Below are 72,089 nucleotides of genomic sequence, written 5' to 3'. Positions count from 1 at the left end.
CCCCTTGAGGTCGGCACCGACCCTCTCTCCCTTTTACGCTTTCAATTTAGAGAGACGCCGGCTTCCTTTAAAAGGGAGCAGTGGAGTGATGACTCCCTGAAATTTGCAAAAAATGCAGTAGTTCTTGTTAACGGCCAACGCACAAACCAGTCCATGCCACAGGGTCCTCACTTTGTGTTGGAAAATGACCTTCTTTATCGTGTAGCATTGCATGACGGGCAGGAGAGAAAGCAACTGTTAATACCACGGACTTTCCGGCGGCAGGTCTGTGAGTTAGCACACGCCCATCTCCTAGGTGGCCACTTGGGCACCGAAAAAACCCTGGAGCGGATTAAGCTCCGTTTCTACTGGCTGGGAGTCAATGAGGAGGTTCGTCGCTTTTGCGCTTCCTGCCCGGAGTGTCAACTGCGACAGATTCCAAGAAAGGACCGTGCTCCTCTCATTCCCATTCCCCTGATTGATGTTCCTTTCCAGAGAATTGGGGTCGATATAGTCGGACCTCTAGAGCCCGAGGACACAAATACATTTTAGTCCTCGTGGATTATGCTACGAAATACCCTGAAGCTGTTCCTTTGTGCTCAGCCACTTCTAAAGCAATCGCACGGGAATTACTAGGGGTCTTTTCGCGCGTGGGTATCCCCAAGGAAGTCTTGACAGACCAGGGGACACCTTTCACCTCGGAGACGTTCAAGGAGACTCCCAAGTTACTGAGAATAAAGCATTTAAAGACCGCGGTGTACCATCCTCAAACCGACGGTTTAGTGGAGAGGTTCAATCAGACTCTCAAACAGATGCTACGTAAGGTGGTCAGCGAGGATGGAAGGAACTGGGATCAGCTCCTCCCCCTCGTCCTTTTTGCCTATCGGGAAGTCCCTCAAGCCTCCACGGGATTCTCCCCTTTTGAATTACTGTATGGGCGACAACCCCGGGGCATATTGGGTATTTTAAAAGAAGGATGGGAAGAAGAGGCTCTTCCCTCTACAAACATATTAGAGTATATCGCGCAGTTACGCGATAGATTTGGAAAGATACGGCCCCTCCTTAAAAGTCACATGGAGGAGGCTCAAACAGCACAGGTCCGTTATTATAACCGCGGCACGTCTCTTCGGGAGTTCCGCCCGGGAGATCGAATCATGGTCCTAGTGCCTACCTCCCACTCAAAGTTGCTCGCCCATTGGCAAGGCCCCTATGAAGTTAAGGAGAGGAAGGGACTGGTCGACTATTTGGTGAGTCAACCGAATCGTAGACCAAAAGAGCGGGTTTATCATGTGAATCTGCTGAAACCGTGGAAGGACAGGGATCCCGATCCCTCCTCCGGCCAGCCCCGCTCACTCTTTGCTCACACCCACAGCCTTAACTTCGGGGCAGACTTGAGTCCCCGACAACGGCAGGAGCTGGAAACAGTCATCCGGGCCGTTCAGGAGGTAGTCAGTGAGAACCCCAGACGGACCTCTCTGGTTGAGCATAACATTGTGACAGAGCCCGGGGTTATTGTCCGAGAACGCCCGTATCATCTTCCCGAGGCAAAAAGGGCTAAAGTGGAGCTTGAGATCAAGCGCATGCTGGAACTAGGAGTGATTGAGGAAAGTTATAGCCCCTGGTCCAGTCCCATTGTGCTGGTCGGTAAGCCTGACAGGAGTTGGAGGTTTTGCAATGACTTCCGTCGGCTTAATCAAGTCTCCCAATTTGATGCCTATCCAATGCCACGAGTGGACGACCTCCTTGAGAGACTTGGGCAGGCTCGATATTTGACCACACTTGACATGACGAAAGGGTACTGGCAGGTTCCTTTAACGGACTCCGCTAAGGAAAAAACGGTGTTTAGTACCCCAAGCGGACACTGGCAGTATCGTGTCCTTCCATTTGGGTTACACGGGGCCCCTGCAACCTTCCAGCGTCTGGTGGACAAAGTACTCCGGCCTCATAACTCATACACTGCTGCCTACCTGGATGATGTGGTCATCTATTCCAGCACATGGAAGGAACACCTACAGCATGTCCAAGCAGTATTGCGGACACTTGGTGAGGCCGGGCTCAGGATTAATCCCAAGAAATGTTTCTTCGGATTAACCGAAGCCAAGTATTTAGGCTACCTGGTGGGTTGGGGTACCGTAAGGCCACAGTGCTCCAAGGTAGACGCCATTTTGAAATGGCCCCGTCCGCGAACCAAGCGGCAGGTCCAAGCCTTTCTCGGGTTAGCGGGGTAATACCGCCGGTTTGTACCCCGGCTCTCAGAGAGAGCGGCGCCCTTGACTGATTTAACAAGGAAGAGGGCCCCGAACATTGTGGTATGGACTGAAAAGACGCGCTGCATTTAGTGACTTAAAACAGGCCCTTACTTCCGCACCTATTTTGATGGCACCTAACTTTTCTTTGCCTTTCATCCTCCAGACGGACGCTTCGGACACAGGCTTAGGAACAGTGCTGAGCCAAAGCATCGATGGTGTGGAGCACCCCATCATGTACCTGAGCCGGAAACTGTTAGACCGGGAGACCAGGTATGCAGCGGTGGAAAGGGAAGCCTTGGCGATCAAGTGGGCGATTACTCAGCTGAGGTACTACCTGTTGGGCCGGGAATTCACCCTTGTCACAGACCATGCACCCCTACAGTGGATGGCCCTGCACAAGGAGTCGAATCCACGGGTCACCAGGTGGTTTCTTGACCTACAGCCATATAAGTTTTCGCTTGTTCATCGCCGAGGCTCTCTCCATGCCAACGCTGATGCTCTTTCCCGAGTTCACGACCTCTCGGTTAGGGTCGCCCGACCCGACGGGTCTGGGCTGAGTGGGGGGCCTTGTCAGACACGTGCGCATGGGAGGCAGCTAAAGGGCTTGAGTGACGGCAGTTCTGAGAGATGCCGGGAGGTGGCAGAGTGCACTGACTCTTTTTCTTTCTTGCCTGCAGACCATTCCCGGGAGATTCCACCTGACTCTCGTGACATCATTTCCGGGTCCAAACCAATGGAAGGAGTCCTTACTGGCGCCGGCTCCTCTGACGTCACGTCCGGGCCCGAACCAATGGAGAATGAACACATCCCTGATCCTTATGACCTCACTTCCTGTCTTCCCCTTTAAAACCCTGCCCTTTGTCCTTATTCCTCAGTCTGATCTTGGACTCGATTGTATGCACTTCAGTGCTATCATTTTGATCACTACAACTTTGCAGCCAAGGATTTGAGATTATATGGGTGGCTGCCCCAAACCTTTTTCTGTCTCAGACTCGTTTTGTGACAATATATATATATACAGTGGAACCTCGAGATACGAGTTTAATTCGTTCCAGCACTGAGCTCGTATAGCGAATTTCTCATATCTAGAACAAACTTCCCCATTGAAAATAATGGAAATCCAGTTAATCCGTTCCGCACCCCAAAAATATTAACATAAAAATCAATTTTCCTAACAAATAACACTGCTAAATAATATATACTGTAGTCTACCTTTAATAAATAACACTGGTAAATACTATAACTGATTATCAATAAATCTTTAAATAAATAATCCTTAAAACAGTTGTGAAGTGAAGGTTTAAAATACACAAGAATAACAATCCTTTAACACGAGGTTAAAACGTCAACAGGAAGCAGTCTTTAAAAAACAGATGACAATCTGTGCTTCTTCTCTGTTAGCGTCAGCGTCTCACCTGCTTCTCCCATGCGGGCTCTGCAACAGGCGAGACACTCTTAATGCAGCTGACCTTCTCTACACCGTCCTGCTTCAGCTGTTTGGCTCGCCTGTTCAGCTCACTGTTCAGCTACATGCAAGCCTGCACTCGCTCGCTCTCCCGCACCGACTTTCTCCTACTGCTGCTGCTTCCTGCCTGGCTGCCTGCCTGCCACCTCCTCCTCCTCCTCCTCCTCCTCCTCCTGCAACCTCTGTTCTCTCTCCTCTCTTTTCTTTTACTTCTTCTCCCCCTTAACCGGCTTGTACTTCTCTATATATGCGGGGAGGACATGGCAGCTGCAGCCCATCAGCCACAGGAACAATCATGGATGTGGGCAGTTTCCCACCTGTGCACTTAGGTGAGAAACGCCCACACTGCAGATCGCCCTGCGGCTCGCTACAGCTACCATGCCCCCTCGCTAAGCTGCGAGCTATACCCACAGCCTGGCTCGTGGCTTGTTACGTGAGCCAATGCTCGTATTTAGATCTGAATTTTTCGCTCATACTTTCCTCATATCTTGAATTTCTCGTATACAGAGCTGTTTGTATCTCGAGGTTCCACTGTATATATATATATATATATATATATATATATATATATATATATATATATCTATAATAATAAAAGGCAAAGCCCTCACTGACTGACTCACTCACTGACTGACTGACTCATCACTAATTCTCCAACTTCCCGTGTAGGTGGAAGGCTGAAATTTGGCAGGCTCATTCCTTACAGCTTACTTACAAAAGTTAGGCAGGTTTCATTTCGAAATTCAAAGCGTAATGGTCATAACTGGAACATATTTTTTGTCCATACACTGTAATGGAGGAGGCGGAGTCACATATCGCGTCATCACGCCTCCTACGTAATCACGTGAACTAAAAACAAGGAAGAGATTTACAGCACGAGTCACACGCGGGAACGAAGGTAAATGACGTTAATTTTTGACTGTCTTTTAATACTGTGTGAGCATACATATTAACACATGTGCAATTAAACGTGTGCATTTACGGGGTGATTTCTCAGGCTTAAAAGCTCACCTTTTATCAAACGCGGGAAGAAAGGTAACTGACGTTGTTCACTGTCTTTTAATACTGTGTAACCATACATATTAACACATGTCCAATTAAACGTGTGCATTTACGGGGTGATTTCTCATGCTTAAAAGCTCGCCTTTTACTAAAAAGGTAAATGCAAAACTATTTTCAATCAGTTTATTGAAACGCTCCCGTTAAGGATTGCAATAACATATTCGCGAGATAAAAGAACGAAGTAGGGGGAAATGGAGGAACAGCCGCAAACAGCGAAGAGCAAAAAATTAATTAAACAATTGAGAACGGAGCGAGTTAAGCATACAAGCGTGTTCATAAGGGCAACAAAGCACGGTGTAAAACGTAAGTTTAAATTAAGTTAATAGAAATGCTCCCGCTGCGGATTGCAATAACATATTCGTGAGATAAAAGTTTAATGAGAAGACACGAGGTATAAACGAAGCACACGCCGTGGCGCAACGTTAGGGGCAACAGTTTCAACCATTCTATGATCTGCTTCTCGCAACTGAAAGATGGCACATGGCGGATGTTAGCCGACTTGCTGACCGCAACGTTAGGGGCTTCAACTATGGCGCTGACGCCATATCTCAGTGCCAACACTTTGCAGACTGTACTTAAAAGACACGCCCTCCTCACTGGACAGTTAAAAACACCAATCAAACTAACGATGACATCAAGTATTACCCAATCAAAAGTACGAAAGGAGGCATCTTCATAAAATGCGTGTGGGATGATTTGCATGAGACGCTGCTTTAAAAAAAAAATGATAAAAAAAATACGGGATAAATCCCGTCCAGTATTGATTCAAAACGGGACGCGCAATTTCATTCTCAAACGCGGCACGATTCCGTATTTTAAAGGACGGGTGGCAACCCTACAGTGCCAGGTAACCACCCATACAATCAGATTGTGATTCAGACTAGGAATGCAATGAATGTAATTACCCCGATCTACATACAAGGCGAAAGTCTTGCAACATTCAAAGATGATGGTTTGGGATAATTAGTACTTATTAAGTACAACATTGAACATAAAAGAGCTTATGAAGCCTTGAACCGAAAAAAGCAAGATCTCAGAGATCGTAAAAAAAAAAAAGGAGGTAATGTCGTTTTACTCGCTGTAGATTTTACTCAAACATTACCAGTTATTCCACGAGGGAGACCAGCAGATGAACTCAACGCGTGTTTAAAATCCATGCTTCTCCCACGGTCGGTTATATGTCGCGTGTTCTCGGGTAGGTACACCAAAAAATGTATACATTTAAGCATGTAATGGGCAAAGAAAAAATGAGGTATACCCGAAGGCACTGCAGTAGTACTCAATGTAACTTTACTTCTTAAATGTTAATGTTTTACTGTTTAATAATTTATACGCTTCTTATATATTGTTCAAATTCTTTTATGAAAATACCAGTGACAGCGCAATGCACGATAACATGGAGTGAATACACCATACGCATCTGCCCACGGCCGCCCTGGTGTGCGCAGATAGGAGTTGATTCTAAAATAAAATAAACATAAAAACAGTAATACATTCATCACCCATAAAGCGGATAGCAGACGTGACGTATTATATGTGTACCACATTTCAAGTCAATACGTGAAACGGTTTGCAAGCTACATGTGATTTAAAATCCTGGACAGACCAACGAAAAGCCACGGTAGCAAATTATTGAAGAAGATTTTACTGTTTAATAATTTATATTTATATGAAATGTGCTTCTTATATATTACTTCATATTCTCATATGATAATGATGTTAATGTTGTTTATATTGATTTCTATGTTATTGTAAGTGCATCTATGTGTGTATATGTATGTATGTATGTATGTATGTGTGTATATATATATATATATATATATATAAAAAATATATATATAAAAAATATATGTGTATATGTATATATAATATATCTGTATATGTGTGTGTATATAACTTGTGCATCCGGCGCCGCCGTGAGTGGCAGCCTTTTCAGCAGCTCCGTGTATGACTGTATATGTATGTGTACTTTTCTACTTTTATTTTTTTATTTTTATTTATTGATCACTCCTATTACTTTATTTTATGTTGATTCCTTCCCTGGACACACTTACTTTTACAACGTGGGCATGGATTTTAACACGCCGAGACTCGCCTATTCAAGTACTCAACTTCGGGCGCTGAGAACAAATGCCAGTGCCGGTGTGGTTCCATATTTACCCGACGAGGTAAGAAGGCGGTATCGTGGCAGCAGAGCCGGCACTAAGCTAAAAAAGAAGCGGCTTGCGAGAAAGTGGCGTTTCAAGCCTTCGGTGCCTTCTGTGATTCTGGGGAATGTAAACTCAATCTCAAATAAGATCGACGAACTGGCTGCGCTGGTGAAAAATGTAAGGACCTACAGAGAATGCAGTTTGTTGTGTTTCTGCGAAACGTGGCTAAATAACACCATCCCAGATGCCAACGTGGAGCTACCCGGGTTTAGCACCGTTAGAGCGGACAGAGACGCAAGTACCTGTGGGAAGCACAAAGGAGGAGGACTCGCTCTCTATGTTAATACACGGTGGTGTCACTCTGGACATGTTAACGTCAAAATCTCCACTTGCTGCAGGGACATCGAACTGTTGGCCGTAAGTTTACGTCCCTACTACTTGCCCAGAGAGTTTGGACATGTCATTGTTGTCATCGTGTATATCCCTCCTCGGGCAGACGTGGAGTCAGCGAGTGACATCATCCATTCCGCTGTTGCTAAGTTACAAACGCAGCACCCTGAGGCGCTTGTGCTAATCGCTGGAGACTTTAACCATGTGACGCTGGACAAAACATTGCCTGCATTCTCCCAGTATGTGGACTGTAACACCCGGGGAAATAAGACTATTGATTTACTGTATGCAAACGTTAAAGATGCATACAGCGCCACCCCGCTGCCTGCGCTTGGGAAAGGAGATCATAACCTGGTTCAGCTTCAGCCTCACTATAAACCAAAAGTTAGAGTCCTACCTGTAACCACACGATCATTCAGGAAGTGGACCCCGGAGGCTGAGAATACTCTGAGAGAACTTTTTGGAACTACAGACTGGGATATCCTGCAGGGATCTCATAATGAGAACATTGAGGAAGTTGTTGACTGCACTACTGACTACATCAACTTCTGTATGGACATTGTAGTTCCTGTAAGAACAGTACGCTGCTATGCTAACAACAAGCCATGGATTACAAGTAACATCAAGGGCCTTTTGAATCAGAAGAAAAGGGCTTTTAAAGACGGTGATCAGCATGAGCTCAAGCGCGTGCAGAAGGAACTCCGAGTCCAGCTCAGGGCGGCGAAGGAGCAGTACAGGAGAAAGCTGGAGCAGAAGTTGCAGAATAACAGCATGAAGGAAATGTGGGATGGGATGAAGATCATCACTGGCTGCAGCTCGAAGCGGGGTACCACCATTGAGAGAGACGTGAAGAGAGCAAACCAAATGAACAACTTTTTTAACAGGTTTGACCACCCTAACCCACTCTCACTCTCACCTCGGAGTACTGCACCCTCCACACATCCTTCTGCTGATACCAGCATAGGAAAGACATCCCCACCCATAATAACAACAGCGCAAGTGAGCAGAGAGCTGAGGAGACTTCGTGCCAGCAAAGCAGCAGGTCCAGATGGAGTATCGCCACGACTGCTGAAGGTCTGTGCATCGGAGCTGGGGGGTCCTCTACAGCGCATCTTCAACCTGAGCCTGGAACAGGGGAGAGTCCCGAGGCTTTGGAAAAACATCTTGTATCACCCCCAGTCCCAAAGGTATCACGTCCTAGTGAGCTGAATGACTTTCGGCCTGTTGCTCTGACATCACATGTGATGAAGACCATGGAGAGGCTGCTGCTTCACCACCTTAGGCCACAGGTTCAACACGCCCTTGACCCTCTGCAGTTTGCATATCAGGAGAAGGTGGGAGCAGAAGATGCCATCATCTATATGCTACACCGATCCCTCTCTCACTTGGACAGAGGCAGTGGTGCTGTAAGAATTATGTTTCTAGACTTCTCTAGCGCCTTCAACACAATCCAACCTCTGCTCCTTAGGACAAGCTGACAGAGATGGGATTAGATTCATACCTAGTGGCATGGATCGTGGACTATCTTAAAGACAGACCTCAGTATGTGCGTCTTGGGAACTGCACGTCTGACATTGTGGTCAGCAACACAGGAGCGCCACAAGGGACTGTACTTTCTCCGGTCCTGTTCAGCCTATATACATCGGACTTCCAATACAACTCGGAGTCCTGCCATGTGCAAAAGTTCGCTGATGACACTGCTATCGTGGGCTGTATCAGGAATGGGCTGGAGGAGGAGTATAGGGACCTAATCAATGACTTTGTTAAATGGTCCGTCTCAAACCACCTACACCTGAACACCAGCAAAAACCAAGGAGCTGGTGGTGGATTTTAGGAGGCCCAGACCCCTCATAGACCCAGTGATCATCAAAGGTGACTGTGTGCAGATGGTGCAGACCTATAAATATCTGGGAGTGCAGCTGGATGATAAATTAGACTGGACTGCCAATACTGATGCGCTGTGCAAGAAAGGACAAAGCCGGTTATACTTCCTTAGAAGGCTGGCTTCCTTCAACATCTGCAATAAGATGCTGCAGATGTTCTATCAAACAGTTGTGGCGAGTGCCCTCTTCTACGCAGTGGTGTGCTGGGGAGGCAGCATTAAGAGGAAAGACGCCTCACACCTGGACAAACTGGTGAGGAAGGCAGGCTCTATTGTTGGCATGGAGCTGGACAGTTTAACATCTGTGGCAGAGCGAAGGGCGCTCAGCAGGCTCCTATCAATTATGGAGAATCCACTGCATCCACTTAATAGTATCATCTCCAGACAGAAGAGCAGCTTCAGCGACAGACTGCTGTCACTGTCCTGCTCCACAGACAGATTGAGGAGATCGTTCCTCCCCCAAACTATGCGACTCTTTAATTCCACCAGGGGGGGTAAACGTTAATATTTAACATTATACATAGTTATTGTCTGTTTTTTTTCACCTGTATTATTATCATTCTTTAATTTAATATTATTTATTGTATCAGTATGCTGCTGCTGAAGAATGTGAATTTCCCATTGGGATTAATAAAGTATCTATCTATCTATCTATCTATCTATATGTGTATATGTATATATATATGACAGCAACACTCATAACAATGACAACACAATTACATTGACAATCATGTTACGTTATTTTTAAAATGTTTCCTTTACTTTTTCATAACCTCTTTAACACACTACTTCTCCGCTGCGAAGCGCGGGTATTTTGCTAGTATATATATATACAATGATCCCTCGCTATATCGCGCTTCGCCTTTCGCGGCTTCACTCCATCGCGGATTTTATATGTAAGCATATTTAAATATCGCGGATTTTTTGCTGGTTCGCGGATTTCTGCGGACAATGGGTCTTTTAATTTCTGGTACATGCTTCCTCAGTTGGTTTGCCCAGTTGATTTCATACAAGGGACGCTATTGGCAGATGGCTGAGAAGCTAGATTGCTTACTTTTCTCTCTCTCTTGCGCTGACTTTCTCTGATCCTGACGTATGGGGATTGAGCAGGGGGGCTGTTCGCACACCTAGATGATAGGACGCTCGTCTAAAAATGCTGAAAGATTATCTTCACGTTGCTATCTTTTGTGCAGCTGCTTCCTGAAATGACATGCTGCACGGTGCTTCGCATACTTAAAAGCTCGAAGGGCACGTATTGATTTTTGACTGAAAAACAAACTCTGTCTCTCTCTCTCTTTGTCTGCTCCTGACGGAGGGGGTGTGAGCTGCCGCCTTCAACAGCTTTGTGCCGCGGTGCTTCGCATACTTAAAAGCAAACAGCCCTATTGATTTGTTTGTTAGAGATTGTTTTCTCTATCTATGTGACATTCTGTGCTCCTGACACGCACTCCTTTGAAGAGGAAGATATGTTTGCATTCTTTTAATTGTGAGACAGAACTGTCATCTCTGTCTTGTCATGGAGCACAGTTTAAACTTTTGAAAAAGAGACAAATGTTTGTTTGCAGTGTTTGAATAACGTTCCTGTCTCTCTACAACCTCCTGTGTTTCTGCACAAATCTGTGACCCAAGCATGACAATATAAAAATAACCATATAAACATATGGTTTCTACTTCGCGGATTTTCTTATTTCACGGGTGGCTCTGGAACGCAACCCCCGCGATGGAGGAGGGATTACTGTATATATATATATATATATATATATATATATATATATATATATATATATATTTATACAATAGATAATAATAGATATGTACGTATGTCAATGTGTGTCACTATTACATGACAAACTCAGGAGGTCAATTGCCAATATTGCTCTCTCCCACCCAGCAGGACCTGGTTATTTCCAGAGAGATTTCTAGGACCCCTTGACTTCTAGCGTAACTCTCAATTTAGCTGATTATTAGCCGCATTCTTAGTCTGTACAAAAACTCTCCAATAATTCCACCATGGCCACATGTTACACTACTAAATTTGAGAGGCAAACTTGTTGTACATCAGTCATGAATCAACCCTTCAAGGTTTTACTATCCCATCATGTCTTGTGTTTTTGTGAGTAATAGCATAATGTTATTCAAAACCTTACTGAAAGACTGAATCAGGGGTCACATAATTTAAAGCAGTAATGATTTCAAGTTACATTGTATAAAAATATAAAAATGGATAGCATGCCTTTAACAGAACCTGAATGAAAAATCCACAAACCCTTTCTGGAGAGTTTATTGATGCTATAAAGTAAATTGAGGATGAGCCACTTCTTCCTGTAGATTATAGTTATTTTGTAAGGTCTCTAGGGGCTTAATTTCGCTGTATTATTGTTAGACACAATTTGCTTTCCTGAGTAAACAATGGTGATCATTTGATCTTAATCAGGGAGCAACTGGCAATCTCAGTTCTAAAGAAAATATAATTTTGACTCTTTTTGGAGAGTTTCATAAAACCAAAGAAATAATTTTAAAAAGCATATTCTGGACAGCTATTTGGAAAGATGATGAAAAGGTTCTTATTATTATTCTTTAAATTCTAAATGTGGATTTTCTTTAGGAATAAAGCCAGAGACACACAATATTTACTTTCCACTGTGGTAGGTGAACAAGGTAGGAAAATTGCCATCTAAACCATTGAAAGCTGTAGACAGAGGTTAGCTTTCATTGGCTTCGATTTTTATCTTTGCTCCAGCTACTATCTGTTTACCATCCCATAAATGTTGTGCTGAAATTCTGATACTTGTCATTTTTTATGGTGTTCTTTTTATCAAATTATATTTTATAATTTTGGGAGTCTCCTTTCTTTTTGATGTAAAGTATAATTTAGTAGTGGATAACCAGCAATAAAGTGTCATGAAAATACACAGAGAAAGTCAGCCTAAATGTGTTTGCCTTTGATCAAGCTTCAAGCTTTTGAGAAAGGGCCCAAGATTTGTGCCTTAATGAGCCTGGTATCACTTTGTTCCCTGAAAGTGGATCAGATCACAACTGGATGTCTGGAAAAAAAATATAAAGCAAAACCAAGAAACCTGTTTGATTTACTTCTCCAGCCCAGCTCTTGCCATGCATATTGGCTCCATGAAGGCGCAGAGACATATTCTGGTGATGCCAGAATTTCTTAATCACTGTTTCCAAAAATGGTTTTCTAAGTACAGATGAGTCATTTTTTTGCAGTTTTTAGAACATGTGCAGTATTTTCTTTTGCATTTTATAAACTTGAAATCACATCTTCCATGATTCTTTGACTTCAAAGGAGAGCAGTCCTTCTGAAATTATAAAAACATATTGTATTATGTTATTACTACAAATGGTAATCATGATGATTTTCTGATGTTTTAGTAAAAAAAAAATATTTGAGAACTACTGGAAAGAACAAAAGATATTTCCATTAAGCAATACATCTGTTTTATATAGTGCCTTAGACAGTAAGTATTAAGGCAAATCACTTTATACCATACAGTTTAAATATTAGAAAAGTGGAGAATGTCTATACGATTGGTATGAAAAGTAAAGCAATATAGGCAGTGAGTGGTAAAAAAGGGCTAAAGGAGAGGATATGGAAGAGAGGAAGAGGTAGATTTATATTGATAATAACATAACCTAAAAGAAAATATATAGTAGTAGTAGTAGCAGTGCCCCTCATTTTAGGTCACTCCACTGTGTTCCTGTTGCAGCAGTAGTAGTTAGTAGATCAGCACGTATGGATTGTTAGGGATGGCTGGGAGCCTGTCCAGGCTGGGATGCCCTCATTTGGAAAGGACAGGGGGAGACAGCATACATAGGGCATTGTCTCCCCTAGAACGCTTGATGGCAGCCTCCCTGGGTTGAAGCAGTACCTTGGATTCCCACAGGGCATCATGAGAACTGGAGTTCTTTGGCTCAGCCCTGTTGGATTCCACCAGGGGGTGCTCCGGGGACTAACGAGCCCTTCTTTATGGGGCATCCTCCTTACCCAAAAGTGCTATCGGGGCAAGCCTTTGGGACACTGGATGTACTTCTGAGGATTACTTAAAAGGAGCTGCTTGCCACTGCTCAAGGAGCCAGAGTAGGGAGGAATGAGGATGAACCTTGCATGGAGGAGTGATGGAAGCAGAGATCAACAGAGAGAAGAGAGATAGAAGACAAAGTATTGATGTTTATTGTGCTTGGTGCTGTGGGAAACACATATTGGAATAGTTTCCAATGAATAAACCTCTCTTTGTGCTTTAACCCTTGTGTCCAAGCCTTTGTGTGGGGTATTTGGGGAACTGGAGCACCCCCTGGTGGCCACAGTATATAGAGGCACTCATAGGTTCCTATGCTCCTTCTCACCCACTAACATCTGCTAATGAGCAGCTTCCCCTGATACTACTTCTGTGTGGCATCAAATCCCAAGCCACACTCTTTTCTAATGTAACTCTTAGCTGGGGAAACGAGTTGCCCACTTCCATCCAAACTGCTAACTCCATCAATATGTATAAACGTTTGAAGACTCAATTATTCTGTAAATATCTATTTAACTGATAATACATTTAATGCTAAGTTCTTAATAGCCAAGAAAGGAGTAATTAGTCTTGTGTCAAGTTTGTAACCTTACCCTGTAGCACTTTTTTAAGAATAGTCCCCTAGACTGATGTTTACTTGATTATGTTGACCTCTTTTGTAAGTCGCTTTACATAAATGATCTGGACAGAAATATAAGCAACAAGCTGGTTAAGTTTGCAGATGAATCAGCCAAAGCATTACTGAGGGAATTGGATAGCATACAGGCTTAGGCCGATTTGTGGCAGATGAAGTTTATTGTAAGTACATGTGAAGTATTACACAGTAAAAATGTAGAGAAAAGCCAAGCAAAATGACACCTTTTATTGGCTAACTAAAAAGATTACAATATGCAAGCTTTCGAGGCAACTCAGGCCCCTTCTTCAGGCAAGATGTAATACAGAAACTGGAGTTTCCTATGTTTATATACACACTCTAGGACAAGAAACAACATTGCCCATAAGCACTGTGACTTTAAAGTCCTTCTCACAGTGTCCATGGCTGTTGAAGTGGGCCGCCACAGGAACATCTGTGTGGCCATGTTTAATGTGGAACCTGTGTAAATTCATTCTCTGGCGGAGTGTTTGTCCAGTTTCTCCCACATAGAGTGCAGTGTCAGGACATTTCATGCAGAAAATGAGGTAGACTAAATTAGATGATCTGCAGGAAAATGACTTTAAAGTCACAGTGCTTATGGGCAACTTCAAAACACAGCAAGAGAGAAAAGAATGGGAAGTTAAACTCATGCTAAAATTTAATACTTTACAACATGGATTGAATAAAGACAAGAGTTTTATGGCCAGATATGAGGATTGTTTACATCTCTCGGAATGATAGACAACCTGTCTACAGACCCACATTGTTCTGAAAAAAACTCATTACAAACTTCAAAAGACTTTGTTGGACAGTTATCTTATCCAGAGATCTTGACAATACATTGTTCTTTTCTCTCTTGTTAAATTAACCCTAGCCTGAATGAATCTATTAATTTTTTACATTCAAAATTTCTCATTTAAATATTTACCAATGTTGTTTCTTGTCCTAGAGTGTGTATATAAACATAGGAAACTCCAGTTTCTGTATTACATCTTGCCTGAAGAAGGGGCCTGAGTTGCCTCGAAAGCTTGCATATTGTAATCTTTTTAGTTAGCCAATAAAAGGTGTCATTTTGCTTGACTTTTCTCTACATTCATAATGGCTAACACGGTACAACACCCTAGTACTACAGTAAAAATGTTAAGTTTGAATTCACAATGAGAGGTCTGAAAATCAAAAGTACACCTTATGAGAAGGATTTAGGAGTCGTAGTGGGCTTGTCGCAAGCAAGAATGTTAGGCTATACAGCATGATGTATATACAACAAGCTAAAGGAGGGTATGCTTAAGCTCACCTAGGCCTCACCTAGAGTACTGTCTTCAGTTTTGCTCTCCATATTACAAAAAAGACATAGCAGCAGTAGAGGAAGTCCAGAAAGTTGTGAGTTATGAGGAAAGATTGAAGGAGTCGACCCTTTCAGTTTTAACAAACAGAGATTAAGAGGTGACATGAATGAAATGTTTCAAATTATGAAAGGAATTGGTGCAGTTCATCCATTCTGCGAGGGATGATCAAAAAGTTTCTGCACTTTTATATTTTTATTGTAAACGGGGGAAGGCGGGAGGAGGAGTAATTGGGCATTAAAAAGTTGGTACAACGCTGGGAAGGTGAAAATGAAGGTGACTATGTAGAAAAGTGATGTAATTTGTTTTTGAGATTCTTAATAAATAGAGTTAAAAAAAAGTGCGGAAACTTTTAGAACGCCCCTGGTATTACTTTAAAATGTGTACAACAAGAACATGGGGACACAGAAACTTGTTAAGGGTAAATTTCGCAAAACAAAATTGGGAGGTTATTCTTCACACAGAAAACTATAGACACATGGAATAACTTACCAAGTAATGTGGTGGACAGTGGGACTCTAGGGACATTCAAAACTCGACTTGCCCTTTGTTTTGAGGGAATGAGGTGGATAGGATTGGTAAGTTTTTTGTTTTGTTGAATGGTCTATTCTTGTTAAAAATTTTTCTAATGTTCACATGTCCTAAAAAATATCTGCCATGTGAATAAATATAAATATGAATATAGCAATAGGGGCAGCACGGTGGCACAGTGGGTAGCGCTGCTGCCTCGCAGTTGGGAGATCTGGGGACCTGGGTTCGTTTCCCGGGTCCTCCCTGCGTGGAGTTTGTATGTTCTCCCCGTGTCTGCGTGGGTTTCCTCCGGGCGCTCCAGTTTCCTCCCACAGTCCAAAGACATGCAGGTTAGGTGGATTGGTGATTCTAAAATTGGCCCTAGTGTGTGCTTGGTGTGTGGGTGTGTTTGTGTGTGTCCTGCGGTGGGTTGGCACCCTGCCCAGGATTGGTTCCCTGCCTTGTGCCCTGTGTTGGCTGGTATTGGCTCCAGCAGAACCCCGTGACCCTGTGTTCGGATTCAGCGGGTTGGAAAATGGATGGATGGATATAGCAATAGTACTATGTTCACATGTACAGTGAAATTCTTACTTTCATGTCTCACCAACTTGGGCACCATAATAAACATGTATGAATTAAAACAAATATCTCCATTTTATTTTAAAACTTCTCTGATGTGCTACTCACCCATTTACATACCACTCATTTAGCCTTAATGAATATATGGAGAGAAAAACTTCATTGTAGTTAGTAATGTAGTACTATTTTGTCATAACAAAGAAAGAGCAAGAACCTCATTAACAGAAATGTACTAGACAGTACAGAGGTTCATAAATGCATGAAGGGATGGGTCCATCAACATTTTTGAACAAGACAAACTGTGCAGAAGAGGGCTGTGTTCAGTGTTCTTTTATCTCCAGATTCTAACACAGTTAACTATTTGCTGAAATTAAATTGATGTGATTTAAGCCAAATGAGGAGTTACATAAGCAAAGAACAGATGAGAATAATGTTTTGAAAGTATTTCTGATATTCTGCACTTGTAGGTTTATGACCTTTTCCTTTTCAAAATGCCACCTTTCCCAAGGTAGATGCAAAAATGTCTCAAAGATACGCACCAGTAATATTTTCCATATTGTCTTTAAGGGAGTGGCTGCAAACCAAATCACACAGCACTGGAAGAAGGACGCTGTGGGGCAATTGCTTCAATTTATTTCAGTACTACCATTGCTAAAGAAACAACAAGCATGGATGCTGTTACAAAATAGGATAAAATTATTGGGTGTGACAAATTTGAAGATGAATCAGAAACTTGTCTTCCCACATAAGTACATTTGAAACTCTTGACCTTAAGTCTTTTTCTGTTATGCAGCCATTACATATATAAGACAGGAATTTACGTCATGGAAATATTTATATACCTGAATGCCGATGTATATTAAAATGTTAATGAAATCTAACACTGATTTATATAAATTCTGTATTACTACTTATAAAGTCAAGTCAAGTTGCGGAGCATGCACTGGTACAGTGCGTTGCTGCACGCACCACACGACGAAACAAATCAGGATCCCAATTGGCAAGCCACCAGGCAGACACGCAGTCCAGTCCTACCCTCCAGAAATAACCCTCAATCTGCCGCAGCCAGGTGTTACGTGGGTGACCCCTTGGCCTGGTCCAACCACTCGGGTCCCCAACAATGAAGATCCTACGAGCTGGATCACCCTCGGGGAAACGCGCCACATGGCCGTAGTGCTGTAACTGACACTCCCTCACAATGTACTTATAAAGATATACAACAAATCTGCATACCGGAAAAGGCCCAACCTACATTGAACACTTTGGGATATTTGTAGAAGTGAGTCAGCTTAACAATAGGATAAGAGTTAGCTTGATGTTTTACTTCTGATAGAGCAGTCAAGTTTTTTCCTGTATAATACTGAAAAAGTGTCAGTCACATTGCACACTGATCAAACAGCCAGTGGATAACCATATGTTTTTGTTCCTGTGCCACCATGTCTTGGATCTGTGCTGTAACTTACATTTGACAGCTTTTAAAAGTACCTCTGAAGGAGTGTGCCAAAAGGTGGGTAAACAGTACAGCACAGTATGTGCATGTGTCTCTAGAAATTCCAACTTACTGTCAAGTCTGATGGAGTCTAAAGAATGGGATTGATCTGACAGAGATTTACTTTAATGGCAAATTCAGAGGACATAAACCTGGATGCAAAATAGTGAAATGGACTGGTACCACCTTATAAAACCCTTTGGACAGCCTGAAAGTCTAATAATCAAAATTGTGTAGGGTCCCTGAAAATAAATTTGAAAAATGTGTTATGGTGTTATAGATCACACATTACTGGGTATGCGAGAAAGTCAGAGCAGCTGTCAGACAGCTCTGCACAGTCAGGGTGGGAAGACAGCTGTCTGCATGTTTTTCACAGGGTGTTGCAGGGCTAAATGCTTGAGATCCAGCAGACTGTCCAGGAGGGAAGGGAAGGGAAGCACATCCTTTATCAAGCCACAAGAAGATTTCCAAGACTTGGTCTTTAGCAATGCTGAAGAGTGCGATGGTGGATAGCAGAAAATGAAGGAGATTGCTGGTAGGGTGATATGAATGGTGTTCCCATTGTATGGTAACACTGTGTTACCCACAAAATGACATGCTTCTGAATGTGGTGCTCTTAACTAACTGGAGCTTACATATTGGTCTATGGGAAGATAAAAAATTGGTTCATGGCACACAGTTACTTTAATCCATATGATTAAATAATTATTTTAGCATTGGACACATGAAGTCTAATTGCGTATCTCTCATGAAAGTGTCACGTCAGAAGAACGAGGTGACTTAGCTTCTGTTTACAAATTGCATGTCCATGTATGATGCAGGCAGTCTGCTCAAGATATTCATATCTTCAGTGACAGCATTCTAAATATATTCCATAGTACTTGACAAACAAACACTGTAGGACTACAGGACCCATTGAATATTTTGCACAATGAGTAAATTATGGTACAGTATGATACGATAATTCAAACAAACGTGAAGGCAAAAAAAAACTCTTTGTCACAATATTAGTAATGGTGAAACCCTAAACTTCTTTCTGTTACTTTTTCATTTTAGATTGATCAAGATAGATGATTTTTTTCAATATTGTTCCCTTATTTGGAGACTGATTAACAAAGTATCTAGGTGACAGCCAGAGCATCATACTGTACATTGCACAGTGCCTAGCAATATTCAACATTCATAGTAAAAAAAAAATGGTAGCATCCATAAGAAGCCAGAAAAACAAATTAAAGCAACAATAGCAGAGTAAACAAAAACAATTGGTTACATTTCAATACTTCTCACTCTAGGTACACCACTTCAGAGAATGATTAGTCAGAAGGAGTAACTGTAATGACAGAGTCCATATCTATTTTGTCCAAGTACTTAAATCCTGCAGGTTTCAAATTGAAAATTCTGCCCATTTCTCTCAAGGCCACACCCCTCAGAAGTATTCATGCAAATTACTGATTTAATTGTCTTACCTTAAGCTCCATATGCTACTTAAATCAGGAACACTGGGACATTAATGTTAAGTGGTATTTTCTGCATGGCTAGCCAAACAGGTTGTGAACTTCAGTGGGCTTTTATAAATTTTCCCTCTTTTTCCTTGAAAGTGGTGCATTGGTCTGAACACAGGTTAATGGGCTCCTGCCTACAAGCAATGAAGCACACTGATGAAGGAGTCACTGTATAGCGATCTCAGTGGATACATCTAGTAGTCTTATACTTAAACACTGATCCCATTTTTGTTTTTGCAGTGTCTCCGTATTCTAAGTGGCTTCAAAATACTGGTAAGTAGAAAGGAATCTGAAATAGATGACATATGGTACGTTTTAATTTTGGGGCTCTTATGTTTAACTCTGCAACTTCTTACACTTTGGACAGTTCCATAAACCAAGCTGGCACGTGAACTGCAAATTTCTTAATAATAAGTGGCCATGCAGAAATTCAGCAAAAAAAATTCTCTGGATGATATAACTTCTTATTAAGTGCTGCATGCAAATCGACTTTCCTTCTGCTATAACAAATCAGCTTGTCTCGTCTAACGCTGGGCAAAGGTTACTCTGTCAGCCTCTGAGATCTTCCTTTCATCATTTTTATAATATCCACAAGAAATTGTGTGCCTGAGCGTATTTGTGGTGACAAACTTTAGTTCCATGATTGTGGATCATCTGTTCGTAGGTTCGTCTTGTTAAATTTGACATTTGCCTTAAAGTAATGCTTACTGACCCTTCTTTTTTCTGTAAAATGAAAGGGTATTGCTTATTTTGGGGCTGAAATTTGAGTGAGATCATTAACTCTTTTAGGGCTAATTATTATTTTTTGTTTTCCTTTTGTCCCAGGCCTGAATATTTTTCCAAAAAACTCAGTTTTCTAAAAAGCAATGGATTCACACATAAAATAACATAAAATATTTATTTATGACAAATGTCACTCTATTTTATGTTCCATGAGCCCTTACAGTGTGTAAATTCATATCTTTATTATACACCTGTTTGTCTCATCACTCATAAGCTGAAAGGCACTTTCTGGAAAAAAAAAAAAAACAGCCTGAAGTAGTCGAGTGGCTGGTAATCCGCAGTGTCTGCCAATACGCTGTGTCGTTTGATGAAGCCCAGTAGCTACGGATGTACATCTGTGTGGTCTTCCCAAGGCAAACATTACCGTTCTACCGTTAGTTACACGAGCATGTTCAGCATTGCAGTCCGCTGGGTGCAGGTTAGCTGATGCAGTTACCTGTCGTTCATTTTCGATTTCCAGATCGTTTGTGTCAAAATTAGAGTTTGATAAGTCAGAGTCCGATTCAGCAATAATAATACACAAAAAAATAAATATATGCAGAGTATTTTGCTTTGCGCATTCACTTCGCACTCTTGCCGATATTGCTGCCATTCTAGACAACGTTTGCTCTATACTACTGACGCACACGCAGGGATTTGATGTCAAGTCAATGAGTCTAACAGTCCTCTAAGCAAAGAGGGTCTACCCTGTAACGTAATGGTCAGATTTATTGATGTTTACAGCTTTTACCGCCCTCTGTACCTGAATGTTGACTTTAGTTAACATCCACCCTCAACTCCTTGTGTCGACAAAAGTCGACATCCACCCTAAAAGAGTTAAGGGAACTCATCTATGATAATATGGGGATTGTTATGAAATGAAGTTTCCAGAGATGTAAAACAGTTGTGAGGTCTCCTAAAATAAGCAAGGGAGCAGGCCAGGATCCTAACTGGACTGACCAGTAGAGGCTCACTTAAACTGAGCCAGGCCCCTACTACTGCCTGATGGGGTCAGCTGAAACAAGCCCCAAAAATATGGAGCAGGCAAAATAACACTAAATATATCAAAATATATCAAAAGCCCCAAAAAGGGAGGATAATCTTTATAAATCAAGGATTTATACAACAAAGAGAGCAAAATGAATGACAAGGACGTTGTCTCAAAGTAACTCTAAGCAAACAAATCCCAAAATGATATCCAAAAATTAGAATTCTTAATTAGAGCAAGAATACCTGTATAGAAAAAACAGTAAATCCATAAAGAAAGCAGTACTTAGAAAACTCCTGAGAAAACAAATGATCTCCTGCTCTTAAGCCTACTCAGCTCACTTACAATATACAGAACATTAAAAGAGACAAAATATAACTATGGAATTCAAATTAAACCAGAAGATATAAGACATTAGGCACTAAGACATGGAAAATAATAACTGATATAATACACCTAGTTTTGAACCAGTACAATACATAACAGGTATTATGCTTTAGTTCCCAGAATAACAGTGCTTGACTCAACCACCTCCGGGCCCTGCTGTAGTGCAACATAGAAGGGAATGGTCCACTCTCAACTGTTGCCAAAAGTATTGTACAGTATGGCATCAATGAATCTTGAACATCTGTCTGATTGGCAGACTTTAGAAACATAATTGTCCCACGGATTCTATACCTGAGAAGCCATAGCTGAAAGGTTGAGAGATTGAGTTGCCCAGGCCAGACAACTACTGTAAACAGTTAAAACCTGCCGAAAGGGTATCAAGATATTCTACACCCTAGAAAGCCTACATCTGTGCTGAAAAGAACAAGAACTAATGTTGGCAGTCTCACCAAGACATTCCACTATTCTGTAGGATTCATTCAGCTGTTGGTTTATTTTTTTTCTTTGTTTCTTCAGATTGTAGTCCTGCATTAAAAAAAACAAACAATGTCTCAGTTGGTTTGCTCTTTTTGTCTTACTACCCCTCTCCAATGCTTCTGGTGGCTGGAGGCAGAAGGTTCACTTTCTGTTATTATGTTTTAGCTACGATCCAATCTTAGTTGAAGATCTGTTTTGTTCATTGTTGATTATTCTATTTATGTTTGGTTAATTATTTGTATTATTCCTTTTTTGTGATATTAGTCTCTAAACCTTTATTATGTTCCATGTATTTTGTGGGTGGTTCTCTAAGTGGTGAGACCACCTGCCCATCACTGCCAGAAACTGCTCTCAACCGTATAAAGGCAAATGTTTGGTGAGTGTTCCTTTGTGATTTTTCTTGTGGTTTTGTAATTTATTGGATTTTTTGACCGTTTTGCTCTGTCTAAGGATTCTGATTCATGGATTGTATTTTTTGGGACTTGTTCACTGTGGGTTGCCTATTTGGCAATGCCTCTTTTTTGCCTTTTTGTGTTCTATGGAGCCTCGTGTTATTTCAGAGCTTTTTCGTAAAGAATAAATCTTTTATTTTATATAGACAGTATGTGTTACCAGCTGGGGTTTTTGATGGGAGTTCCCCCTCTAGTGGGCCTTAACGGTACTATTCAGGACTTAAATGTTTTGAAACTTTTCAAGTGGCACAACATCGGTAAGGATGTTGTTTTCAATAAACAGAATTCCTGTCAGATACCAGAGTGCACATAGCTTTTAAAGCTGGCTTCTGTGGCAATTTAATTAATAGTCTTGTTATTCTTGTTATTTTGCATTTCCTTTTTTACTAAACCATTGAAGCATATTTACTGATTCTCAAGTAAGTCTCCAGAACACAGGTGTTTGAAGAAAGGTTTGAGAGATGCTAGTATCTTTTGGATGTAGTATTATTATTATTATTTTTTTTTTGCTTTCCTTGTTCTACACTTTCTTGGTTTTCAGAGTGATGCAGTCCAAAGAATCTGTGGCAGGTAGTGGGCTGTTGTCATGAATCAGAGTCAGAACCATGGTGAAGGGCATGATGTGAATTTCCCCTTGGGATTAATAAAGTATCTATCTATCTATCTATCTATCTATCTATCTATCTATCTATCTATCTATCTATCTATCTATCTATCTATCTATCTATCTATCTATCTATCTATCTATCTATCTATCTATCTATCTATTAAAACATGATGTCATTAGTCAGAATGTTATTAACTGAGTCATGACTGTCCACGAATCCAAACAGGACCCATAAAACAGAGCAGAACAGCTGTAGTGAGTAATAAATTTGACTTTAAAGCACAAAATGATTAGTTTAGTCCCCATTTCTGGCTCACTGTGTGACTTAAGCTGTTTGTGGTGCAATTGTAAAATATATATATATATATAAACAAGTCATGGAGTAAAGAAGATACAGTAGGTAGTCAGCTAAGGCAGTTTACCTTAAACCTCAAGGTTTCTGGTTCAGTCCTCCTCTGACTCAATGTATGAAACGTTATTCAACTTGACTGCGCTTCAATTGAAAAGACATCATAAGGACAATTATGGTGTATCCTGAGTGTGTAAGTCACCTTGGAATGCTGTGTCAGCCTAATATATAGTACAATGATAAAACATGGCGCCGGAGAGAGGCGACGTGTTGCGTGCTGCTCCTCGCAGACTTGTGTCTGTATTTTTGTTATTGTCGCTGTTTGTACTTTCCTGTTCGCTGTTATTAAGTATGACCGTACAACATTGGTAAACATCGGAGCAACAAAGGCACAAGTCACTGCTTTTGAAGTTATCGACCATGGGCTGCTCGCCACAATAACTCGAGACCAAGGTAGCGGATGTGACCCACCCAACCACTCCCGGAGGATGAGGAGGAGGAGAAAACGTGGCTGGAGTGCCGGGATCCAAGCGAGGACAAAACGTTGAGGACTGCAGCTTCCAGTGCCTAGCATTTTCGTGGCCAATGCCCAGTCACTGGACAACAAACTAGACAGTCTCCGTAGTAGACTTTGCTTTCGGCAAGATATGCATGACTGTTGTATTTTCTGCCTCACAGAAACATGGCTCACCGCCTGCACGCCGGATTCGGCTGTCCAGCCAGACGGCTTCTCTATCCACCGCGCTGATCGGTCAGTCTCCTCCGGGAAAAAGAGAGGTGGTGGGGTATGCTTCCTCATCAACAACGCATGGTGTACGGATGTGGAAGTAATTTCACAAAGCTGTTCACCGGATCTGGAGTGTCTGATTATCAAGTGCCGGCCTCTTTAACTGCCTACGGAGTTTACAGCTGTACACATGGTGGCTGTTTACATCCCCCCACAAGCAAACACCAGCACCGCACTAAAGGAACTGCACATCCTCATTACAGATTGTGAAAACACACACCCTGAAAGTCTGGTTATCATCGCTGGGGACTTCAACAAAGCAAGCTTCAGGTCTGTTAATTCCAAATACTACTAACAGTTTACAGCTGTACACATGGCGGCTGTTTACATCCCCCCACAAGCAAACACCAGCATCGCACTAAAGGAACTGCGCATCCTCATTACAGATTGTGAAAACACACACCCTGAAAGTCTGGTTATCATCGCTGGGGACTTCAACAAAGCAAGCTTCAGGTCTGTTAATTCCAAATACTACTAACACGTCTCCTGTCCCACCAGGGGTGCTACACTGCTACACGGCACACAAAAACGCGTATCGCTCGCTGCCACGGCCGAACCTCGGCCAGTCAGACTACCGCCCTGTGCTGCTACTCCCCGTTTACAAGCAGCAGTTGAAGCATGCAGAGTCGGTCTTGCGAGAGGTGCACTGTTGGACCCCGGAAGCGGAGGAGAAACTTAGGGACTGCTTTGAATCTGTGGATTGGGAAGTTTTCAAAGAGTCCTCTGAGAATCTGGATGAGTATGCCACAGTTGTCGGAAAATGTGTGGATGACTGCGTACCCACAAAGTCTGTACGCGTATTTCCCAATCAGAAGCCCTGGATGTGTGCTGAAGTACGCCAGCGGATCCGTGAGCACAGCAGTGCATTTCACTCTGGAGATACACAGGCATACAAAAAGAGCAGGTATGATCTCTGAAAAGCCATTAAATACGCAAAGCGCCAGTACGCCCAAAACTGGACTCTCAGTTTAACAGCACAGCAGACGCTCGTCGGATGTGGCAGGGTATTCAGCTGATCACGGACTACAAAACCCAGACACATGCGGCCACAGCTACCGCCGCTTCACTCCCGGATGAGTTGAACGTGTTTTTCACTCACTTCGAGCTCGCTAACATGGACAGGCCTGTGCAACCCCCTGCAGCGCCACAAGACTCCAGCCTGAGGCTCTCTGAGGATGACATGAGGAAGACTTTTTCCCGACTCAGCATCCGCAAAGCACCCGGCCCAGACGGAGTCTCAGGTTGCGTTTTAAAAACATGTGGCGACCAGCTACCAGTCTTTACGGCAGTTTTTACGGGTATTTTTAACACATCTCTGAGAGTTTCATCTGTCCCCACCTGCTTCAAGCATACAGTCATCATCCCTGTCCCAAAGAAAAATAAAGTATTCTGCCCTAATGATTACCACCCAGTAGCACTTACTACCATAGCCATCAAGTGCTTTGAGAGGCTGGTGCTAGAACACATCAAGGACATCATCCCTGACAGTCTGGACCCCCTCCAGTTTGTCTCCCGTTACAACAGGTCCACTGAGGATGCCATCTCCATAACACTTCACACCACCCTGTCTCATCTGGAGAACAAGAACTGTTATGCCAGGCTGCTGTTTGTGGACTACAGCTTTGCATTTAACACCGTCATTCCATCCCAGCTCATTGCTAAACTCCTGGATATGGGGCTTAGCTCTTCACTGTGCAACTGGGCACTGGACTTCCTCACCGGCAGATCTCAGCAAGTGCATATTGGTGGAAAAACCTCCTCCATCATCACCATCAACACTGGCACCCCTCAGGGCAGCGTGCTCAGCCCCTTGCTTTACTCTCTCTTTACATGCATGACTGCATAGCTAAATAAAGCTCTAACACCATCCTCAAGTTTGCTGATGATACCACTGTAATAGGTCTGATCAGCGAGGACGATAAGACAGCCTACAGGGAGGAGGTCAGACTCCTGGAACAATGGTGTCAGGACAACAACCTCAACGTTAGCAAAACTAAGGAGATGATTGTGGATTTCCGCAAACAGGCAACAGAGTACAGCCCCATCTACATCGGAGGTGAGGCTATGAAGCAGGTCTGCAGCTTTAGGTTCCTCGGAGTCAACCTCACTGATGACCTTAAATGGGCAAGTCACACTGCGGCAGTAGTCAAGAAAGCCCAACAACGCCTCTACTTTATCAGAAGAATGAGTAAAGCCCGGATGTCCCCCACAACCCTGTGCAGATTCTACAGGTGTACTGTGGAACCCATCCTGACAGGATGCATCACATCCTGGTACAGCAACTGCTCAGTTCAGGACTGCAGAGCTCTGCAGAATGTGGTGAATACAGCACAGCAGATCATGGGCACACAGCTCCCTGCGATCCATGACATCCACACTACATGTTGTCTCAGGAAAGTGAACCGTATCAGGCGGGACCCCAGCCACCCTGCACTGTCACTTTTCACCCTCCTCCCATCAGGGAAGTGACTAAAGTCCATTTGGTGGCACACCTCCAGGTTCAGGAACAGTTTCTACCCAACTGCAATCAGACTCATGAACAATCGGTAACCTTGTGTCACCTCCACTGCTACCTGCACATATACTTCTCCCACTGTCTCTATTTATTCCTAGGATTCTGGTTTTATTTATTTACTTACAGTGATCCCCCACCTATCACAGAAGTTAACGTTCCTCCCGCGATAGGTGAAAATCTGCGCTATAGAAAGACCACATTTTTTTATTATAGTTTAAGCCTTAAAATACCCCCCACACGCTTTAAACACATGTAAACTTATTAAAACACACTTTGTAAACACATATGATATGTGGATGTCGGGCTAAGGATATGAGTAACATCTCTCTATTATAAAACATTTTAACGTCACGCAAGACAAGGCAGTGAGACAGAAGGACAGCTGCAGTACAGGCTTTTAAACGATTGACATGCAGAGCGACAAGAAGAACAAGCATCTTGGCAGAAGCAGCACAAAGCCAGCACAAAGTCCACTTCTCCTTAGCGTGAATTCAACTTCCCCCCCCCTTCACAACGCGAAGTGGCAGGAGCGTAGCGCGCCTCTGGGGTAAGGTGGGGGGGTTTGAACGAAGCGATTGAGACCAGATCATTTCGGACAGACACTTTGATGACACGCCCTACTTACAAACAATTTAAAACAAGTTCACTGACATCTAACCTAGCAGTTGTTGGAATGCTTTTGGCGAGAAGCAGAACATGCAGCTTGCCAGTAGCAGCTGCAGAAACCCAGCAGATGATCCGAGCACTTCTCCTTAGCATGCTTTCAGCTCTCAACCCACCCCCAACCCCCGCCTTCAGAACACGCAGAGAGACAAGCAGAACAGGCATCTTGGTAGAAACAGCCAGTAGCTGATCTGTCCATTTCTGCTTAGCGTGCATTCAGCTCCCCCCCTTCACAAAGCGAGCGGCAGAGACGCGAAGTGGCAAAAGGACATCTGCTGTACAGGCTTTTAAGTGATTGATGCAAAGTGCGACAAGCACAACACACAGCTGGCCAAAAGCAACAGCACGACACCATTGAACCGATCGCATCTCTTTAGCGTGCGTTCAGACCCCCCCTTCACAACACAAGCAGCATTATAAGTGTCGCGAGAAAGAGATTTAACCATGCCCAGGGCAGGAAATAAAGGACAAATATTGTTTTTACAAAAGTTTTAAAGTAAAAATGAAAATAATGCATATGTAACAATTCCCATGAAAATAACAATCACTTTAAATTGTTTATCCGGTAAACCAAACCCGGGGGTGGGCAAGCGAAGCGAGCACGGGGGCTCCGCCCCCTAGTAATAATAATAGTATTAATAAATCTGCAATGTAGCGGGGGTGCGATAGCTGAACTGCGATATAGCGGGGGATCACTGTATTTATATTCATTTATTTATAATGTGTTTTTTTTGTCTATGTTCACTGTCTGTGGGGGCACATGCAAGCAAGCATTTCATTGTACATGAAACTTGTACACATGACAATAAAGAATTGGATTGAATTAAAAATATTAATAACACATGCCTTTAGGATATGGAAAGAAACCCACACAAACACAGAGTGATAGTTATGGGGCTAGAATTCAAACCAAGTCTCTGCAAGCTCTTGGGCAGTAAAGTTAAGCAGTACGCCCATGATGCAGGCTGTCAGTCAGTAACCTTTGTTTGTGTATATTATTTTTTATTTCTATTTGGTACTGTTGTACTTTGTGTTTTCTGTAACACCATGGTCAATAATGCATGGATATTTAATTTCTGAAATTTTAAGTTTGTTCTTGTTGTGAATGTACCTTATTTATAACTAGGGTGCTCCGCCCCCTGCTCACTTTGCTTGCCCACCTCCAGGCTTGGTTAACCGGATATACAATTTAAAGAGATTGTTATTTTCATGGGAATTGTTACATACCCTTTCAATTCTATGTTGCATCGCTTCTCCTTGATCATAAATATACACCTGACCGAATTGTGGTTTCTTTGAAATTATAATTGTCGTAGCTTTAATTGTTCCGGGACCACAGATTCTCATAGTGTATGGTCCATTATTGTGTAAATCTACGTTTTGAGCATTTATTGATGTGAACGCAAAAAGATTATTGTAGACGCGGATATTTTGCCTGTAGTGTTTGTGGATTTTATTTTCACCAAACAACAAATCTTTTAATTCTCGTGGATACGCCTCTTCATTGGGAGGCAACACTACTTTTCCCTGATGACAACATGAATTAGATGATCTACAAGTCCCCAACTTAAACTTTAAAGCCTTACAATATCTACATACTTCTGACATATCACCTATGTCCATATATTCAATCTCTTTTCGCTGTTCCGTTTTTTCACTGAGTAATAATTTCTGTTTGTGCTAATGTGATCTTTACTTTCTTTTTTTTTGATACTTTCGATTTTCCTACTTTCATATTCTTTAACTTGCTCTGCATGTGTATCGCACCATTTTTTTTTTTGAGCCTTTCGAATTTTCCTACTTTCATAATCGCTAACCTGCTCTGCATATGTATCGCGCCAGTGTTTTGAACATCTTTATGAAGTCTTTTATTTCTGACCCCGATTGGACCTACAAGGTTTTTCAATTCCATTCAGTCCAGGCTGATTATTACTTTCCTTATTTTCAGAATTTGCACATAGATTATTATTGTTCTTTTTTGCATTCTTTTTTCCTTCTTTTGTCTCCCACGCTTTTGGGTCTCTTTTCGATGCACTGCTCTTTCTTCTTCGCTTAGTCGTTGACGTGTCATCTAGAACGTATAAAATTTTTAAGAGCTGAGAGCACATGGAGTGTGTCTGCCAAAAGCATTCCAACAACTGAGAGGTTAGATGTCTGTGATTTTGTTTTAAATTGGTTGTTCTCGCGGGACGTCAAAGTGTCTTTCCGAGAAGGTTATGCCTCGAACCAAGATTTTTTTATATCATAGAGAGACATTTCTATTTCGTTGTCCTATGTGCACCGCTATTTTTGTTGATCATTTGGCATAAGGCTAACCCAATTGACAGAAATGAACTTTGCATTACCTGATATGACACATCATTATTATACTGGTACACTATAAATCTCATTATCTATGTTTGGATAAAAAAAAAAATCCTTTGCTACCAGCTACAACCACTCTCTCTGGAGGAGAATCACAATTACTCTTAGAGCCCTGAAGACGCTCATTAAGTGCACATATCTGACAATCTATATATATATATATATATATATATATATATATATATATATATATATATAGCAACTTACCTGAGATAAAGTATTAATGTAGCATTTATATTTTTAACATACCTGCCACATACCGATATCTGGATATGGTATAACATTTAATAATAGTACATATAATAGAAAGCAATTATCTTCTTTTCTCTATTTTAGTTCTAAATATTTTTTCTTCAATAAAACTAGAAGTATAAAAATCTAGATCTATATTTAGATGCTTATTTGGGACTGGGATGTCAGGATGGAGCATTGTAGGCCAAGGTGTTACAACAGCCCTGATAGCATATTGGTCATCATATTGGAAATTGACCAGAACTAATCCTAAGAAAGGGTTTAAAGACAACTTTGATCTGGCAAGAGAATGAAAGGCCATAGACAGAGAAAGAAGAGATGGACAAGGGGGAATCAGCCATTTCCCTTGACAGCCTGCAGCCCTGCCCTCTACAGTAGACATACATATTTTGTATAGTATCTGCAGCAAGAGTAGTTTCACCATTCCTTTTTTGACATACTTTTAAAATATAATCACCAGGGGGCGCAACTGAACCCCCAAACCTCAGACACAGTAATGCCCAACACGATTCTGGAAGAAAGTAAAAGATATTTATTTATTCAAAGCACCATCACAATAATCACCCGTGTAAAGATCAATAAAGGATACACTATGCAAAACATATTCTTCCTCCTTCAGTCCTCTAAGAGTGTTGCCTGGTGCTTCCCGACTCTGACACGCCTGGATGAGGTCAAGCAATTTCATTTGTCTTAGACCTGGGTATACTTCCAGTGCTGGGTCAATCAGAAGTCCCAAAAAGTAGGGATTGTGAATCCCTTCAGCTCCCCCTGCTGACCCCCATGGAACCCAACAGGGATGCCTCACAGGGCTACAGGTCCCAGCATGCCTTGTGGGCATCTGTGTGGAAATCCTAATCCGTGGAAGCTACCAACTACCATATTGGGGAAGAGAATAATCAGTGATGTTCATCTCCCCCGGTCCTTCCATTGCAGTGGCCTCCAGGCCAGGTAGGGATCCGTATTCAGCCCTGGCCTGCATGCTGTCCATTACAAGATCATACAAGAAAGTCAATTTAATCAATGTAAACAAAAACCATAACTGATAAGAGATATGGCATGTTTTATAACCTTTAAATGTGTATTTGAGATTAAAGATCCAAATAAACTTTATCAGAGGTTATATTGTCTTTGGTATTTGTACTTTTATATATTTTCATTTTCTAATCTACTCTGCTCCTAAACTTGAAATGTATAATATATTCAGCTAAAAAGAAAAATGACATGCTCTATCAACTCTTGTTCCCAATATAATTATACTAGTGAATATTTACTAGTCTTAGATATTCAATAAATTTAATGCATCTGTAAAACAAATTTTATGAGACTTACTTTTCATATCGTTAATACAAAACACTTCAGCTGCACTTTCCACCTTACACTGGTGACATTCCCTGTTTCCATGGGTGGCCGCTGCAGAAGTGTCATTTAATTATAGGTTGCTGACTATATTACAACTGAAGCTGGCTTTTGTGATATCGCGCCCACTTATTGAAGGTTCAAACTGCTCATCAGTGAATTACTGAATAGATTTTGAAAGAGCAAAAGTTAATCCAGACCAAGGTAAATGCAATGTGACAGCAAGGATTCCCCACAGATTACATAATTGTAGTATCACATATGTAACACAAAGCAAACCATTTTCCCCTGGAGCCCCTACAGATGGACGTTTTTACATATTTAACAGTTAAAAGAGGGTTTTAAAATTGGACTTTGGGTTTGCACTAATATTCATTTAAATTGATGTCTCTTACAGGTATTCATGTTAATAAGATTTTTAAAAAAATATTTTTTTTAAAAAAAGAAGCATGTAATAAGTGCCATTGAAAAGAAGAAAAAGTCAAATTATACACATGCATTCTTGTTTTTAAAACATATTTGTTGTCATGATCAAGTTACAAATTATACCTAGACTGAAGGTCATTTATAAGTGCTACAGCAGATGTGGAGATAATGGAAGGATTCTTGCAAATAACTGGGACAGTGGGGGACAATTAATAATAGGGGTCATCTCAGAAGTTCTGCCTTTTGTTATGTTGGGTATTTTTATTTTGACTTACTTTTGTCCAGGTAAACACCCTTCTTTAACTTACCTCAGTTTCCTTGGTTGTCTGGTCCAGGATCGGCTTTGCAGCATCACCTTATACAGCCGTATTGTTTGTCTTTGCTTTATCATATTTGTCCTACCTTCACTTAATTTTTTTTCTGCTGTTGTTAACAGCTGATCTGTACATTTACTTTCTTGCCAGTGCTTTGATTTCTTGGTCAAAGAGTGACACACTGTTCAGACTATCAACGCATCCTTTATAATTTGGATATACCAACTGTACATTTCCTGATCTGACCTAATTTCCACAACTTTGCCCTGACTAATGCAACGAGCTATGTCAAGCCTGGCAGCTTCTGATGAAATGAATCAGAAATGTCAGCCCGGTGCAGAGATACATTATGACTGGCGGCAGTCGGAGGTTTGAATTGTGTGGTAGAAGGATGCTCAAATAAGTGTGATTTCTGGGATCTCCACATTCTATGACTCATTCGGCATGTGAAAGTCAACTTGCAGCACACATTGTGACTGTATATGAAGCAGACTGAATCAACCAACACGTCGATAACAAATTTTAATTCAAATGAAAAAGGAAAAAAAAACAGTACCCAAAGTTAAATAGTTAAGGACAATAAACAGAATTCATTATTGGTAAAATAAAATACAAGAATAATATCTTTAAGATCATAATGCAGTGGTGAGGTAGAAACCACTTTTGTTTCACAGTTCTTTGGATCTGCGTTCATCTACAGTATACAGTTGAACTTTCTCAGTGAGTCCTCACAGCTTTTCTCTTGATACTTTGGTTTCTTCGAAAAGAAATTGATATTATTTAAAGTGACAGCTTCAACTGGCCTATCCTGAGTGTCGCTGTTCATGTGTGTTCTGAAATGAACTACCACCTCATCTGGAGTTAGTCTGTCCTTGTGTCTAGAATGCTTTAATTTCCTGTAATCCTATAACAAACAAAGAAGATGTGGAAAATGGATGTATAAAAGGGTAAAAAAAACAAAACAAACATCCACCCATCCATCCACTTTGATCAAGGAGGGTCATGGGGGAGCCCATCTCTGCCATCATTGTGGTCAAGGTAAGAATCAACCATGGAAAGTGCACCAGTCCAGTGCATGGGTAACAAACACACACATCCACACACAAAGATACTAAGAGAGGTGCCATTTAACAATGCACACATGCCTTTGGAATAAGGAAGAAAAACTGGAATACCTGAAGGAAAATCAGAAACAGGGAGAGCATGCAAACTCCATTTAGACAGGACTCAAGAGCTGTTAGGAAGTGGGGTTAAACACTTCATTATGCAATTCTCTGCCAGGTAACACTAAAAATCAGGTAATAAGTCAACGCATTGCCTTATTTATTTATCTCTCTCTATATAAAATCCAACATCTGTCTGTTTGGTTGTATGTCTGTCCGCTTTTCATGAGAGAACTACTAAACGGATTTAGATCGGGTTTCTTTCTATAATTTGCTTGAACATTCCGGTTAATTTTGCGACGTCTCTCATCGCGCTTAGTATCATAGTTCACTTGCAGTAACAAAGTATTTGAACGCATCCAATGGAGTTGCAGAGGGGCACGCAGAGGGGGGCAAGGCCCATCTTCACTCACACGCCAGCCTTGGGGCATATCTTACAGCCACTTAACTAGCAAACGAGAGAACTATTTCACGGATTTAGATTGGGCTTTTTCCTAGAATTTACTTGAAAATTTTGGTTGATTTTGTGACTTTTCGCATTGTGCTAAGAATCATAGTTCGCTTGCAGGAGTGATGTATTCGCGTTAATCTGAGACAGAGGCAGCAGGCCAAAGGGGGGCAGAAGCATGATATCCTATTTCACTTCTATGCAAGCGAAGCCATGCGGGATGACTAGTTAATAATAAATTATTGAAATTAAAATCATATAAAGGGCCACATGGAGGCACAACAGTTAGCTCAGCTACCTTATAAGGATCTGATTTCAGTATACTGATTTAACACACATCTTATAGTGCAGCCTAGACACATCATCACAGTAATGTAACCTGGGGTCATCGGGTGTTTTGGGTCTTTCAGCACCATACACCCTCACCCAGGCAACCCAGCCAGGGGCAATTAGCCCCCGACTTGTGTCTAGGTAGCTTATTTGGTCCACGGGTCACTCCTTTTGATCCACAGCTATCTTGATACTTTCTCAACAGCATCAGTGATGTTCCTGACCGCTCTTTTATTGTGCAGTCCCCTGATCTCCAGCTCTTTGAGGGTCCTGCAGAGCAACTGGCCGGTAAATCCTTGGCAGCCAACCTCAAAGGGGTACAAGATTTTCGTGCTTAGCTGTCTTCCTCTCAAACGTCTCTCCCGTCTGGTCTTCCCAGGGGACAGTCAATTCCAGCAGGACCACCTGCCTTGATACATTGTGGCACAAGATCCATGTCAGGCCTGAGCATGGTCTCATTGATGGTTTCTGGTAATTTCAACTGTCTCCCCAGGTTGACCTTCAGCTGCCAGTTCTGGACTGTTTCCAAAAGCCCCCCTGTGCTGTTGCAGCTTCACTCCAGCCTTGACAAAAGCAATAGCATTATTTACTGGTTGTTGGTGCCTGTTAAGAGAGATCCCTGTGCTCTGCAATAATCCTCAGCACCTTATTGTGGCGCCACCAATAACACCAAGGACTTTTGGGCAACAATTTAGAATATTTTGCAGGAATCCTCATCCCTGGCACAGCAGGCATGCAGGGGTTTCTGTCAGTCCCCAGGAGAAGAGATTAGTTGGACTGGGAGGACACCATTGACTGACTGGATAAGACTTCACTTTCCAGACATTTCTTATTAACAGAGACTGCTATAACATCAGGCATATTCCCAGTGATTACTATGGTCCATTCAGCTCTCTTCTGGTGCTGTCATTCCCATCTGTGTGAGGCCTATTCCTAGGTGTGGTCACTTCACCAATGAGGGTGCTGACACCTGAACAGCCAGACAAAGATACAATAGTCATTATGGTGACCTTCATAGATGCTGCCAGAAGGAATGGAAGATTAACAGTGAACCGAAAATTATAGGCTGGGATATTTTCAATCTCATTTTAATTTTTGACACAAAAGTGTTTTATTATACTGTAAATTCATTTTCTTAAAAATGACCCATTTGTTTGAACTAATTACAATTCCTAATTGAAGGGGTAAACATGATTGAAATTTCAATAAAGACATGTAGACGTTTGATATCCACTGTTTATCCATTCAAATACTATGGACTCTCTGTAAAAGGGAGCTTTCTTAAAATTTCTTTATCATCCATCCATTCATCCATATATTGATCCTTCCATCCTTTGACTTCTCAAACCATCATTCTTCAATAGTTACAAGCATAATCCAGAAAATGATAGATCACCAGTGCCTTGCAGGACACAAACACACCTCTACATTCAATAAACCTTTAGCCTCTGGAACGAAATAAGTTATAAAACAATGTACGTCCAGCTCTTGTAGATTGCTGCAAAGTTAGATAGAATTTTATTTGTCCCCAGAGGGAAATTTGGCTTTTTACAGAAGCTCTTTAGACAGACAGACAGACAGACAGACAGACAGACAGACAGACAGACAGACAGACAGACAGACAGACAGACAGACAGACAGACAGACAGATAGATAGATAGATAGATAGATAGATAGATAGATAGATAGATAGATAGATAGATAGATAGATAGATAGATAGATAGATGTTTTATAATGGAACATACAAGCAAAAATTTCACTGCCCTCTAAACAATTGTAACAATACTATTAATAGTACTACTTGTACATCCCATGTTGTATAAGGTTATTTAGCAATTTCAAATTGGCTCCATATGTGATCTTGTGCATATCTGACTTCCTGCTTTTTTACTGAAGCTGCCAGAATAGGCTCCTCTCCTCTGGGACCCTGAATTGAATTAAGTGGATTTATTTTACTAGGAAACCTGTTGTATTGCACATACTTTGTGACTGTATGCCTAGACTTTTGTCATTCTTGTGTGTGTATATCTATCTATCTATCTATCTATCTATCTATCTATCTATCTATCTATCTATCTATCTATCTATCTATCTATCTATCTATCTATCTATCTATCTATCTATCTAAACTCTGCCAGTCAAAAGTTTTAGAATACCCTAACTTTTCCAGTTTTTATTGAAATTTAAGCGTCCAGTGAATAACCTGAAATGATACAAAAAAATTTAAAAAGTAAAAACAAGGTAATTATCAGATATATACAGAAATGTTTTTTTCACTGGTTAACCACTTACAGATTTTCTTGCACAATGGAAGGTAATTAAGCTTTGAAAGTCGATGCATACAATTGATACAGGTGTCCCAACTTTTCTGTCTGACTGTATAAAAGCAGTGTTTGATCAAGTGGTTCTGCTACACTCTCTGAAATATTATCTGGATAATACTGAACTGTATACTGCTATCATAATAATAAAAAAGCCAATTAACAAAGGAAGACAGATAGACCATTCTAACCCTTAAAAATGTACATATTTCTTTTAGAGAAACTGCAAAGAGAGCCAAGCTGTCAGTGAGTACAGGTTCCTATGTATACAAGGCTAATACCATATTGTGTATTAAAATGCTGAATGCAAATTACATGTTAATAGTAGGAGTCTAAAATTAAATAGTCTAAATTAAATAGGTAGGTCTAAAAAGGAAAGTGTTTGATTTAAATTACTATATTTTTTTTTAAATGTCTTCATGGTTTGTATTGAGTTCATTGTATTTTATTCCTACTGGTAGCATAAAAGAATCACTAAATTCTAATCCTGAAACTTTTGTGCAGTACTTCCTTAAATGCACCAGATGGAGCTGTTTAAGTCTGTTTTAATTTGATAGAGCTGGAAAAGTAAAATACAGCTCATACGCAGCTTTCTTCTGGTCAAAGGGTTGCTGGAAATTGACATTTGCCTTCTGCTATAATAAAGACGATAAAGATGAAGTCATAATGTATGTAATCTTGCTTTCCTTTGAATAATTACTAAAAGAACTCATGATAAAGTGAGGAAAGCTGTAGTGTTTAGGGCTGAATACATTTAATGCACTACTTAAATCTGTGAAGTAATAGCCTAAGCAAAGACAATCATTTCTGCTGAAAGTTTCTGCTGCTGTGTTTGGGTCAGCACCAAGGTAAACAGATCTCAGAAATAACCGAAAACAGAGGGGAAAGAAAGGCTTGAATTTTCAGAAACCACACTAGGGATAGTTGAACACAGTTCAGATAAGAAAAATATGACAACTGTTTACAGCACAGCTCATCTGTTTATTAGCTTGAGGACCTCATTATACACAAAAGATTCTAATCACAGGTCCTCATAGTCAAAATAAGCAGGCCTGAAACGTTGAGCATATCCACTTGAAAGAGTGCAGCTTTCCACTTATTTATTTAATAATTGTCCGTAAAAGTAGGCAGAGTGCAAAGGGGACAAATGTGAACAAAAAGCAGCTCACTAAGGGCTTTTTGAAAGATTGATAAATATGGTGGAATCTCAATTAGGCTTTAGAAGCAATGCAGATATTAAAAATTTGGTCAAGAATCTAATTAGCTGGAGGTAATTAAACAGTCTCACACGGGGTCATTAATCTTTTCTGTGGACCTTTGATGTTTTGCATACTGTCTTCCAGTCATTAATAAAATTCATAACGCTTTTCTTTGTGGTGTTTTATCATCACATTTTTTGTAAGAGCATGGAGCAAGTGTCAACACATCACAAGGGCCCCTCTTCAGTTAATTTACTTTTTGTGCTTATTACATTTAAAGTTGCACTATCCCTTTTTTTCAGACACAATTACTATGGCAGATCAAATTAAATCCTTCTGCAAGCACAGCTCATTCTAAGAACAATGCGATGATCTGCGGCACAGTAAAGGAGGTTTTTTTTTTGTTTTAAAAACAGTATTATGACCCCCTTTATCGAAAATAAATAAATAATTCTTTCTAAATTAAAGAGCTACTTCATGCTATATTATATGTGAAAAGGACATACTATAATAGACTTGTCTGTTTGGCCTTTTTTGCTTCTTGGATAAAAAAAAAACAACAGTGTATATATGCATATACAGTGTGTATATATATTATATATATATATATATATATATATATATGGAGAGTGAGAGAGACAATATATAGATAAATACGAATGTATATGTATATATATATATTTTTTTTGTTCTTTCATCCAGGTCTGTTATTAAAACTTCAGCTAATTTATTTTCTAAATTTAAAAAGGAGATTCAGACTTTTTAAACTTTTTATTCCAGAAATGTGTCTTACAGGACGGGGGATGTGCCGCAGGTGCATAATTGGGATATCATAGTATGCATAAAAGTTTGAAACATTGTTATTGTTAATTTCAGTTCAGTTCAATTAATTTCAGTTTATTTTTGTAGTGTTCTTCACTAAAATGCAAGTGTAAATTTTACAAATGAGAAAATTCAGAATTAGTAAGCATGACACAATTTTGTTTAAACACACAGGAGAACGAAGTAGATTACTCCATGCACCAGTATGTGTGTTGTTTGTGGCCAGTTGTTCAATATTCTGTCTGTCTATCTATCTATGGCTGGCACATACGTTGAAATGACAAGGCAACTGCCGAAGGTAGAACGTTGGTGAGAGTTGTATTTTCGTGTATTTCTTTTAGTATTATGAAATACAAAAAAAATGAAAGTTAAGAGAAAGCCTGCAGAATACATATAAATGAAGTGCCTTGTTTATATGCTGCCTTTAAACGCAGTTTGCAAACCTGACTGCATAGTAAACATTCATGAATCAGAACATATATTGGCTTTTTTTCCCCTGATTTTCACAATATATATGGTGTTTATATTGATTGTTATTTTGTACGTTTTTTTTGTAATTTTTGGAATCTTGTTAAGGTGTCATTTACACGTGTAAGAGCCAACTCCTTTAAGTTAATGGTGAATTTGCCTTAGTTTGCTTAGAAAATGGAATGTTTTTAATGTTAACTCTGTGCGACAGCAGAGTAGCCCTTTGATTAAAGTTAGTCAGCTAGAAAGAAACATGAACTGTTAGACAGATAGGCTTTAAGGGTTTGTAGTTTACTGAGGTTATGTACGTATGTACGTTATGTACGCTATATGGTGAATGAGATAACATATAGCAACCTTAAGAAATATAACCTTTTTTATGTGTATTATCAACTTTTTTCCCTTATTTCTTGTGTGAACTGTTTGCTTTGAATTTCACTAAAATTTTTAAAAAGAAGACACATGGACTGTGGGGTTTTTTATGTACGACAGGTCATACTAGTGTTGGAATGCTTGTTTGGTAGGTGCATTTGAACTATTTTGAACTATTTGGAAACCCTCAACAACACAGCCACAATGTCTTTTAAATATCTCTTACGTTTGCACAGTGCCTGTTTAGTTAAAAAGAACAGGCACATTTTAGCTTGTAGGACATTGTGGATGTTGGGTGTAGCCTGAACCACAATATGTATTGTACTGCATATGGATTAAGTGTATCATCTCATACCTACTAAAAATATGAGAACATGGGTTTGGGAGGCGTAGGTAGGCAGTGGAGTTTTAGAAGCAACAATGTAATTTGCCTCAGGCGATCTTATTTAATGATCTGTCTGTCTGTCACCATTTGGAATCAATGTTGGATAAGGTAGCTATTTGTCTGCTGCCACCCTCGTAAATCCAAAACCTTAATATATATTCAAACATATAAAACTATATACCTTCCAACACCTCTTTAAAAATGTCCCAGGTTTAAAAGAATGGAGTCAGATGACCAAAGATGATGGAGGACTGGCTCTAAATCATACAAGTGAGCGAGAGAGAAAAAATAACAAGGAAATTATTATTTTTAAAATGTACTGGTTTGGTTTTAAAGGACTATGAAGTCACTCATGCTTGTTTTTATTATAACTTTATTTTTATTATAATTATAACTGTTCCACAATCTTTTTTTTCTGACATGTATAGCTTTTAACTGCAACGATATTACAGTTAAAGTTAGGTTATTACAGGTTATTAAAATGGATACAAAACAAGATGGACCTTGGGAAAACCAAAGAGAAAAGCTCTCATTGAGTACCTTGCCAACGTTTATTTATTGCACATAAGCTCACTGCCGGCAGCCACTGTAGCTTATTCTCAGTTACTGCTCCTCATGAAACTGTGCCTGTCCCTTCTCCCTCCTGGGTGAACAGCCTGCCTTCTGATGGATTAGGGAATCCCTTTATGGATGCCTCAGCAGACGGAGTTAAGTTGGGGATTCAGTTCCACTTCTATGTCACCGACTTTCAGGCTATGGAAAGAACAGACAGGCATTTTATATTTCTGTCCTTTGATACCACTCATTTGTGTGTTCTCTTTACTGTGGTCCCCTGAAGGGCAGTAGAATGGTTGTGAAAAGGTGCGCATATTAATTCTTTTCAGGAGATGTGAGGAAGGAATGAGAAGCTTATAGTGATAATGCTTTGTACTTTTATTCTACATAGAAAAGCAAAATGGTTTAGTTACATTTTTCATGCCTTACAAATTAATAACAATTTAAACACATTGTTTATGCTTCTGTTTTTCATAATTTTGTTGCAAAGCACTTCATATTCAGTGTGCTATAATGTTCGATAATCTGATACCATCCACACCATCTGAATGTGTACAATTGTTATTTCAGAAAATGAAGAGCTGGATACTGATATTCAAAATATTAAGACACCCTAAAATATTAGCAAAAGTTTTATTTATTACTGTTATTTTTAAACATATGCTATTAAACAGAATACATATTTTTATGCAAATAAGAAAGCTGGGCATGTTACAGTAAGTACGTTATTTTCATTACTGAATATATTTATTTTCTTTTTTTAGTAATTTACATTGTCTTATAAAATGGGAGGAGTGCATCTTCACCAGCAATCAGAAGGTTGCTGGTGCGAATCCCATAAAATGCCAGAAGTGACTCTACTCTGTTGGACCCCTGAGCAAGGCAGTTAACCTGCAATTGCTCCATCCTGGGTATGACGTTAATCTGCATCCAGCCTTGCAAGCAGGTACTCCATCTTGTAGGGAAAACTTGGGGGTTGGTGTCAGGATTGGCACTCCAGCCACTGTAAAAAAAGTCACAGTGTTCCAGTGTGGTGCTGTGTATAGATATAAACAAAAGAAGCGATGTCACCGGCCTGGTGACGACTCTTTTATATAGGGTGAATTGCAATTAACTTCCGTCCATGGCAGATGCCAGCATCAAAAATACAAAGTAAAGCTGTGCGCTCCGAAGACCATTCCTGGTTAGCCAGCACTCTTTTTCCGGGCGCCCGAACCGTTCTTGTTACAGAGCCTTATTTGCTTTACCAATAGCTTCCTTTCTAATTCACCTTCCCAGCTCCTTCTTAAACAGTCCTTACACTTTTTTAAGTCAGTTCTCCTTCTTACGACTTACAACAGTGCATTTAGGCAAGGACCCACAGGTGTGGTTTGGCCCCCTGCTCCCCTTAAAGAGATATCCTCTAAGACAATCATTCCCTCAACAACAACAACAACAACATTTATTTATATAGCACATTTTCATACAAATAATGTCGCTCAAAGTGCTTTACATGATGAAGAAAGAGAAAAAAAAGACAAATTAAGAATTAAAATAAGAGAACACTAATTAATATAGAATAAAAGTAAGGCCCGATGGCCAGGGAGGACAGAAAAAACAAAAAAAACTCCAGACGGCTGGAGAAAAAATAAAATCTGCAGGGGTTCCAAGGCCACGAGACCACCCAGCCTCCTCTAGGCATTCTACCTAACATAAATGACATAATAATAATAATAATAATAATAATAATAATAATAATAATAATAATAATAATAATAATAATAATAATGCATTTTATTTATAGGGCACTTTACATTAGCAGTAAATCTCAAAGTGCAACATAAAAAGTTTAAACAAAGGCAAAACAAGATAAAAACAGAGATAAAACAACAATAATTAGTTGCATTCTTGTTAATAAGCTTTCCTAAATAGAAAAGTCTTTCGCTGTTTTTTTAAACAGCCCACAGTCTGCTGTGTTCTCAGGCTCTCTGGTAGGCCATTCCAGAGCTGTGGAGCAGCGGCTGCAAAGGCTCGGTCTCCCATTGTATGCAGTTTAGTCACAGGAGGGCAAAGGCAGTAGGGGTTTGCAAAACGGAGGTTTCTTGCAGTGGATTGTAGTATAAGGTGTTCTTTAAGATATTGTGGAGCATTTCCATGGATCAATCAGTCCTCATGGTATTCAGGGTTCTCATGGAAGGACTTGATGACATCTATTCCAAAGGGAGCACACGGCAGAAACAGATAGCAGTACATAAAACATGTGACAACCGTTACAGTGCCACCAGCTGCACACGGACGTCAATCGGCGTGGTTCGCCATATGGTGGGTGCAGTAATGTGCTGTAATCAGTGCATGCTCCCTACCTCTCCCTCTCTCCCTTATAAAATAAAAATTTCACATTTTACCTATGCAGCGAGACAAAAATTAACTAAAAGAATGCAATGACTTGAATTATCTAATCATTTTAAGATGGGACGGGTTTACAAGTTTTTTCGTAGGCTTTGGTAATTCTAGTGATAAAGTATTGCAGCTTTCACCATTTTTAAAGTTGTAACAACAGATAAAAAAAACATAACAGTACACTCAAAAATCTACAAAGCCAAAGTTGTAATTACTCTTCGCTTTGGGAAAACCTGATTGTTCACATTTAACATATGCTCTCTACAGTCAGTATGAAATATAATTTTCACATGCTGTCTACATACAGTAAATGTAATTACTTGTACTTCATTCTCAGAATAAGTTATTATGGCTCCTTTTTGTGATCCTACTTCAAGCAGTCGTGAATGTCTCACAATTCACACACACAATCAGGTGCCATGCCTTTCACTACCGCTATCACCTATAAACTGTGAAATTTGCAGAGATTTTGGCCACCTGCCTGCCACACTGGAGTGATTCCGACCTTTTGTACACTAATAAGGTGATGTTTACTACAGGTCCAGTCCAGGGTACGCCTGTATAATTGGTGCTATAACATAAACCAGATCATTTGTTTTTGGCGGAAAATTACATCAAAGCATGGCCTGTTATGTGAAAATGTGAAGAAAAGAAAACAACACGCGCTCCATTTGAGGAACTAAGGCATTTATTTTTAACTCAAGCTTTTACGTTTTGGCAAACTTACAAAACTGAGTGCTGAGTAATATACCTAATGTTAGGAAGCCATGCAGATATATTAGCACTACAATTTCAACATCAGTCTCCAAACACTCATAACAGTTACCAGGGGTGATTTTAACAATTCTGGCAGTCTAGACCAATTTTTTTGAGCTTTTTATCTCAGTTGTGAACAGTTGCTCCATTATGGCTAACCTACTGGCGGTCTGATAACAATTCCTAACATTAATATGCTATGTACTGTACAGTTGCCATGGATTAATCAATTGCAAATGGTATAATTATAATTGTGAGGCAGGTTCTTTATGATATTTGTTGATCTGAATTTGTTGTTGTCAGAGGAAATGTTGATTGATTTAACACAGGTTTAGACAGTCTCTCAACATTTGCACATAAAACTATTAAAACATGTTGGATGATTTACTGTGTTTCTCAGCTAATCTGAAGAAGCCTGCAAGGAGATGGAATATGTTCCAAGGAAGAAAAAATCAGCTTAATGTTGTCTCACCACAACTAGCATCAGGAGACGTGGCTTCACCTAGGCTGGTTTAGTGATGAAATGAGTTAATCAACTGGTTGGACGGACATTTTACTCAGGCCAGATTGTGGGAAGTACGTGTTTCTGTTATTAATATTGCTAGTGCACAGCCTTCCCACTTTCTTTGTTGCATTTTTCAGTGAAGTAAAAAAAGAGAAAAAATTTGGTAAATAAAAACAAAATAAACATTTTATTGGTGATGTCTAGGCAAGTGGGTGAAGAACAATGCAAAGTATATTTAATTTATCTCTTTATTGCAAGACTTAACGTACTTCCTAACTGTCTGTGACATTTTTTATGCATCCTCATTACTTTAAAGTTAATCTAACAACTAATTATCCTATAAGCCACGCCCAAATGTGCAAGACAGTCACATGGTGTTGGCAGTTAACAAATCAACAACTCTCACCACACCCTCATGTCCTTTATACTAACGTGCAATCAAACTCCATCAGTGCAAACCGTTCTGCCAAGTATTAACCTTATAGTACAATCAAAAATGCTACTTTAAATGGTGATGGTGTAGAGATTGGTCATGTAGTTATTGAAATATAAACCATACAGAGCTGAATACACAAAAAAAAAGTCGATGTAGAGGTACTGTGAATCATTCATTTTCCATAATGTACCGAATTATGGACACAAGGGAAAATCTGCACTGACTTAGTATTTGACAGGGTCTGTAGGTGTTTGAAACCATTTTGGCATGTTTAGATTTGTTTCATGTTTGTATTTCTTTTAATTAATTTTGTTTATATTTTAAGCAATTCTTGTGACTTATTGGATGACATCATTCATGCTAGTGTGGCACTTGCTTCCAGGGTCCTTTTTCTTGTTCGAGTGTTTAATATTACACATGCAGCAGCTGGTGTTATGAAAATAAAAACTCTATCATTTGTTTAGTGCAAAGCCGGCAACATATATTTTATGAAAAGATATACTTGTTGGTCACAGTATGTGGCTTAAAAAGAATCAGAAATAAGCATACATAACAGTTTATTCATTTGCTACAAATTTAAGATCTTATAAATACACAGGACCACCCCAACCACTGTTTGATTTTGTCAGTGCTGTCAGTAGCTGGGGATGTTAAGACTACATGACTGGTAATCATGGGAGCGCACTGCAACTGCCTCCCACTTGCTAAGATTATGTAAATGAAGTCTACAACTGAAAAATACTGGAATAGTCGTGTAGTATGAAAGGGATTTAAGGTGAGAAGCAAAGTAACATCAACAAAAGGAAAAAGAAATAGGTCTAGTTTAAGGTTTTCAAACTTGACATCAGAAATGGTAAAAGAAATATATAGAGAAAAATATTGCTAATAATATCAGTTATTACTAAAAATTCATTTCACTTCATCTTCCCGTTCATATAGTAAAGTGCACCATGAATATAATCCATGCCTGTGTGTCTTGTACCAAGGTGTCTGTCTCGCTGCTATGTCTCAGTCATTCCAACAGATGGTGCATCTCAAACATTTGTAGTAATACAATTAATTGCATTTGTCATTCCAACAGATGGAGCATCATAAACATTAACACTGCTTTTATGAATCCCATACCAAATGGCATATAAAATAGGCATTGCCTTTGTCATTTCAACAGATGGTACACCACAAAAATGTATTACTACAAATGTTTATGATGTGTTATCTGTTGGAATGACAATGCAATGCATTTTATTGCCACATGCATTACAAAATACATTCCAATAGATGGTGCACTGCAAACATTAACTCTGAGGTCTACTTTGATTACTTAGATTTCAACCTATCCAAGGCCAAGTAGCACAGATAGTTCTTACATTCATTGTTTAAAAATATTTTTAAACAGTTTTGCCACCATCCTATTTTCCACAACAGCTTCCAGTGTGTCCAGAGTGAGCCCTGTGATGGAGCAGGCTTTCCTGGTAAGTTTGTTCAGGCATTGTGCGTCATGCAGCGGCTAAAAAAAATATTAATGTCTTCAACATAAAGCACATGCCTGATAGTCAAAATTTTCTGCCGAGGTTTCATGACATGTGTGTATTTTTAAAAACATTAAACCAAAACGGTCTCCTGTGTCTTTGCTTATGTTGTATGCAGTACTTTATGTTTACAGCGAAGAGATCACTAATGTTAAAAATAGGACAAGTTTATAACAATATTTAAAATTATATCATCAGGCAGCCATTAGCGCTATTTTTTTTAATCCCTTAGGACATGCAAATGTGTCTAATGCTTTCTTGTGCAGAACCGTTCTTTTGATATGTCAGAAGGGAAAATACATACTGTTCAGTTCATAGTGTGATGTGTGTGCAGGTGAACTGAAGTGTTGCAACAAGAGTACACTGGAGAGGTCAGTGATAGGGCACTTAGATAAATCTGTACTAGAAGAAGCCATTCATGTTGCTACAGCTTGGAAGCAAGATCTCCACCTACATTACTTTGTGGACACCATTAAATCTACATGGCTGATAAAGGGCGCCATGAGGATCCAAAAAACTACATGTGGGCATCTGCTGCATATTACAAACCATAGGCTGCCTCAGGTATATCTTGAGTGTGTGGCCATTTAAAGGAAAGAAGGGCAAGGAATACTTGGGCACCTACTAACGTTTTGGGAAGTCAGCCTTGGGATTTTTAACAGGAACTTATGATCACAGAAGTTGTCCTAACTATCGCCACAGAAGCAAATCCAGGCATGGGTTTAAAACCACTTCTCCATCAAGGCCTAGATGAGTGTGGATTCAAACGCTAGAGTTGCCACAGTGAAAGACAGCTGATACTGTGATATCACTTTATGGTGGTCCAGTGTTGGCTAGGTTGGTAGCCAACCCATGAGCAGACTGGAGCTAACTTGTATACTTAAGCCAAAAAATGGTATGGTTAGGCCTAAAAGCATTTTTTGTTTTTATTTGTATTTTGATTACTCTCTTTGTTGAACCCTTCTTGCTGTTTTTTCTAATAGCATGTTGTATCCTTTACAACAGGTAGTGGAAAACTGTATGATTTTAGGTATATCAAACAAGGTTGGTTGTTATGAAGTGGAGTCTTCCATATGGCAAAGTTGGGCATGAGGCCTTTAAAGAGTTCTCTACCCGGACTAGGCAGACTTTGCCAGCCTAGAAATGTCCTCACCCCAAAGGGCTTAATCCCAATTCTAGTGGCCTTCCTCAGACTTTGCTGTACCAAAAGTCATTTAAGTCTCAAAAATAAACTTAATGCCCAGATGGGCAGGTATGACTGTAATCCCTTGGCATGTGTAAAATGGCATATTTACTTAACCAAAATAGAAAAATACAAAGAAAAGGGCAAAAATTGCAAAAGGAATTTGCTGAGAAAAGCAATCCATAGTAAACAAACACCAGTGTTGTTTTCCATCTAACATTGCTGGTAGTCAATAAGCAAACAGGAGGCAAGCAAGGTACCTCAGTTTTAATGGGAAAGCGATCGAGAGAGGGAGCATTAGGCAAGAGAATGGCGTAGGAAGAACACTGAGAGTCACCTTCAAAGACAGGAGGTATTTGCAACAATACACATGATGTTTTCAGAGCAGGTAATGGGGATGAGAGAGGGAGACGAACAAGGTACATCAAAATGACAGAGTTTGAGAAACAGGGTTAATAGGAATGTGTTTGAGAGCAGACGTGACGGGCAAGAGAAGAAGAGACACTAAAAGATTTAAGGGCAATTAATGTCAATTATTATTACATTTATTCTGTTATCTGTCTGACAGATAACATAGTTAGTAATTTATAAATAAATAGAACAAATGTAGGATCCCTACACCCTTACCAGGACTGAGAGACTTATGTGTGAATGTTGTCATTCTGGGAAACCATTGAGTCACGCTGTTATGTATGAACTAGCTGTGTAAGCCCGTGATGTAAAAAGCCCGCGGTCCTAGAAACTGTTGAAATCGTTAGAAAAAAAAATTGAAATGTAGAGATTTCATGTCATTGAAAGAAACTACTCTGGGCATCTCTCTCCTAGGAGGATTCATTTTGCTGACGTGCTCACATTGCTTGTGCATTAGCAGTGGGAGGAAAAGTAAAAGGGATTCTGTTTTCCCAATGTTAGCGGATAAGCGACTTTGTCTTTCTTCTGAGGTTTCATTTTGCTGACATGCTGGCCTCACTTCTGCATTAGCGGCTAAGAAAGTTTTCAGTTTCCTTACCCCGACTTCACCTCTCACTTCCGGCCGGACAGACACACATACTACCACGCATAGACGTTTATATATAAGATAAGCAAATTCTGGAAAATTCCTAGGATGGTTAACCTGGGAACTTTCTGGGGTCATATGTGTGAAAAGGGCTATAAAGAAAAAGATGGAATGTAACAAAGGGTGCATTTGATGGGCAAGTGAGAAAGTCACTTAGGGATGACACCAGAGGAAGGCTGCAGCGGTCCATTGCACCCACTTCAAGTATAAGGTAAGAAATCTGTGTAAAAAATAAACTGCAGTACATCCAAGTTACAGTTTTGTTTATTTCTAGTCATCCCACGAAAAAAATAAATGCTTAAAAAAAAATTCTTCCCACATCACAGAACATAGGGTCTTAGAAGTGGGCCAGCAGGCATATAAACCTGTGTGAGTTGCACTTTAGCTTATTTCAGTAATACAAGCATTAACCAAATCTAGCGAGCCCAGAGTTGTACTATAGTTTTATGCAGTGTTTAGTTTGTTACGTAACGTTCTCCAGTAAGAGGACCCAATACTGTAACATCACACATGGTAGGGTCTTGCAATAAACATCAATTCATGAATCAGTTTACCCAACGAATGTTAACATCATTTTTTATAAAGTCACCAGGTACATTTCCTATACCTCCTAAATTCCAGTGATTATCTGTTCTTTTATGCTTTAGTATTCGAGATTCTGAGATTTTAATAATGTTGTCTTAACCCTTCATAGAAATTACTAGGCTGCAGAGCTCAATATGCCATGCCTCCAGTGAAGATCTGATCATACATAGGATCTGAAATGTTATCAAGCAACATTTCCTTTTAAAAAGGCAACATATCAGATGATGAGCTTTAAAGCTGTCAGTTCACATAATGTTAATGGGGCATATCATTGAAAGGAATGTGCTCCTGTCAAAATTGATCCATAGTATATTTTTACATTTTTATCTATGAATATATCAGCAAATACAGTTTATCATTTTACTCCTCCAGAATATTAAAATGGGTGTAAGCTTCTCGCCCTCCGGGGAAGTAATTGTCTAGAGCTGCCAGTTTTTTTTTTTCTTTCTTTTCTTTTAACATCTTATACTGTTTACCTCCTGCTGCCCGAGATTCTTTGCTAAATACAAATACTAGTTGACACCAGAACACACAGCCTGCACAGTGGATATTAGGTCAAATGATTATTTCATCTTGCTGTCCTTGAAAGAGCACACTCTTCAAAGTAGTGGAATTTGGCACCAAGCTAAAAGATAGTTTCTATATTAAAGAAATTTTAAAGACAGATGTCAACCATATTGAGCCTATAACACAATTAAAGAGACATCTGCCAACTGCTGGTCTACTCTTGTGCTAATTTTATTGAAGTAATACATGGCAGATGTAGCCCACCCTGTCATACTATACCTAGAATCACTGCAGAGTAAAAGACTACTGAGGCAGCTCGTTCCAGCAATGAATTGTCTGTGCTAAAGTTTCCCTTTCTACAATTAATATGTTCAATGTATACATAGTCTACTTGATTGAAAGCTTTAATCCACAGCTACAGTATGCTGACGGCACCTAGCTATTTGTGGCAAACATTCCTAAACAAATATCAGCTTTAGACAAGCTTGTGGTATGCCTTAATGACACTGGTGTTTGAGTGTCTACACACTCCCTAATACTAAATACCAGCTTAAAAATGTATTTATGGGACTTCCAATACATCTCAAGAAGATGGGCTGTTTTTTTTCTGAATCTCAGCACCAGCTAAAGTACGACTTCCAGGAGGTGTACTGATGTCACTTCTGGATCCATCCTGGTAGCCCTACCCCTTTCACCCGGTTGACCTTTTAAAGAGCTGTCTGAATGGAAATTGATGATCAGCATCGAACCTGATAACTAGAAATTGGATCTCAAACATGTCTGCTTAGTAGTGAAACAGGACAACCTTTAAAAATCAATAAACAAAAAGGTATCACTAGCTAAGCGGAGGCAAGGTACACTCCAAAACGTAGAGGTACATCAACTCCCCACTCCTGACATCACACTTCCCCCTCCTTCTTCTCGACCGACAGCCTCTGTCTCGGATTAGTGTGAATATATCGCTCCTGCAAGTCAACTATGATTCTTAGAGTGATGAGAGAAGTCACAAAACTGGAATGTTCAACGCAAATTATAGAAAAAAACCTGATCTAAATCCGTTAAGTAGTTTGCTCGTTCGCTAGCTAAGTGTAGGTAAGGAACACCCCGAGGCTAGCGCATGAGTGAGGAGGGCACCACCCCCCTCCCCTCGGTCCACTGCATCTCTCTTGGATTCACGCAAATAAATTGTTACCGCAAGTGAACTATGATACTTGGCGTGATGAGAGAAGTTGTAAAATCAACTGGAATGTTCATGCAAATTATAGGAAAAAATCTGATCTAAATCTGTTAAGTAGTTCTCTCGTGAAGAGTGGACAGACATACAGACGTTGGATTTTATATATATATATATATATATATATATATATATATATATATATATATATATATATATATAGTGGTCTATAGGTGGCGCTCTTGCTCCCTTGAACCCTCAAACTTGACTCTAGACACCAGGTAAAAGTTCAATAATTATTTATTCGGACACTAATAAAGTGCACAAAGCACCTACACTCCACAATACTCATATAATAAACACAATAATCAATAATCAAGCACTACAATAAACAATCCTCCACTCCCAGATGCATTGCCACCCTTCCACCCAGCTCAGCTTGATGTCTGGGATTTCCTACAGTCCTTTTATAGTCCTTGACCCGGAAGTGTTTCGCCCACATGACTATGAACACTTCCGGGTCAGATAAAAAACCTTTTTCTTCACCCCAGAAGCACGTCATTCCTCCTGTCCATGTGACTTGGATGTACTTCCAGGGCGTAGGGAAAATAATCCTTGTTCCTCCCTGCAGCATCCTCTAGCGGCCCCCACGGTATCCAGCAGGGCTGGGGATAAAAACTGCATTGTCCAGGATTGCCTGCTGGCATTCGGGGCACCTCCATGCTGCAGGGATGGCTCCACCTGGTGGCCTGGAGGTATTGGCCGGGATGAATGGTCGGCCATATATCACAATATATATATATATATATATATATATATATATAGATACATATACAGTATATATATACTGTCTCATAGGCTGGACGGTCATCCTGGCCAGAAGAGGGGATGGTTCCTTACCTGGACAGGATGCTCCTAGCAAGCAGACAGGCATCCCAGATCTGACCCAGAAGAGAGAGCCAGAAAGAATGGATGGGCAGCCCACCGGAAAGAGGAGATGTCGCTTTGGTTTTTTTATTCCCCCAGCACGCTATATGGCAGCAGCCACGGATATCGGTGCCCAGTGGGAAGCCAGCAGAGCAGCCCTACTGGGTTCACTGGGTACCGCAAGAGGGCGCTCCCTGCAGTAATGGACTTTCATATGACCCGGAAATGCTTCCATCGAGCAGTGGCTTTTACACCAGAAGTACTCCCGGGTTCTTAATAAAAGGGACCACACTCCCTTACTCAGGTGAGTCTGAGCTGCGAGGAAGAAAGGCAACACTCAAGTGAAGGAGGGCAATAAAGTGGTAAGAGTTGGAAAGATAGAGATTTTGTGTATTCGAGAGAGAAACCTGTGCTTTTGTGCTACCTTGTGGTGTTGTGGAAGGAATACGGTTGAATATACCATCCTTTATTTATACCCGGGACTCTTTCTGTATTTGTGTTGGGGTCTGGGCCATTGACACCCTGGTTTCCATCACATATATACAGTATATCCCCCCTTGTAATTTTGCTGATTTGAATGCATGTAACTGCTCAATACTGATTACTTGCAACACCAAATTGGTTGGATTAGCTCTTTAAGGCTTGAACTTCATAGACAGGTGTGTCCAATCATGAGATATAAAGGTATTTAAGGTGGTCAATTGCAAGTTGTGCTTCCCTTTGACTCTCCTCTGAAGAGTGACAGCATGGGATCCTCAAAGCAACTCTCAAAAGATCTGAAAACAAAGATTGTTCAGTGTCATGGTTTAGGGGAAGGCTACAAAAAGCTATCTCAGAGGTTTAAACTGTCAGTTTCAACTGTAAGGAATGGAATCAGGAAATGGAAGACCACAGGCACAGTTGCTGTTAAACCCAGGTCTGGCAGGCCAAGAAAAATACAGGAGCGACACAAGCACAGGATTGTGAGAATGGTTGCAGACAACCAACAGATCACCTGCAAAGATCTGCAAGAACATCTTGCTGCAGATGGTGTATCTGTACATCGTTCTACAATTCAGCGCAAAGAAAAAGAGACAGAGTTCTTGTGAGAGCTGGCAAGCTGTTATGACTGCAGCTTCGCAGATCCAACATTTTGGTCTCGAAGCCTGTCTTTATTTGTTCTTCTTGAGGAGCTTGCATGTCTTCTTGGGGTCAGGAATTGGCCTGTGTGGGTGTGTGCATGAATGGGCACTCTGATGGACTAGCACCCTGTTCAGTGTTGTCTCCTGCCTTGTACCGAGTGTGGCTGGAATAGGCTCTGGAATCTTGTGACCCTAAGTTGGATTAGGTAGGTTTGAGAATCAAACGTAAGCATTGCTCTCAAGAATGAACAGTTTCTGAAAGCTTACAGCCTCAAGAACTTTCACTAATATAATGGTGCTGGGTGATTGATGTTGTCCCTTAATGGCAGTGCTTCCTTTAAGAATAGCTTAGTCGAGAAACAGAGCAATCATTTCATTCTAAAGAGGTGAATACTGGTGCTTCAGACCATCGCACTGTCTAGGTGACCAATAAAACTAACACCAGTGGTAAATAAATATATAAGGAAATTCCTATGTTAAAAATAATAAACAGATTATTAAAAGATGCACACAACATGTGCACACAAAACAACATATACACCATGGATTTAGTCTGTGAATTGATTTAACCAAGTGTGAAAGGATGTATAAAAAGCATAAGTAGTTTTCTTAACATTCCTTCTTTACATAAAAGGTGAAAGATTGAGAGAGAATATCAGCCCTAAGCACATCTCTGAAAGCAGGTTCAAAATGTGCTTAATTGAGAAAATGAAGTCTATGTTATTTTCACAAATTGCAATGCTTAGTAAGTGGCAAACAAAAGCTCTGTATAGTGTTTCATTAATTTTCATTTTACTTTTCCACCTTTTTCTTTATGCATACATTCTGCAGATAATTTTTTATATGCATACCCTATTTATATATTGAATTCAATTCACACTTTTATTTCCAAAGCCAAAGTACTACAAATGATTACATATTTACAATCAAAACATAACTCAAAATAACACTCATGTAAACATAATACTGTTCACAAAGAGCACAAGAAACCATGTACAAATGTACACATAGGAGTACAGCATATACAGGGTGGGGATCTTGCCTGGCTGGGATGCCCTTTTAAAGAGAAGAAAGGGGGAAGGGACATATGACCAGCAGTACCTCCCCCAGGACCACTCTTACCCCTCACTCTTTTTCTTCTTCTTCTTGTTCATCCATGTTTCATGAACTTCCTCCTCCTGGATTTGAACCTGTACAATGAGATTACATAATTTATTGACAGTTGCACTTAGCTCTACACCATCGGAGTTTTTTGTTGCAAACCAAAATGATTTTTCAGTTTTTCTACTGACCACTCACTGTACTGTAATGTAAATTTCAATACAAGTACACTGTACATCAATGGACACATTCCATTTCACATTTTTTTAAAACCCAGGATCACACCCAAACCTGATTACATTCCAAATGTTAATATATACCTCAATATTTGACTTTATCTCTTGCCATTTTTCCAAACAAACACCTTTTAGATACTCACTTTAGAATAATAGGCAATGCCTGATAACAAAGAACAATACAAATTTACTATAGAAATTGATAGATACTTAAAAAATAAAATAGAATAAACAAACATTGCCCAGGAACTGAACCCACAACTTCTCCTTTAAGGGCAGATATGCTAACCACTACACCACCACTTCTTGTTCTTTTTTTTGGAAATAATATCACACCTTTCTATTTCTTCAGAGTTACACACTGAGCAAAATAAAATGATACCATAGTTTGTAAAGTTATTCAAGGTTCACTTCTACATTTATCTTCCATCTCAATCTCTTGATCTTCTTCAAATCATACAGCATGATGTACAGTATCAACTGAGAAAGACCACCTGACCAGGTTTGGTGGTAGCATACAAGCCCATCAACCAAGAAGCCTGAATGCAATTCCCATTTATGACCTTAAATATTTCCTCTAAGAAAAATAAAATTATATATTGGACAATATTGTACGCTGCTGCTCGTCAGGTTTTCAATGATGCACACTTTCCTGCATATGCTTTATTTGTGTCAACAACAAAATGATTCTAATGATTTCACTAAGGACTTAAATATTCAACATTTATATCTAAACTCTTGCTATTCAAAGTGAGAGGCTAAAAAACACAGTCACAATAACATCCCTCACACTTCAAAAAGAAGATGGGTGCAAAACAGATTGTTTTCCTACTGCCACTTTATACTTGCTTTTCAAGTACAATAGATGCATACAATACAGATAAAGAAGATTATTTCAAAAACATAAAAAAACCTTACTATCTTTGACATGAATTGAGCCATTTGCTTTTCATTTAATGGCCAGATTTCCTAACCACTACACCCCAGTTTCTGAAGTTATTCCACATGAGATCCACTTCTACATTAATCTTCCACCTCAAGCTATTGATCTTTGTTCCAGTCATACAGTTTAAAGTAGAGTATCAACTGAGAAAGACCTACTGACCAGGTTTGGAGGTAGCATAGTGGATAGCATACATGCCCATCAACCAAGAGACCTGAGTGCAATTCCCAAACACTCACACAGCCCAAAACATGTCACACACCTGACAACAAAGTACACACTGCATTCAAAACCATTCTCTTCTAAAAAAAGGTTATCTTTGCATCAGAACTGTACACACACACCATCACATGAATAGCTTGTCCTAAACATCAACTACACACGGATAGGATAAATGATAAACACTGCAATCCATTTTGCTATTTCAGTGTGCAGTGGCATTGTTGGCCAGTACCATACTTACTATTGCAATCTATTGGTCAGGAGCAAAGACAGGCTGCCTCTCCCTCTTTCAGGGTCTTTTTGCAAATCTGAAAATACAGACATGTACTCATCTTATTGTATTTCTTGTGAAATGTGCCATATCACGATCTACATTTACCTTACATTTTGCTCTTCCATTACTGTACCCGTTTTAATTTTCAAAACATTACATTATACCAGCCACTGTGAAATGTGACACATGGGGCCACACACGTTGACCTGCTTCTCTCATGTTCAGGTCATGGTTGATGACATGATCAACTAGTGTTGCCTGTATCTCATTTCACACTCTTTATCTCCTTCAAAGAGCCCTTCCTCTTGCTCTTTTTATGAACCCCACTCCACTTGCCTTCATGGTGCTACATAGAGTAGCAGGTAGTCACTGAAGTCTCTTCAGTCTCCTTTATATTAAACTGACTACTCACGTGGAGTAACAATGTGGAAGCTCATTGGTTGAACCCTATCTGACAAGCGTGTCTAATTCATCGATTCTGTGCCTTTTCCCCTTATACCATACATGTACACATCAAAGATACAATCTCTTGTGATAACGGGGTTGTAGCAGCAGTAGCCATAGCCTAGTGGTCAAAATACTGTAAAAATACTTGGCAATGTATGGTTTTTCACTATTTCTCCATTAAATATATGTAATGCCATTTCTATATTAGCACACCACACATGAGAGCACACATTCCATTTTACAGTTTGCAATTTGGGAACAGTCCAGGATCACAGCCAATCTATTTAAAATCCAAGTGATAAAAATCTACTAGTTACTTGGTGTCCAATGGATTACAATGCTACTTTCAGACTGACACCTCATACCTGCTCCTGCTGATAGATTAGGCTCCATCCACTGATAATAGAGACAATAATAAATATAAACAGGAACAAGTTTTACATGGCTGGGAACTGAACCCATTACCACTGCTTTAAGGGTACTCACTACACCAACTTTATAACTTTCAAAATTTTGTCAATCATAAAATGGCCTCCATCTGCACCCAAATAGACTAAATGTAAGGAAAGAACTCAACACAAATACAATAAACACAATAAAGTTAAACAATTAGCTGCCACTTCAATCTCTTGTACTTTATTCAAGTACAGTAGTCTGATGTACTGTATCAACTCAGACAGAAACCCAGGCCAGTTATGATAGTGTAGTGGTCAGCATAAATGGTTATCAACCAAGAAGCGTGAGTTCAATTCCAATGTAAGACAGACACATTTCTCTTTAATAACAAATGTCCAAAAATGTACCTTCCATTAGTCCACACCAAGTCTGGTACTTTTTCCCATGATACACACTTAGCTGTGTAGGTATCATTTGAATAGGCCTCATTCTACACTCACGGCTCAATGACTTCCACAATCACAATGTGATTCTCGTCAGCTCAAAGCAAAAGTAGACCATCCACATTTATCAGCACAATCATGATATTCACAGTGAGCAGCCACCAGAACCAATCATCAAGAATATCTCTTATAGTTCAAAAAACAGCATAGACCACACAATACGTGCAGATGGAGTACTTGAGATGTTAAGTATGAAGCTGATGGGATCATTGATGTACTACAGTAGAACTTAAAAGGGTTTACAGTTTAATTTAATTGTCATAAATTAGAAATCCTTCTTCTAACCCTACTTATCCAGAAACAGGGATTCAGAGAAGATGGAGTGAATCCACACAAGTAATGGGAACAAGGAACAATCACTGAACAAGGCACCAGCTATTCCCAATGAGGACACACACATCAAAGAACAATTTAGCATCAACAGTTCAACGAACCTGCATGTCTACGGACTGTGAGAAGAAACCAGAGAATCTGGAGGTATCTGACACAGGGAAAACATGCAAACTCCACAAAGGGCACAACCAGTATTTGAATCTCATCACTGAATGGATTTCAAAATCCCGCTGTTACCAAAATAGCCTTTCCTTTTCCTCTCTGCCTCTCTCCTCTCCCCTTCCTATCCGACACCGTCGGTTGCCTCAATGGTGCTTCATTGTGTAGTGTCACACACGTGTGTTTAGGAGACAACTAAAGGGCTTGAATACATGTGATTCCTTGCCAGACCAGGGTGGCGAAGTGCACTAATTTTCCCTCTCGATCTCTTGCAGACCATTCTAGAGAAATCCCGCCCGGCTCTGGGGCAGCCAATGAGGTCACTTCCGGCTCCGGTATTGATGACATCACTTCCTTCGCTGGCCTTTAAAGCCGCCATCTTCTCTCAAGCGAATCAGTTCTGTTTTGGACTCAGTTGAATGAACACGTCTTTGTTTGTGAATCAATTATACGGGTGGCTACCCCAAACCTTCTCAACACCTTATGATTGTTTTTGTGACAGTAGCAGTCAACTAAATATAAATAAGCCTCTTCAGTTTCCTTTATATTCAGTTGACTGCTCAAGTGGAGTAACAATGTGGAAACTTATTGGTTGAACCCTATCTGACAAGAGTGTCTAATTCATCCATTGTGTACCTTTTCCCCTTATACTGTATATGCACACTCCAAAGATACACTCTGTTGTGATAGTGGGGTTGTAGCAGCAGTTCCTGTAGCCTAGTGGTCAAAATACTGTAAAAATGGTTGGCTATGTACATTGTGACCCTGGAAGTCATGGGTTCAATCCCATCTTCTGATATTTTATGGCTAATTCTTTTTTTTACTTCAGTCTAATGCCTCTTACTCTATTTGATTGATATCAGGAAAAGAACTCCTCAATGAGGTTCGGAAAGGGAGAATATGGTGGAATGTCAACAACAGAAAAGGTTGGGTGTTCTAGGAAGCAAACCTCAACGTCTGCCACCCCATAAAAATTTGCATTGACAAGCGTGTCTAATTCATCCATTATGTGCCTTTTCCCCTTATTCTGTATATGTACGCTCCAAAGGTACAATCTGTTGCGATAGTGAGCTTGTAGCAGCATGTCGCTCTAGCCTAGTGGTCAAGTTACTGTAAATAGTTGACCATGTACATTATGACCCCGGAAGTCATGGGTTCAATCCCATCTTCTGATACTTTATGGTCAATTCTTTTTTTTTACTTCAGTCTAATGCCTCTTACTGTATTTGATTGAAATCAGGAAAAGAACTCCTCAATGAGGTTCAAAAATGGAGAATATGGTGGAATGTCTACAACAGAGAAGGTTGGGTGTTCCAGAAACTAAACCTCAACGTCTGCCGTCCCATGAAAAGTTACATTGAAAGGCGTGTCTAATTCATCCATCCCCCATATATATGTATGCATACTCTGATGGTACAATCTATAGTGTGTAGTGTGCTAGTGGTAGCTTAGCAGTCAAATCACTGTCAATATTTGGATGGGTACATTGCTTGGAGGTCATGGGTTCAGTCCCTCCTCTCGTCACCTTAACATATTTTTTTCTTTAATTCAGTCTCATGCCTCTAACTGTAAATATGATACAATTTTCACATTGGATAGCATTGGTAGAGAAGTGTGGAGAAAAAATCTGCAGTGTTTGCTCAGTGGAGCTCTGTGTTAAATTTCCTGATTTCCAAATGTAAGCATTATCTAACTTAACATTATGAAAATATATTATGAGAGTTGATCGTGAAATGTGTGCTTAGAAACACAAACATCCCAGGCAAAGCTACAAAACAGATCTAGTTTACAAATAAGAAGTCTTATTCTATGAACCAGATATTTACCAGTTTTATTCTGTATAACTATTTGTAACTTTGAGATAATACTCAAGAGATAGGTCTGTTTGAAGACCATACCATTTATCTGTTCTTTGATTAGTGTAAAAGTAATGAAAGTTACTAAAATTATTAGTGTATAAAGTAATGAAAATGCTTTATAGCTGTGCAATGTAAGTGAACCCAACTTGTAAAAGAGGCTGCTCTGTTGAGACAAGTAAGTCTGCCATGCTGCACTAAACAAGACCACAAAGTGGCACCATTTTTTAAAGTAACACAAGTACAATCATGGAATCACAATACGTTTATTTTCTCCATGAATCCTGTTCACTTCTGTTAACTGAAGTTTTTGTCTACTCTTTTCATAGGTGTAGAGATCACAGTTACTATGTGAGTGGGACCTCATACTACCATAACATCCATCTATTCCTCTTCCAAACCTAAGCTTCCTAAGCTTTTCCAGGGCAGGGTCATGGGGCAGCTGCAGCCTGTCGCAGAAAGTAAACGGCACAAAGCAGGACAAGGTGCCTTATCTATCACAGAACAAATAGGCCTACGCACAAACCCAAACACAGAGTCAAACCCGATACAATATACAATACCATATATAAAACACTACATATATGTTTGTGCTTGAAACTTTAAGGGGGAGGAACCTCCACCCCAATTTAATGTAAGAATATCACAATGCTCTACACTCCAAGCTGGACCTCCTCATCCATGCTAAATTAAGAAATCAAACTTACAGACACCTTACTTCTGGCACAAAATTGAGTCCTAGTTTTCTCTACTTTTGAATATAATATGGTTCTAAAAACAATTAAGTTCAATTTTTACAAAAGTTTATCATTTATTACCATTGTTTTTCACATTTTTCTGTCTGTCTGGTGATCTCCCGTTATCTTCCAGGCTCCAATGACCATGACTGGACATGCCATCCAGATAGAGTGGGTATGAAAAGTGTGATATCATTGTGCCCATTGTTCCTCAAAAGGAGTCTCAAGAAAATTATTAGCTCCTGAAAATCTCCTCAGAATGGCAGATTCACTCAGACTAACATTTGTTTACTAAGCTGTTTTTGGAGCCAAAACCTTCTTATATACAGTACATCTCATATTGCATTTTTAGTACAATATGTTTGTACTTATTCTGTTTGTTTGGCATCAGCAATGTGTTGTTTGTGCTCACTAGTGATGAGCAAACCTGGCTGAATTGTTTTTTCTTAAGTTCGGTGAAATTGGGGAAATGTTTGGGAACTTCACAGAATTCAGTCAAATGCATTGAAGTCAGTGGGCAAGAAGAAATTGAACTTGAGTGGATTATGACAGTGCAATAGTCTTTTAGGAGTTTCTGAAGTCTACAGCAGTGTTTGCAAATTATTCTGGACCAAAAATTGTGTCCATAAATGTGACCTGAGTTGTGAGGCTGCAGTGCCAACTACTGCACCACCAGGCACCCCTACAGATAAAATTGATAGAATTTAATTTCAGAAGAGGAAAAGTTCATGCAGGCAGGTAGAATGAATTCACTAAGTTATACCCTCGACAGATTTGTTAGCAGGTACTCACCTCTCTCAAACTCAAACATTCCGTTTGTTTGGTTTTCCCTTACAGACTTGCTCGTTCACTGCTGCTGCTACCAAACAGGCACAACACTAAAGCATGTGAACTCTTCACTCCTTCCTGGTTGATCAACTGCACAGCACCCTGGGTAAGGCTATTAAAGGGCTAGGCATACATATTCAAAACAGCTCACATATATGTTTATACAAAACACACAACCTTTAAGGCACAAATACACCGTAACATTTTAAATTTTCCTTCGATTGTATGTTTAATGTTTACAAATTATTGCAAGTTTTCCAGTCATTTTTAGTGTACTATTAGGATACTCAATTTAGTGTACAATTTTTACACTTATTTACAATATATTTAGTGAACTATTAGGATACTTGAGGGGCTGTCCCATCCAACATAGCAACACTGGCTGATAAACTTCTGTGATATCACACTGGCGCATTAGAAGATGAAAGTGAGTCTAAGCTGACCGCACAATGAATTTTCAGGAAATTACCCTGCAAACAACTTCACCGGCGAGCATGGCATATTTGCTGTGAGAAACACTTTGTCTGATCAACACCAGTGATCACAAACAGTAATACTAGTCACCCAAGCACTTGCACTGACCATTTATTACCACACAGACAACGCAAAAAATTGCAGGTTTCATAACAAGGTGGCACATTTTACCTATGCAGAAAAAAAAGATTTTTATCTTTTCCATGCTGTTGAGTTTAATTGCATAGCATACCTGAGTCTAGTGATGTCGGAGGAATGCATAAAATGACCTTTTTTGAACTCTCACGAAGAAGCATTTGATATGTGTGGTTACCTCGATTTACTGCTCCTCCATGACTCAGGAACCTGTACATTGACATCGCCTAAATTATTAACACACAACTACCACTAACCACTACACCATTTGTCCAAGTGTGGCAACCCTAACTGAAGTTCTGCAGTGTTTGTTCTGTGGAGCTCTGTGCTATGTCGCTGATCTTCCATATGTAGGTGTTATCTAACATAGCATTAAGAAAAGGTGATATGAGAGTTCATCATACTTTGTACTTAGTGATTGAAATCTGTGCAATCAGAAAACATCATTGCACTAATGCAATATTATTTGAAAACGAACAGCGTCAGATCGGGTGTAAATTGATGCTGGCTCTGTTAGTTAGGGTCAAATCCGGGGTGGGGGGGAGAGCATGAACATGACTGAGAGAATAAAACTGAAAAAAGCTAACTTTTACAAGTACCATAAATTTACACCTGATCTGACGCTGTTTGTTTTCAAATAATATTGCATTAGTACAACAATGTTTTCTGATTGGTACTATTCAGGTCATAACATGAGTTCTTCAAAATGTCACATATATTTGCCTGTTTCTTTTTTTCCTGGTGCTGCGTTGACATCATGAACCAGAAGGTGTGAGCTTATTCAGTGCAAGCAGGAGCACGCAGGTAGCCAGTTGCTGTGTGCTATAACATGCTTGACTTGGCGGTGATCAATGCACATGTACTGTAGAAGGCATGCACGAGTACACTAAAAAAAAGAAGAGTGTTCTTGGCTCACCTTGCAGAGTAATTTCATTGTTGCTTCCCCCAGGAAAGCAAACTCAGTCAGTGTCAGGCATCCCTTCGATGTAATAGGAACCACAGCATAGAGAGAAGTGTGTACATTGCAACAGGATTGTATATTGCGCGGAACTGACCTCTCTGTACTATTCTTTCCTCTGCATGTCCTGGAGTACAAAAGAAACACCACCATGCATCAAAATGTGGAGACTGGGCAAGATCGGAAAAAAAACCAAAAAAAAAACCGCGGCCGCTGATTACAAGCGCAAGATGTTATGCGAATGAATATAAATAATATGAATACTGTTGCATCCGTGCCACAATGTTTTCCGAAATGTACTATACAGGTCATAAAATGAATTATTCATAATATCATATATACCTATGTCTCTGTTTTTTTGTCAGTGCGGCTTTGACATCATGGACCATAAGGTGCATACTAATTCAGAGTGAGCAGGAACACTCAATAAAACTGAATAAAAAAATTCAAATGATGGTGAGATATAAAGAAGGCAGATTCACCAGCATTTGTGTATCAGCTTTTATCCCTCCAGATCAGAGAATTTCCAGTTCCATTGTCTCAAAACACCACTCACATCTACAGTTATTCCCAGTTTCAAATAAAAACTAACAGCGTCAGGGGTCTGGGGTGGTGGTGGTGGTGGGGGGTTGTATCGTGATTGTGACTGAGAGAATAAAAGTAAAAAAAAATGCTAACTTTTACAAGTACTATAAATTTACACTGGTTTTTACAGACGCAAATCAAATGTATGTGTTTATTGTATAATATTAACAATAAGAGCAGCTCACTACTCAAAATTGTAAATTTGGGAGGTAGCCAGGATCGATCTGGTGACCTCTTTATTACAAGTCAGCAGTTCTTACCGTTGCATCACAGAAGCTGTTGTATTACACTTGTGCCTTTTGTGAAAGTGTATATTTAATATTTGGACTTCAGGCTTCACACATTATACATTTCATGTCTATATTTTGTCATTTATTACTAAAAATTGAAAAACATGTTTACATAGATTGCTGTAGACACGGAACACACATGAAATGTATGTATTCCAAATAACGATATATTATTTACTCTCTACAATTCCAGCACTTCACTCCAAGATAAACACTGAGCACTAAGAGCCATCTTTGCAAATTGAGCTGCGGCAGTGGGTGAGGGGATGGGATAGCAGGCTGCTTGTGTTGATTGACACATTTACAAGACAAAAGACGCTGACGGAGAGGTGAGAAGGGATTTAAGGTGGGCTGGGACTACAAGTTTTTTCGTAGGCTTTGGTAATTCTAGTGTTAAAGTAAATGTAAATCTTAATCTTGTTATTTTTAATACTACTTTATTATTGCAAATAGCAAACTGTTAATAAACAATACTTAAACTAAAGTGTTACTGAATAGTTTTCTTATCATTGCTATTTTTAGTGAAAAATGATTTACTAGTTAGCTAGAGTAAGAAGATGACAAACTTCCAGCAAGCTGCTGACAGGAAATTATCAATCTATTTCTAGGAATTTTACTTACTTAAAAAAATATGCAATCAATTTCCTTGACCTAATTTTAGCTAAGGTGCACAGAAAGCTTCCCCACCCCCATCTGTCACAGCACAGGAACTCTCAAACTTAAAAGTGCACAGAAATTTAAATCTTTAGGGCCAAATATGCCACCTCACAATTTCCTTGTTAACTGTAAGGTCAAACTCAAAGCATGGGAGAAATACACAATTCTGGAACTATTATATCATTTCCTGCTTTGTTTCCTGTCAGCCTTCCAGCCAAAAAAGGAGTCCATTAATGAGTAATTTCCAGAGGGCAAAGGGAGAAACCATAGGGGAAGTCAGAGCTACAATAAAAATGCAGTTATGTGGATCAGACTTAAGAGGGCAGAATTAACATTGGATTTAAAGAAAGAAGGAACAGTGAGCATTTCTTCACACTTTACAAGTTTAATTTCAATATCTTAACTGAGCCTTTAAGTTGTACTGCCAAAAATATCCAGATTAATTTCTCTGGAATGTTGCAGTGTAATAAAACAGGGGAATGTTTATTCTTTAGGATTTTAGATTTATTAGCATAAGGCAGCATTTTGCCATTCATTGTTTGACCCTCACATCTTTACAAAGCCATACACATACAATTAGATGTAACCAAAGTCCAATATTTGCCTTGATAAACCATGATTTATCTGTTTTACATAAATGTATTTAAGGAAAAAGTTTGATGTTATGTTGTAGGCTAATTCACAGACATGGTCTATCACAGTCATAATTTCACAATATGCCACACAAGAATGTTCTTGAAATAGTTAGATTAACAGATTTGCTCATGGGCTCATTTTTTAGATATTTTTCCTTTATTCATTTCATTATTTTGTGATTAATTCACTATTTTAAAAAAAACAGAAATAGTGAACATTTCAAAATGTGTAATAATCAACATGTGAAATAGACCCAACATGGTTCCCCTCGCCCACCCCCAACCCAGTCCTGTACAATATCACCAGGAACTACGTCTGTGCCAACCAACCACACCACCACACACTACCTGGAGAGTGCCCGCATCATCAGTCCTTGCAAATAAAAGATTTTAACTGTGGAGGCAGCTGATTCACAGCTACTGTATGAATGGACACGTTGGATACTCCTTTAATCCACAACTCCAGAAGGATCACTTGTAAAAGGTAAGCAGCCAGTACTTCAGTAATGTCAGATTAGGAGACTTCCACCTAGAGGCAAGAAGAAGTTTAGCAGCAGAAGTGCCCAGACATAAGAATTTGTGCTAAGAGAAAATGCCTGAAACAACTAAGAATAGAAGAATATGAGACAGTATAGGAATGGGAACTGATAGCATTGACGAGAGTGAACCAGAGATTAGGGACCAGAATACCAACACAGGAGGACAAAACCAATACATATGAATGAATATCCCTGGGGCTTCACAGGGGTATAAGTGACAGAAGGGATCTGGGCAAGGCCCATCAACTGCAGCTTACGAGGAGTAAAATATAACCTAAATATACCTAGGAACTGAGTAAACTGTTGATTGGGTTTTTTGATAAAGATTTACAGGAAGCCTTGTGTAGCAGGAAGTAAAGAACGAAGACAGGCTTTCTGAGAAGAGAAAAGGAACTGACAAGAGAAAAATGAGGATGACAGGGTATAGGAGATGGAAGGGAGACACCATGTGCCATAAACTCTGAACTAAGTTGTGACTCGAGTGTATCATTTTATGAATTGTTACATTGCAATGCGTACATTACAGATCAGTAAGTCAGAGTACTATGTCTTCTGATCAGATATAATATTTCTTATTTTCACATGTAGACATATTTCATTGGCCTATTTTTTTCAGTTTTTGTAGCAAATCAGCTGGTAACTTCTTATAAAGTTGCCGTTATAGTAGGCCGATTGGTGCCACTAAATCAGAACAGGAGAAGGCAGCCATGGCCACTCTGCCAGTCCATCATTGGGTCCGCCATACCAATATACACACTCACACAGAACTAATCTGGAATTTCAAGTTAATTCACAGGTGGAGTGAGGAAAACAGGAATACTCAGAGGAAAATATTGAAAGTGTGAAGGTGAAAACAACTGAGGAATGTATGCACAAATACATATCCATTCATCTACTAATTTATTATACCCCTCCCTGAATCCTGTTCAGGGTCCCTAGATTGACCATAGTGTATCCTGGCAGCAGTACTGTCACAGGTCACACACACACGCATTCAATTGTACAGTGCCTGTTTAGAGCTGCTACTTAAATCAACAGGCACGTCTTGGGAACTCTATAGTTAAACATAATACCCAGGAAACACCAAAAAAATCAGCACATTAAACACAGAAAATAGTTTGAGTTTAAATTCAGAACTCTGTGGAGCACTAACACTAACCACTGTGGCATCACACAGTAATAATACTCTATATACATAATGTCACACATGTGAGATTAGGGGGCAACCAGACGTGCGAAATCTCACCAGACGGGGATCTAAGACAGCGTACTAATGCTTCTCTCCTTTTTTCATCAGAAAGACCGAAGACCAGATGAACCCCGAAACATGAATTAGTCGCCGAAACCCGATCCCGTCATAGGAAGGACTTCCGCATTCCGACCATCCCTGCTTGATGACTTCAATACAGTCACCCTCTGATGACATTACCTCTGTCACCCTCTCCTCATGTCATCTCCTCTCTGCACCAATTTCCGGTTCATTCGCCATAAATCCATCCGCCATTCCGACATCATTGTCGAATGTATATGCTTATTTTGACTGTGCTGTATAAGGAACAATTCATTTTGGTTCATCGACAGTATATGGGGACGGTTCCACAATCCTTAATCTGTCTCTCTGGTCTCTTTTCTTCACAATACAAATCTTTCAACCTTTTCTTTTCAATAGTAGTAAGTTTCCTAAAGGGCCCAAAATTATAACCCCTAATTCCCATTTAAGTCAACCAGCTTTCTAGGCTCACAGCAGACATGTACACACAACACAGGAAAACAATGATGATTTCAGCACAGCAAAAAACGTTTGTCAGTCTTTTCCATCATTAGAGACAACGTGTCCTTTTTAAGGTAGTTTGAGTGCTGTCAAAGAATGTTGAGAACAGAAGCAGAATACAGAGAAACATTTATTTCAAGAACAATTCATCCATCCATCCATTATCCAACCCATTATATCCTAACTACAGGGTCACGGGGGTCTACTGGAGCCAATCCCTGCCAACACATGGCACAAGGCAGGAAAAAAACCCCGGGCAGGGTGCCAGCCCTCCGCAGGGCACACACGCACACACACACACACACACACACACACTAACACACCAAGCACACACTAGGGACAATGTAGAATCACCAATGCACCTAACCTGCATGTCTTTGGACTGTGGGAGGAAACCGGAGTACCCGGAGGAAACCCATGCAGACACGGGGAGAACATGCAAACACCACACAGGAAAGACCCGGGAAGTGAAAGAACAATTCATTATATATTTTAATTTTGCCATCATAAATCAGGTTTATGAATGTTATATTATATTATGTCTTTTTTACTATACACTATTTGTATGGTTACTACAGAAAATAAAATTAAAGTATGAATTTACAATGATCTCTGGCTTTAGGAGAATAACATACGCGTTACAAACATAATATTAGCATGGGAAACATTACATATAAATTAAATGTATTATTTTTATTAACACTAAGACCTGACACCATTCAATGGAAACAGAACCATAGTCACAGGAACATGATGAGTTCTTCTTCTTGAATATTAAAGACAGGCCAGTTACAGGCACCTTGCATATTAACAGTCATTACTTGCACTTGCAATCTTTTTTTAAATTAAGAGAGTACACCTTATGAGAAGGATTTAGGAGTCATAGTAGACTCTAAGCTATCGACTTTCCGACAGCGTTCAGAAGCCATTAGGAAGGCTAACAGAATGTTAGGTTGTATAGCACAATGTGTGCAGTACAAGTCACAGGAGGTTCTGCTCAAGCTTTATAATGCACTGGTGAGGCCTCATCTTGAGTTCTGTGTGCAGTTTTGGTCTCCAGGCTACAAAAAGGACATAGCAGCACTAGAAAAGGTCCAGAGAAGAGCGACTAGGCTGATTCCAGGGCTACAAGGGTTGAATTATGAGGAAAGATTAAAAGAGCTGAGCCTTTTCAGTTTAAGCAAATGAAGATTAAGAGGTGACATGATTGAAGTGTTTAAAATTATGAAGGGAATTAGTACAGTGGATCGAGGCTGTTATTTTAAAATGAGTTCATCAAAAACACGGGGACACAGTTGGAAACTTGTTAAGGGTAAATTTTGCACAAACATTAAGAAGTTTTTCTTTACACAAAGAACGACAGACACTTGGAATAAGCTACCACGTAGTGTGGTAGACAGTAAGACGTTGGGGACTTTCAAAACTCGACTTGATGTTTTTTTTGGAACAAATAAGTGGATCGGACTGGCGAGCTTTGTTGGGCTGAATGGTCTGTTCTCGTCTAGAGTGTTCTAATGTTTTAATGCAATTTTGCCACATGCCATTTCTCAGTTGAGGTCATGTGAAATATGACAACTGGACTGGAGAAGTCCTGGAACACCAACCAGGTCACCCCATTTAATAACAATTTGAAGTTTTAAACAAAAAATAAACTGCCCACTTTTAGGAAATCAGAATTGATCAGGTCTAGTATAGAGCTTCATGTCTTCTTCTGTGAGCGTTTCACATTTATACATCTCCATCCAGAAGGTTCAGAGTCATTTGTCCTCACTGGGCATCTTATCCTGGTTGCAGGAACAGGGGGAGATGAAACCATTAGAGACAGTGCCCCCTCGCGCCCCAGGGTGGGACACAGCTTAAACCACTGTCTGAAAAGCCCCACTAACTATTATACATCCTAATTCTGCCAATGTCTAAACTTTTTTGAAAGTAAATATGCAACTTATTATTTGGAAGGTTTACATAATGTAGATAAATCAATGTATACCATAATCATGCATAAAATTTGTTAGAAAGATATCTAATCTCTTTTAGATCTTCTGACTCTTTTCTTATTTTTTGATATTCATCTTATCAGATCTCTGTCAACAATCCTGCTTATAGATACAAGGGAATTTGACTGAAATAATAATGGTTACTGTAATTTCACAAGCAAACTCCTGCTAGATTCAGTTACTTATTGTATCATCAACTTTAACAAGTAAACCTCTTCAATACATTAATTTTTAATGTGCCCCATTCTATTGCATCCTTTTATCCCTTAAGCCACTTATAAAGAAAAGTGTCACAGGGAGCTGTCACCCTTCCTATTAGCATTAGGCACAAGGAAGAAGCCAGTCCATCACAGGGCACACTCCTAGTCAAACCCACACTAGTCCAGTTCAGAGTTGCTAATTAACCTAATACATGGTGTTAAGACTCATATTTAGTAAATAAGAACATAAGAAAATTCACATACAAGAGAGTACCATTCACTCCAGGTATTGTATGGTCAAAATGTCTCAATACCTTATCCAGATATTTCTTAACAGTTGTCAAAGGTTTCTGTTTCAATTACTTGAGTTTGTTCCAGATTTCCACAACACCAAGAGCTTCCTGGTGAAGTAGTGCAATTTGTCAGTCAATCATCAGTCATTATCCAACCCACTATATCCTAACACAGGGTCACAGGGGTCTGCTGGAGCCAAACCCAGCCAACACAGGGTGCAAGGCAGGAACAAATCCTGGGCAGGGCGCCAGCCCACCGCAGTGGTGCAATTTGCTTCTTCCTAACACAAGGAGACTGGATTTGAATGCCTTGTCACAATCCATCTAATGCGTGTAGGCAACTGAAATTATGTAAAATGTGTGGCACACTGGTTAACACTGCTGCCGCATTGATTTAGATTAAAAACTTTAAATCTTGGCTTGGGTGCTGCATGCGGAGTTTGTTCTTCATCCCTATGTCAGAGTGAGAGTTTTCTCCAGGTATTTTGGAATTCATTCCATTCCCAACAACAATGGTGGCACTTGCATGCAATGTTGAACTGGAGATGTAACTTAGAAGATGAGTGGATGGGTTAAGAAATCAATGGCTATAGATATGCTTACAGAGCCATGGGGTCCTGAAGCTTATCCTAGGATGCCAGTTTCTCACATGGCAGATTCTCTGACCCCTAAACTAGAAATACTAACTAATACCTGCAGCACCTGTGCTTTATTGATTCATTGCAAAACACACTTTAATTGGAAATTGCAGCGTTTGAATTGAAAAGGAAAGTCAGATGGCATAAGAGGAATACGTGGTATAAAGACAGTTTCTCCCTGACCAGAGCCAGTAAAGATACATGCTTCAATTTAATTTTTTGTAAAGTTTTTATTTACGGTCTTGCACCATTGCACAGTTTAGGAAGATTTAAGTTTCTCAAAAGCATAACTGGTGCTCCTATCATCAAAATAATTTTGTGCGAAGGAATGCCTGGAGGATTGAGCATCTGCAAGAACTTCACTGGATAGTGTACAGCCTCTTCAATCTCTACTTCTGAGTCAATTGAATCATATGTCATCTCATGTGTATTTACCGTAGCTAAAAGACAGGTATTGATTTCAAACTAGTCCATCACAGTTTCTTATGTGATATTGAATTTCAGAAATATTTTGCTAAAAATTTGTAAGAAAATTCAAAAAGTGGCATGTGTCCCATTTTTTTGACCATCCTGTATAAAATTACAATTTTTAAAAAAATTGCAAAAAATAGTTTAAATCAAAATAGAGCTGACATATTTGGGAATTTCTGTGAAAAATTAACCATTTTTGGGATTTAAAACATTTTAATATTGAAGGGGTAGTTATACCCCCTTAGTGTAGCAGTTTCGCAAAATCCGTTCTTATCTCTCACCTAGACCCTAAAACAAACCTCCATGCCAAATTTCAAAATTCTTGGACTTGGGTTTTAATAAATTTAGTGATGAATGAGTCAGTGGGTTTTCGATTTTATATACTGTATATACTAGCCGTTCCCCGCGGCTCCGACCATGTAGTAGTGAAACAGGACAAACTTTAAAAATCAATAAACAAAAAGGTATCACTAAATAAGTGGAGGCAAGTTATGCTGTAAAACGTAGAGGTAGACCGACTCCCCACTCCTGACGTCATGCTTCCCCCTCCCCTCAGCCCTCAGCCTCTGTCTCGGATTAGTGTGAATATATCGCTTCTGCAAGCGAACTATGATTCTTAGCGCAATGAGAGAAGATGCAAAATCAATTGGAATGTTCAAGCAAATTCTAGAAAAAAAAAAATCTAAATCCGTTAAGTAGTTCTCTCATTCGCTAGCTAAGCGGAGGTAAGGTACACGTCCTGAGGGGGGCACGTGAGTGAGGAGGGCCCCGCCCCCGTCCCCTTAGCCCGCTGTGTCTCTTTCATATTCGTGCAAATAAATCATTATGGCAAGTAAACTGTGATACTTAGCGCGATGAGAGAGGTCATAAAATGAACTGGAATGTTCAAGCAAATTCTATAAAAAATCCTGATCTAAATCCGTTAAGTAGTTATCTCGTGAAAAGCAGACAGACAGACAGACAAAAGTTGGATTTCATATATAGAGAGATATAGATTTAGAGTCCCTAATTAAAATTAAGCTTATTACAAATGTCTTTTATAGTGCCTTTCATAGAACACATCACCACAGTGCAGCTGAGAAAGCAAAATGTATGCCCATAGTATGTAGGTGGAGACTGTAGTATCTGGCATAGGAAGTTGTGCCATGGCAATTGTGTTTACTTGTGTGTGTGTGTGTAATTATTTATAGATTTACTAGTCATTAAGCCCGTTACAATAACGGGCGCTAGAACAGTAGTCCATAAACATTAGTAGGAACAGTCTATGTTAAATGGCAAGGAACCTTTTACCTCATTAAATTTTTTCCGTAAAATGCCTGTAATTGTCTCTGACAGTAATACTGGCTTTGCTGTCCATAATATGCGTTTAATTTTCTGTGACAACAGTGGGCAATCAGCAGATTCTCCCGAGCAACTGATGTAATGTGCGCAAAAATAAATTTACTTTTACTTTACACTTTACTGGGCCAAGCTTCTTAATCACAAATCTGACATCCTCAGAGTGAACACTTGCACAACAATGGGGAAGCTGGTCTCCGCGTCTCAGTACCCAATTGGATTTTTCGTGTTTTTTGTTTTAGGTCTTACCTCATTTACTGAAATCCGATTGGATCTGCCGCAAGATATTTCTATAGGTCCCGCCCTCTCTGTCTTGTGTGACGCGTCAGGCGGCCTTTGAAGCATCGCACCGTGCCCCGCGCATGCGCACTTCACCAGAAGACACGGACACATGGATGCACACAGGGATTTTATTAAAGAGGATAGGATTGTGTTAATAGTGACACATAGGTGCTTATCTTAAAAGTTGAAAGGTGGTGCCATGATGACTCCAGCAGAGTGAGAAACGATGAGGCAGCAGCACAGGTTTGCATGCCCATGGTGTAGCAATAGGTATGACTGGGAAGGCACAACTCCACTCGAACCTGTTCGGGACATGCGGAGGGAACCAGATACGAGGTATCAAGCAGTGAATGAAAGAGAAAATTTGGCAAAACCATTTTGTTGTAAGAAAAGGGTCCCCAAAAAGGTGATAAAAAATGACTACTTGCTGGGGAGTAATCAACATGTTGTCTTTGGTTGTTCATGCATGTGTAAGCATGGCCACTGATTTATAGGCTTCCATCAGGGGTTACGGCTCGTTGAACAGACTTTGCAGAGGATTGCTTGGAACTTGAGGGAAGCAGGGTGAGGTATGCGCCAAGATTGATGGAAGGAGTTTATAAGAAGG

This window comes from Erpetoichthys calabaricus, chromosome 8 (assembly GCF_900747795.2).
Source record: "Erpetoichthys calabaricus chromosome 8, fErpCal1.3, whole genome shotgun sequence".
Taxonomy (NCBI): domain Eukaryota; kingdom Metazoa; phylum Chordata; class Cladistia; order Polypteriformes; family Polypteridae; genus Erpetoichthys; species Erpetoichthys calabaricus.
Note: the sequence above shows the minus strand (reverse complement) of the source record.